Source organism: Tursiops truncatus, chromosome 12 (genome assembly GCF_011762595.2).
Source record: "Tursiops truncatus isolate mTurTru1 chromosome 12, mTurTru1.mat.Y, whole genome shotgun sequence".
Lineage (NCBI taxonomy): Eukaryota > Metazoa > Chordata > Mammalia > Artiodactyla > Delphinidae > Tursiops > Tursiops truncatus.
Window position 1 is genome coordinate 61,062,028 of NC_047045.1, and position 72,089 is coordinate 61,134,116.

General features: G+C 39.9%; 1 long non-coding RNA gene across 3 annotated transcripts; it reads left to right on the top strand.

Annotated features, from left to right (window-relative positions):
- Positions 1-17,444: 17,444 nt before the first annotated feature.
- LOC109552850 (uncharacterized) lies at positions 17,445-29,795 on the top strand. Of its 3 annotated transcripts, none has more exons than XR_012324846.1 (3): positions 17,445-18,944; positions 19,669-22,500; positions 29,313-29,795. It is a non-coding gene; the product is annotated as an uncharacterized lncRNA (long non-coding RNA). The 3 variants fall into 3 exon arrangements; XR_002179781.3 differs by having other exon boundaries at positions 17,454-18,944; positions 19,669-19,895; XR_002179780.3 differs by lacking the exon at positions 29,313-29,795 and having other exon boundaries at positions 17,454-18,944; positions 19,669-19,895; positions 22,340-22,664.
- Positions 29,796-72,089: the final 42,294 nt, after the last annotated feature.

Consider the following 72,089-nt stretch of genomic DNA (forward strand, 5'->3'; position numbering starts at 1 on the left):
CTTGGGAACTTTAAGCCTGTTTTACCATCTGTCAAATAGTTTGCAGGACTGTCATAAGAATTAAATAGCAAATGTGAAGTATTAGCTCATAATAATTGCTTGAAAAATGGAAGTGTTTATAGTTATGAAACTCCAACTCAATCTGCTAGCATCAATCATCACTGAATAGGTATCAAGGTTTTTAACTGAGTGAAAAAACAAGTTCTGTTTAATTAGGTTTTGCTCTCACACAATGGCATGGCTAGAAGCAAATAGCTCCCAAGTCAGACCCTCCGTAAAGAGCAGTTGTCTGAGGCCAAGACTGCAACATATGAACAGACAGTAGCAAAACACAGCATATTAAAAGTTAATATTCAAATGTGTATTTATAATTCTACTGTAAAATAAGATTCCTTTCAGGGAGAGAGGTAACAATTTATTAACTAGACTGAGGTGACTTTTTGAAAAATCATCATTGCCTCTTAAAGGATTAGTTGCTTGGCTTTTTCCATTTTCACCTGACTTGTTCTCTGTATGTGATCAGATGACAAGCTAGTCGGAGCTAGTTTTCTAAGAGCTAGTAGAACTCCACACATAAGCATGGAAAAGTTAATTAATCATAATAGTTGTTCAGAACATTGTGTATACACCAAATGAAAGGACTTATTTTCTTAGTCCAATGCCAAGACCTATGTGTTTATAGCTAACTTGGTGGCTGGCACACTTGTATATTTCCAATACAAATACTCTCTGAACTCCTTTAACTTGCCCAAGAAATACAGAAATTCCAAGACAAAGAAATGAACTAGTATTGTGTTTAAATGCACAGCTATCCCAGCTGATAAATGGATATAAGACCAAGACATTTTCAGGTGAAAAAACAAGTTTAAAACTATTACTAATGAATCTTGAACACGTATCCAAAATTATACTTCCATATGTTTTGTTTAATCAATTTTATCTGAAGAAAAGTACAACATTCATGTTATAGAAGAATGAGAAATTTCCTTGGAAGAGAAATTTTATCTGTGATCAGCCACAGAATCTTTCTGGCACATTACTGAGCTTTGCAAAGAGCTATAAATAACTAATGTGACACATGTGGGATTGTCTAACATTTTTAAAATTGAGCTATAGTTGATTTAAAATATTGTGTTAGCTTCAGGTGTACAGCAAAGTGATTCAATTATACATACATATATATATCTATTTTTTTTCAGATTCTTTTTCTTATGGGTTATTACAAAATATTGAGTATAGTTTGCTACACTGTAGGTCCTTGTTGGTTATCTGTTTTATATATAGTAGTGTGTATATGTTACTCCCAAACTCCTAATTTATGCCTCCCCCTCCCCACCTTTCCACTTTGGTAACCATAAGTTTGTGTTCTATGTCTGTGGGTCTATTTCTGTTTTCTATATAAGTTCATTTGTATCATTTTTTTTTTAGATTCCACATATAAACAATATCATATGACGTTTGTCTTTGTCTGACTTACTTCACTTAGTATGATAATCTCTAGGTCCATCCATGTTGCTTCAAATGGCATTATTTCATTCTTTTTTATGGCTCAGTAATATTTCATTGTATATATGTACCACATCTTCTTTATCCATTCATCTGTCGATAGACATTAGGTTGCTTCCATGTCTTGGCTATTGTAAATAGTGCTGCAATGAACATTGGGGTATTGTATCTTTTCAAATTATGGTTTTCTCTGGATATATGACCAGGAGTGGGATAAAAACTTAAAAAACTAAAAATAGAACTATCATATGTGATCCTGTAATCCCACTCTGGAGCATATATCCAGAGAAAACTATAATTCAAAAAGGGATTGTCTAACTTTTGACACAGATATTTCTTATGTCAAATGAAAGACACACAGTCATTTTACGACTCCACAAATGCTTATTTTAAGGAACTTACAAAAGTAGGTGTTCAGCAGAGTAAGCAAAGTGGGGAAAATGAACACAACACACTCCCAGCTTCTAAAGGAACCCAAATCATGTGCTGAGATTTAAGGTCAGCACAGAAATGATGAAGCAAGAGAGAAAGAGAGGAAGTAAAACTGGTGGAGAACATAAAAACTGGCATCACCACACTTTTTCAGAATGAGTTTGTACCTTTACTCAGTAATTCCACATTCATAGAAATTTACAGTAAGATATGGGCTATGTTCAAAAATCCACACACAAAAATCTTTTTTAAACATTTTTCATAGCAAAGACAAATTGGAAACAAAAAAATTAATGACAGGGGATTAGTTGAATAAATTATGTCACATACTGAAAAGGAATAGAACACATCCTAGAAAAATTATGCTTCAGGAAAATATTTATTGACTTGGGGAAAATAGTTATGTAATACATTTAAGAGAATAATGTGAGATATAGAATGGTACACTGAATAATGTAAGTTTTGTAACATCCATATATAAACATGGATATGATAGAGAAAATATGATTACGTCCTACATACCCCTGAAGGATGGGCCCTGAAGTAGACAGTTTGTTTGGCTAAACTGGACAAATGTGGCAATGAAAGTGAACCATTAGAGGCACACCATTTCCATTTTCTGACACTGTGAGCCCTGAAAACCAGAAATGTAAGTATCAGAAAGGCTATATATTTTTTACAGATATCAAAATATATCAGTAAGTGTCTCCTTCTTAACTCCCAGAGTAAATAGGTGAATCGAAGTTCATTTTTATGAACTTTACAAAAGGGAGTCAATAAAAGAAGAGTTCGATGTCCTCCTGATATCATCACCTCATCAAAATTAATTCTGTACTATAGGAACAATATTAACTATTGCGAAGTTTAACTGAAAAATAATAAAGTTATTTAAATCCAGGACATCTGTTAGGAACACAAGTAAAAAAGCAACCAGGTAAAAGGAAATGCTGAGACTGTGCCCAGCTCTTGTCAGAGAGATCTTTCACCTCTGTGTATAAAACTCAAGTTCCTGTTGATCTTTGGTGCAATAAAAAATGCACTGGACAGCGTGAGACGAATCACCATAAATATCGTGGACTGTCATCTCGTGAAAGCGTGGAAGGCCACCTGTTCCTTGTGCAAAGGACACAGACACAGGCTGGAACCTGAAACTGAGAAGAGGAAGGGAACTAAATAAGAATGCTGCCCCAGACAAGGGTTGAGTCAACCAGTGTAGTTTCCACACCACAGTCCTTTTCTTGTTCAAGCTCCAGGGGTCACTTGCTCAAAATCAGACACCACAGTTAAATAGGAGGAGGCTGGGGAAGACATCACAGGTTAAATGACTATTACCTTTGGCCTTCCAAGTCATCAGTAATCTTCTGTTAGGTAGCAGTAATATTTCCACACTATTTACAGTGGTGCAAACTCTATTTCTATTGAAAACTCTAAGCCTGTCAGACAGAAAGACTTGAGTTCCAGTCTGGCTCAATCATTTATTAGTTGCTTGCGTTTGTGCAAGTCTCTTATTCTCTCTGAATATGTTTCCTGTCGCATAAAATGGTGTTAATGATATCTACTTGGCAAGGGCTTTTTGAGGATTAAAAGAAATATTATATGTAAAATGCCTAAGGTAATGCCTGGCACACAATAGCTGTTTAATAATAGGTTCTTTCTACTTGCCCTCTTTTACCACCTTCTCTAGGTATAAGTTTTATTTAGGAGTTGCTTAAAAATAGTGAGAAAGCAGAGGAGGAGGAGAACAAAGAAAATTATTTTAGTAAGTTCAGACATAATTTAAAAATCCCCAAAGACATGACAGGTTATTACAGACTCTAGTGGTTTGCTATTTATGCTCAGATGCCGTGTGTGTGTGAGTGTGTGTGTGTGTGTGTGTGTGCACCTTTTTACAAGAATTATGCTCTTAAGCTGTTTAACTGCAAAAGATTGTGTGCATGTGTGTTGTGTTGACTGTTACGTATTCGTTTTTATTTTGCTACTAGAATTAAGGAAATTATATCTGGAGACTAAATTCTTAGGCATTTTTTCTAGAGATCCACAGAAACTTGAGACTTATCTTCGGCAGAACTATATAGAAACTACCTGGAAAGATGGCTTAATTTTAGTTAATTTACATGAAGCAAATGGGCTAGGGGAGATTGAAAGTGTGAGTTTGCAGTGTGGTCCTCTGTCTGGACATCTATACAACAAATTCACTTTTTAACAAATATTTACTGGGAACTTTTTTGTGCTGGGATTGTGCTATGTCCAGCTGCCAATTCTGTGCTAGGGACGTGGATTTTTCTCAAATCACTAATTGCACGTGGTCTCCTAAGATAGAGCTGCAACAGCCCAGTCATTTTCTAGCTGCTCTCCTATTTCCAATTAAATGTCACCATTTGGGGCAAATCTGACCCTTTACACCAAACCAGAAGTTCCAGACTATAATCCTGCATAATTTGTAATGATCAGGAGCCAGAAGTAACAACTAAAAGTTTAGTTACTTTTACAAAAGCAGTAAGAATGGCAGACCATGAAGCACTTCAGCAAACTGTATTTTGCTGCTCCTAGGAAAGCCACTTAAAGTACGCGTGACCAGCTTAAGACATGTGTGATTTCAACGCTGCAAAATTCTTTCCCATGTTGCTTGTCTCTGATCTAAATGCCCATGCAATATGCAGCTACTCCTCTATAACAGCCGGAGATTTCGAAGCAAAGTAAAATATCTCTACACAAAACTGGTCAGTTCTGTGAAGGAAACTACAATTGTCAAAAATTCTTCTAATTACACCTATTTCTCTGCAACTAGAGCTTGTCAGCATAATAGCCAGGTAGGTCACAGTTTTCAACACTTTCATGGAGAGAAAATCTACCTGGTTTATTTTTCTAGTTCCTTTGGTAATGAGAATTTTGTTTGCTAGTTCTCTGGCTTTGGGAACATAGATTACCCCTTCCCTCTTTTTTTTAAAGCATTGTGTTGTAGAAAAAGTTTTAGTTAAAGGAAAACAACTGCTTTGATTTGATAAGATGGCAAATAAGAGTTACGTAATATTCACAGAAACAATTCTTCCAATTCTTGTTTATCTTTTACATATTTTTTGACAGAAAAATAAGCAAAGAGAAGAAAAAATTTTAAAATGTATTCATAATCACTTCACCTAGAGATACTGCTAGCACTTTAGTGTATATCTTCTGGTTCTGTACATGTACAAATAGACATCTATATATTTTCTCTTTTTTTTTTAACATCTTTACTGGAGTATAATTGCTTTACAATGGTGTGTTAGTTTTTGCTTCATAAAAAAGTGAATCAGCTACTTGTATAAATATATCCCCATATCCCCTCTCTCTTGCTTCTCCCTCCCACCCTCCCTACCCCAGCCCTGTAGGTGGACACAAAGCTCTGAGCTGATCTCCCTGTGCTATGCTGCTGCTTCCCAGTAGCTATCTATTTTACATTTGGTAGTGTATATATGTCCACGCCACTCTCTCACTTCGTCCCAGCTTACCCTTCCCCCTCCCCGTGTCCTCAAGACCATTCTCTACATTTGCGTCTTTATTCCTGTCCTGCCCCTAGGTTCTTCAGAACCATGTTTTGTTTGTTTGTTTGTTTTTTTTAGATTCCATATATATGTGTTAGCTTACGGAATTTGTTTTTCTCTTTCTGACTTACTTCACTCTGTATGACAGACTCTAGGTCCATCCACCTCACTACAAATAACTCAATTTTGTTTCTTTTTTATGGCTGAGTAATATTCCATTGTATATATGTACCACACCATCTTTATCCATTAATCTGCCAATGAACACTTAGGTTGCTTCCATGTCCTGCCTATTGTAAATAGAGCTGCAATGAACATGGTGGTACATGACTCTTTTTGAATTATGGTTTTCTCAGGGTATATGCCCAGTAGTGGGATTACTGGGTCGTATGGTAGCTCTATTTTTAGTTTTTTAAGGAATCTCCATACTGTTCTCCATAGTGGCTGTAACAATTTACATTCCCACTAACAGTGCAAGAGAGTTCCCTTTCCTCTATACCCTCTCCAGCATTTATTGTTTGTAGATTTTTTGATGATGGCCATTCTGACTGGTGTGAGGTGATACCTCATTGTACTTTTGATTTGCATTTCTCTAATGATTAATGATGTGGAGCATCCTTTCATGTTTTTGTTGGCAATCTGTATATCTTCTTTGGAGAAATGTCTGTTTAGGTCTTCTGCCCATTGTTGGATTGGGTTGTTTGTTTTTCTGATATTGAGCTGCTGGTAAATTTTGGAGATTAATCCTTTGTCAGTTGCTTCATTTGCAAATATTTTCTCCCATTCCGAGGGTTGTCTTTTCATCTTCTTTATGGATTCCTTTGCTGTGCAAAAGCATTTAAGTTTCATTAGGTCCCATTTGTTTATTTTTGTTTTTATTTCCATTTCTCTAGGAGGTGGGTCAAAAAGAATCTTGCTATGATTTATGTCATAGAGTGTTCTGCCTATGTTTTCCTCTAAGAGTTTTATACTGTCTGGTCTTACATTTAGGTCTTTAATCCATTTTGAGCTTATTTTTGTGTATGGTGTTAGGGAGTGTTCTAATTTCATTCTTTTACATGTACCTGTCCTGTTTTCCCAGCACCACTTATTGAAGAGGTTGTCTTTTCTCCATTGTATATTCTTGCCTCCTTTATCAAAAAGAAGGTGACCATATGTGCGTGAGTTTATCTCTAGGCTTTCTATCCTGTTCCACTGCTCTATATTTCTGTATTTGTGCAGTACCATACTGTCTTGATTACCATAGCTTTGTAGTATAGTCTGAAGTCTGGAAGTCTGATTCCTCCAGCTCTGTTTTTCTTTCTCAAGATTGCTTTTGCTATTCAGGGTCTTTTGTGTTTCCATACAATTTGTGCAATTTTTTGTTCTAGTTCTGTGAAAAATGCCATTGGTAGTTTGATAAGGATTGCATTGAATCTGTAGGTTGCATTGGGTAGTATAGTCATTTTCACAATGTTGATTCTTCCAATCCAAGAACATGGTATATATCTCTCCATCTGTTCGTATCATCTTTAATTTCTTTCATCAGTGTCTTATAGTTTTCTGCATACAGGTCTTTTGTCTCCTTAGGTAGGTTTATCCCTAGATATTTTATTCCTTTTGTTGCAATGGTAAATGGGAGTGTTTCCTTAATTTCTCTTTCAGATTTTTTGTCATTAGTGTATAGGAATGCAAGAGATTCCTGTGCATTAATTTTTTGTCCTGCTACTTTACCAAATTCATTGATTAGCTCTAGTAGGTTTCTGGTAGCATCTTTAGGATTTTCTATGTATAGTATCATGTCATCTGCAAACAGTGACAGCTTTATTTCTTCTTTTCCAATTTGGATTCATTTTATTTCTTTTTCTTCTCTGATTGCTGTGGCTAAAACTTCCAAAACTATGTTGAATAATAATAGTGAGAGTGGACAACCTCATCTTGTTCCTGATCTTAGAGGAAACGGTTTCAGTTTTTCACCTTTGAGAACAATGTTGGCTGTGGGTTTGTCATATATGGCCTTTATTATGTTGAGGTAAGTTCCCTCTATGCCTACTTTCTGGAGGGTGTTTATCATAAATGGGTATGAATTTTGTCAAAAGTTCTTCTGCAGCTAAGATGCAGAGATGATCATATGGTTTTTCTCCTTCAATTTGTTAATATGGCTTATCACATTGATTGATCTGCATATATTGAAGAATCTTTGCATTCCTGGGATAGACCCCACTCGATCATGGTGTATGATCCTTTTAATGTGCTGTTCGATTCTGTTTGCTAGTATTTTGTTCAGGATTTTTGCATCTATGTTTATCAGTGTTATTGGCCTGTAGTTTTCTTTTTTTGTGACATCTTTGTCTGGTTTTGGTATCAGGGTGATGGTGGCCGCATAGAATGAGTTTGGGAGTGTTTTCCCTCTGCTATATTTGGAAGAGTTTGAGGAGGATAGGTGTTAGCTCTTCTCTAAATGTTTGATAGAATTCTTCTGTGAAGCCATCTGGTCCTGGGCTTTTGTTTGTTGGAAGATTTTTAATCACAGTCTCAATTTCAGTGCTTGTGATTGGTCTGTTTATATTTTCTATTTCTTCTTGGTTCAGTCTCAGAAGGTTGTGCTTTTCTAAGTATTTGTCCATTTCTACCAGGTTGTCCATTTTATTGGCATAGAGTTGCTTGTAGTAATTTCTCATGGTCCTTTGTATTTCTGCAGTGTCAGTTGTCACTTCTCCTTTTTCATTTCTAATTCTTTTGATTTGAGTCTTCTCCCTTATTTTCTTGATGAGTCTGGTTAATGGTTTATCAATTTTGTTTATCTTCTCAAAGAACCGGCTTTTAGTTTTATTGATCTTTGCTATTGTTTGCTTCATATCTTTTTCCTTTACTTCTGATCTGATCTTTATGATTTCTTTCCTTCTGCTAACTTTGGGAATTTTTTGTTCTTCTTTCTCTAATTGCTTTAGGTGTAAGTTTAGGTTGTTTATTTGAGATGCTTCTTGCTTCTTGAGGTAGGACTGTATTGCTATAAACTTCCCTCTTAGAACTGCTTTTGCTGCATCCCATAGGTTTTGGGTCATAGTGTTTTCATTGTCATTTGTTTCTAGGTATCTTTTGATTTCCTCTTTGATTTCTTCAGTGATCTCTTAGTTATTTAGTAGTTTATTGTTTAGCCTCCATGTGTTTATATTTTTTACAGATATTTTCCTGTAATTGATATCTAGTCTCATAGTGTTGTGTTTAGACAAGATACTTGATACGATTTCAATTTTCTGAAATTTACCAAGGCTTGATTTGTGACCCAAGATATGATCTATCCTGGAGAATGTTCCATGAGCACTTGAGAAGAAAGTGTATTCTGTTGTTTTTGGATGGAATGTCCTATAAATATCAATTAAGTCCATCTTGTTCAATGTATCATTTAAAGCTTGTGTTTCCTTATTTATTTTCATTTTGGATGATCTGTCCATTGTTGAAATTGGGGTGTTAAAGTCCCCTATTATGATTGTGTTACTGTTGATTTCCCCTTTTATAGCTGTTAGCATTTGCCTAATGTATTGAGGTGCTCCTATGTTGGGTGCATAAATACTTACAATTGTTATATCATCTTCTTGGATTGATCCCTTGATCATTATGTAGTGTCCTCCTTTTTCTCTTGTAATAGTCTTTATTTTAAAGTCTATTTTGTCTGATATGAGAATTGTTACTCCAGCTTTCTTTTGATTTCCATTTGCATGGAATATCTTTTTCCATCCCCTCACTTTCAGTCTGTATATGTCCCTAGGTGTGAAGTGGGTCTCTTGTAGACAGCATATATATGGGTCTTGTTTTTGTATCCATTCAACCAGTCTATATTTTTGGTTGGAACATTTAATCCATTTACATTTAAGGTAGTTACTGATATGTATGTTCCTATTACCATTTTCTTAATTGATTTGGGTTTGTTATTGTAGGTCTTTTCCTTTTCTTGTGTTTCCTACCTAGAGAAGTTCCTTTAGCATTTGTTGTAAAGTTGGTTTGGTGGTGCTGAATTCTCTTAGCTTTAGCTTGTCTGTAAAGGTTTTAATTTCTCCGTGGAATCTGAATGAGATCCTTGCTGGCTAGATTAACCTTGGTTGTAGGTTTTTCCCTTTCATCACTTTAAATATGTCCTGCCATTCCCTTCTGGCTTGCAGAGTTTCTGCTGAAAGATCAGCTGTTAACCTCATGGGGATCCCCTTGTATATTATTTGCTGTTTTTCCCTTGCTGTTTTTAATATTTTTTCATTGTATTTAATTTTTGATAGTTTGATTAATACGTGTCTTGGCGTGTTTCTCCTTGGATTTATCCTGTATGGGACTCTCTGTGCTTCATGTACTTGATTGACTATTTCCTTTCCCATATTAGGGAAGTTTTCAATTGTAATCTCTTCAAATATTTTCTCAGTCCCCTTGTTTTTCTTTTCTTCTTCTGGGACCCCTATAATTCGAATGTTGCTGTGTTTAATGTTGCCCCAGACATCTCTGAGACTGTCCTCAATTCTTCTCATTCTTTTTTCTTTATTCTGCTCTGTGGTAGTTATTTCCACTATTTTATCTTCCAGGTCATTTATCCATTCTTCTGCCTCAGTTATTCTGCTATTGATTCCTTCTAGAGAATTTTTAATTTCATTTATTGTGTTGTTCATCACTGTTTGCTCTTTAGTTCTTCTAGGTCCTTGTTAAACATTTCTTGTATTTTCTCCATTCTATTTCCAAGATTTTGGATCATCTTTACTCTCATTACTCTGAATTCTTTTTCAGGTAGACTGCCTATTTCCTCTTCATTTGTTTAGTCTGGTGGGTTTTTACCTTGCTCCTTCATCTTCTGTGTGTTTTTCTGTCTTCTCACTTCGCTTAACTTACTGTTTTTGAGGTCTCCTTTCTCAGGCTGCAGGTTCATAGTTCCCGTTGTTTTTGGTGTCTGCCCCCAGTGGCTAAGGTTGTTTTATTGTGTTGTGTAGGCTTCCTGGTGGAGGGGACTGGTGCCTGTGTTCTGGTGGATGAGGCTGGATATTGTCTTTCTGGTGGGCAGGACCGCATCCAGTGGTGTGTTCTGGGGTATCTGTGACCTTATTATGATTTTAGGCAGCCTCTCTGCTAATGGGTGGGTTTGTGCTCCTGTCTTGCTAGTTGTTTGGCATAGGGTGTCCAGCACTGTAGCTTGCTGGTCGTTGAGTGGAGCTGGGTCTTAGTGTTGAGATGGAGATCTCTGGGAGAGCTTTTGCTATATGACATTATATAGAGCTGGGAGGTCTCTGGTGGACCAGTGTCCTGAACTCGGCTCTCCCACCTCAGAGGCACAGGCCTGACACCAGCCGGAGCACCAAGACCCTGTCAGTCACATGGCTCAGAAGAAAAGGGAGGGAAAAAAAGAAAGAAAGAAATAATAAAATAAAGTTTTTAAAGTAAAATATATGTATTATTAAAAATAAAAAAATTTAAAAGTCATAAAAAAAGAAAGAAAGAAGAGAGCAACCAAACCAATAAACAAATCCACCAGTGATAACAAGTGCTAAAAACTATACTAAAAACAAACAAACAAACAAAAATAACAGACACACAGAACCTTAGGACAAATGGTTAAAGCAAAGCTATACAGGCAAAATCACACAAAGAAGCATACACATACACACTCACAAAAAGTGAAGAAGGAAAAATCTATATGTATCTGAGACAGTCAAAGCTGTTTTAGGATTCAAGACAGAGATTCAGGGAAGAATGCAAAGGTGATGTGCTCCATCCAAGATGATCTCCCTTCCTCCTGAAGTCATCTGTAGAGAATTACTACACCCTGGTAACCGATAGCCCTCTGGTGGTCACCTTGGCGTCCGTGTGGTCACTCTTTCTCTTCTTGGTGCTGGTGTTCGTCACAGTGTGGCTGTGCAGGCCCCAGTGTTCTTTATACCACGCCCAAAGGATGCAGTTAGGGACACTCTAGCAGGATGTCAGCTATCAGAAATGGTCTCTCAGGGTGGCTGTGTGCCTTCTGGCTATATTTTCTTTAGCTAAAATGGGATCATACTCTCTTTGATGTTATATATCCCATTTCCCCATGGCATTCAGTGTTCTCCTACATCGTTATTTCTAATGACAGCACAGTACTCCCCTGTATTATGATTTATTTAACCAATAGAGGCATATATGTATGGATATACAGGATAAATAATGCCTTTAGAGCTTGAGCTTTTAAACCACCTTTCCCCTTCTAAGTCATCTTGGAAATTGTATTCTCAGCTGGTGTCTGAATGTGTGCTTCTGTCCCCGGCTAACTCACAGTCTCCAGGAGTCAACTTCTGGTAGTTAATTGAGTCAGAAACTAATTGAGCTCAGGGAACTAAGTACCCTGTCGTCCTTTGGAAAAGGAAAATTAAAGCATGAGTTAGAACATGACTTTTTTTTCTGACCAAACAGAGTGTGATTCAGAGTGCATGAAATTTAAAACAGATTTTCATTCGTTCAACTAGTGCAGAAACAGTCCCTGCTCTGTGCATCAGGCATCACACTACACACTGCGGATACATTGGACTCTATGTTTTGTTTAGTTTCTTTCTTGTGGAGCTTACATTTCGATGGACTAACAATTTTTAAAAGTCAAGAAAACAGCCTGAAAGCCTTTTTGTTGTTGCTGTTACAACTAAAGTGGAGTAGAAATTATATGCTACAAACACCTGTATATTTGAAGCTATCACAAAAGATGTAAGATTCTTTTGTAAACTCAAAATATTCCATTTTCTAATGGGAATCATATATTCTCTATATACATTACCTAAATAATAGTGTATGGAAAAGGCATACTCTCCCCTCAATTATGGAACAGAAGGGATACCTTAATATGGTTATTTTAATTCATAGAAAACCAATTCTCTAGAGTTGTGGAGGCATTTGCCCAAGCAGTAAATGACGTAGTTTTAGACATGAATTGATCTCAGCTATAAAATCAGGAGTGTGTACATGAGATGCCACTCAGCACAGTGGTCAGATTGGAAGCTATTCAGGAGACAGTGGGAACTTGAATAACCATGAACGTGGGAATGGTTGAGTAAATTATGATCCATTCATTAGAGGGACTATTGTGGAGCTATTAGAATGAATGAGTAAGCTTTATATTTACTGATTTGGGAAGATATTTGTGATATACACTTAATTGAAAAAAACAAGGCTGCAGAGTAATATATAGGATAACAATGCTATTTTGCTTTAAAAATAAGGAAGAGGAAAACGGTATGTCTGTCCATATGTTTGCACGTGTTTATATGTGCATGGAAATAGATGGGAAAAGCTACCTACCTAACAATATTGATTATTTCAGATAAATGGAATGGAGTTGAGATGGGGAAGTGATTATTTTATATACTGTATCTTTTTACCATGAGCAGGTATTGCCTTAGTCATTTTTTAAGTAGAAAAAATAAAGAAAAAAGTTACAAGGTGGCCAGAGCTGAAAACATATCTTTGAAACCACTTTACTGCTAATATTAATCAGCAATTATTCCTGGAGTATTTATTGTTTGCAAGAATAAGAACAAAATATTAGGCTTACTACCTACCAGAGGGCCAATAATCTAACTGGGGACATAAGGTCTAATCACATGAAGAGATTAGTGTTTTCATGCTGGGAACAGAGTTGGCTAATTGATATTTAGGTTTTGAAAGGAGTGGAATGAAAGTGGTATAGTGAGTAGAGCTTGGATGTGGCAATAATCTCCCGCTCTGCTACTCACTTGCTACGTGAACTTGGACAATTCCTTAACATCTGTAACACGGTCTCTCAGACTCTTCACCTCTGGCGTTGAGAACGAAAACATCTGGATGCAAAACAATTAATTAACATTGCCTCGAAGATTGGTGTGATAAGCATTTCCCCCTCTCCCACTGCAGAACTTGGGAACTGGGGGACCACTTTTCCAGGACTTAGTCTTTGAAGTTGAGTCCATAGCTCCACAGATATTAGGAGACTTCTGAGAACCAAATCAGCCCCAACGGCCAGCTCAGAATTCTTGGCTCAACCCAGGCCCTGCTATTCAATGGCCAAAATGCAAAACCAGGCAACTTTTGCTTGCAGTGCTACGTTGCAAACCATCTGTCTCTAGTCTCTAGTGAGTGCTATTGGGCAGCACAGAACAAAAGCCATCATCCCCAAATTCCAGTTCTAAGGTTCTCTTGGTCTGGGCATACAGCCAGAGGCAATTCTACATAGCTGGCGAGCCAGTGCCATCTGATTGTCATTATCTCCTATGTGATGGTTGAGAAAAGGAAGGAAGGAAGAGCCACAATAGCCAAAGACTGTATCTTAATTCCCAAATGGGCAGGGAAGAAAGGGCAGAAGAACACAAGGACAGGCACTCACAAGGATCAGTGTTACCGACAGCATCAGCAGAAATAACCAGCTGGCTCTCATCCAGGGAGTTCCCCATCCAGCTGCTGTGTGCGTGTCCCAGGTCTAAAGAGCACACGCAGCCTGTACCTGGCCAGTCCAAGTCCCCCTCCATCCTGCAGTGGGTTATGGACTTCATTTCACGGGCCTCCCACTTTGGAAAAAAATGCTAGGGAAAAAGAAAATAATAGGGAGTCCTTCCATGTTACCTGACATATCTAATGGTAGTCACATTTTCAGAAGTGAAGACTGAATTTTGATGCTTAGGCTGTTGTATGGGCCTGTGTCCTGCTGCTTTCCCTTCATCCTCAGCTTCTGATTGTCACAATGTTTAGATGTTGTACAAGGAAGAGAACAAAGACGCGGACCTTTCGGAATTGACAAAACTATCTCAATGGGAGCAAGCAATGAAAAATAAGAAATATTGAACACAAGAGCTGAGCGACTGTATTTTAGGGCTGGAAGTGGGAGCCCCACATACTGTGTGGGAAGACTGGAGCAAGCTGCCAATCGAAATCTCCTTCAGATGATTCAGCAGGGGGAGGGAGAGGAGAGGGGGCGACCACTTAGCGCGCTGAGCACTAGGGGAATATCTTGCAGCTTTAGAGAATGTTGAGAGGCGGAAGTGTGAGTGGGCAGCCTGCATTTCTTCTGCACCTACCACCACACTACCTCCTTGCCTGCAAAAAGTCCATTATTTCACCGTGAAGCATTCATGCTCCGAATTAGGCTAGCAAAAATGCATCTGGTTCCATCTAGCTAGGATCTGTTCTGTAGGCAAATGCCCTGGCATGGAAAAGGTTTTTAAAGAATGGAAACTTGACTATCTAATCAGGCTCTTGATGTTCTCTTAAGCTAGTTTGTACTTTACCTTTAAATAGTACCCAGGGGAGGAAATAGCTCATGGTGGAAAGAACACTCCCCTGGGCATCTAGAGACCAGCTCCCTAGTTTCCAGTTTGCCTCACAGAAACTCTTGGCCTGAGGGCAGGTCTCCGAACTTATTTAGCCCTCAGATTCCCCACTGAGATAAAATAAATTAGACTAAGTCACTTCTAAATTCCCTTTCCACTCCAGGATTCTGTGTTTTGCCAAAAATCACTGGATGAGGACTAATGCTTTAACAGGCTGGCTCCACTGACTCAGCACGGATTCCTCAAACTATCTGCTATTAAAGTCCTACTGGTTTAAGAGAATCCAGGTGGTTGGTAAAAGTGCTTTGCATTCTTGGAAACACACAGTGCACTGGGAGAATTGTACTCCTTTTATAAACATGTGGTGACTCTGCTTTTTCTTAAGTTATACACCATGAAGCCTCCCAGTGGGGTAGCTCAGGGCAGTGATGGCTTTAGAATGACAAAGCCCTCTTCTCTGTGAACTGTGGCAGGCACTTAATTTCTCTTAGTGTCAGTTTCCTCCTCTGTGACTTGGTGACAATGAAGGCCACCTTGAAGGGTTTGGGGGAGGAGGAGGAACCCGGTCTCTCCGCTGAGCAGTGGAGAAGGCTCCCCTAGCAGGAAGATGTGAAGCTTTGGCCTCAGGCAGACCAAGTTTAAGGGCTGGTTTTGTGGTTTCTTACATATGTTGCTGTTTGAACTTCATTTCTCTACACCTTGGCTTCTTCATGTGTGAGATGGGAATGATAACCTTTACGGCACACAATTACTCTTTGTAAAGAGTTGAGCGGAGTTCACGGCACTTGGTAAGGATACAGTTAATAAGAATAATTACTGTGCATTACCCACAAATTCAAAATTCACCTGATCTGGGCACATCAGCTGGAGTTTACTTTTATATGACAAAGGGAAGTGGTCTTGCTAGAAAAGAGCTCAAATGGCAATGCAAGAATGTAACTCTAGGGGCTTCCCTGGTGGCTCAGTGGTTAAGAATCCGCCTGCCAATGCAGGGGACACGGGTTCGAGCCCTAGTCCGGGAAGATCCCACATACCACGGAGCAACTAAGCCTGCGCGCCACAACTACTGAAGTCTGCGTGCCTAGAGCCTGTGCTCCACAACAAGAGAAGCCACCGCAATGAGAAGCTTGAGCACCACAATGAAGAGTAGCCCCCGCTCGCTGCAACTAGAGAAAGCCCGCGCGCAGCAGTGAAGACCTAATGCAGCCAAAAATAAATAAATAAAATAAATAAATTTTTAAAAAAAGAATATAATTCTAATCTACCTAAAAGATGAGCTGTGTTTACATAGAGATAACGAGTTCCCTATGTTGAATTTATGTATAAATACCAACCGAAATAAAAATAAAAGTCAACATTGTTTTGATTTGCATATTATTCTACTTATGATAAGAACTTCTACCTAATCTTTTATTTGTGAAGTTATTTCAGTACTTGAAATAAAGATAAAATTGTGTTTTCTTGACAGAGTTGGGGGTTGGAGGAAATACAAGTGCACTTTCCTTGAGGCATTAGTTAGGTTCTTTGGTTACAGGCAACAAACGCTAACTCTGGTTCAATTTATTAGAAGGATACTGGTGAGCACGATGCACCAAGCTGATGGAAGTCTGAAGAGGCAGGTTTAGAGATGGGACAGAAGTCAGGAGGGCATCCTGGCAGGGGCAGTTTCTTCCCTCTTTGCATCAGAATCGAAGAGAGAGGACTTCCCTGGTGGTCCAGTGCTTAAACTTTGTGCTTCCACTGCAGGGGTCATGGGTTCAAGCCCTGGTCAGGGAAGTTCTGCATGCCGCAAAGTGAGGCTAACAGAAAAATCAAAGAGAGGAAGTCCAGCTGACCAGGCTTAGATCTTAGAAGGCCTTCCCTTCAAATCCTTCCCAGAGGAAGAATGTGGCCAAATGATATTTCTGGAACCTCTTTGCTTCCATTAAAGAAGAGCTTATCTGCATTTTCTGACCTACCAAGACGACCCACTATGGGTGGGAAGTAAATCCCCCAAAGGAAACAGAGATGCTGATAGGAAGAGGGGATGGATGCTGGGTAATCCATCATCAAAGGTCCATCACAGAGTCAACAGAGCTGTTTCCACACCTGACCCTGCTCCTTGTGAAGAGAACTTCTTCCCTCCCCCAAATCTCTTATAAGAATGGAGATAATAATAAACCCGACACAACAGGGTTAGTTTGAAGTATACATATTGTAATGCTTAACAGGTGCCCAGGACAATATCTGTCACATACTAAGCATGTCTATTAACTTTCCCTAAATCGTACTATTCTTTCTAATTTCGATTGTGCCGGTGTTAGGCTTTTCCATATTAGTTGCATGTATAAACATACTTGTGGTATGTTTCTTAGATCCATGTATATTAGTATTCTATTATCAAAGTGTGTTCTTCCAGAGAAAAGAGATCATGCCTCACTTTCAACAGTGCCATTTGCTTTTGAATAACTGGCAATGATACTAATAACAGGGAGGAATTGCCCTAGTGATTAGTTTTAAATATTGTTTTGAGGGTTTTTCTTTTTACTATCTACATAATATGTTATTTATAACACAGTCAGCGTTTATAGTTATGCTTGAGCTATAGGCTTCCATTTTCTTTTCCATGGTCATGTGAGGAGCCTTCATTATACAGAGACTTTTGTCTCTGTATACAAGACTTTTGATGATGGAATGGTTGACGTGGGCTTCCCTTCCTAAATATTTTGCTGATTCACTTGTTCCTTTTTTTTTTTTTTTTTTTTTTTTGCGGTACGCGGGCCTCTCACTGCTGTGGCCTCTCCCGTTGCAGAGCACAGGCTCCGGACGCGCAGGCTCAGCGGCCATGGCTCACAGGCCTAGCCGCTCCGCGGAATGTGGGATCTTCCCGGACCGGGGCACGAACCCGTGTCCCCTGCATCGGCAGGCGGACTTTCAACCACTGCGCCACCAGGGAAGCCCCACTTGTTCCATTTTTAAACATCAGGAGATTACCATTGGTGACATCTGCTAATTATTTGGTTTGACGCGTGGCTGGCAAGAGACTTCCATCTGCAGCAATCAGGAAGACGAGATGAGTGTGCGGCTAATGCTACCCAGTCCATGGCCTATTTGTAGTGATGAGTACCCTTGTCTTTTTTCTGTTTGCCCCATAGATATCACGTGTTGGAAACATAGCTGCCAGAAGTTTAGCATAAACCTGGTGAGACTGAATATAACTTCCGTCCAGTGGAAGGTGCATTGTCTTCCTATTAACAGCATAGCAGCTCTCGAATTGCATTGGCCCAACCGATTGCACATTTAAAACCTTCTACATCTCTTTTAAGGTCTCCTGCCAACCCTAATTCCGATGTAGAAGCAGTCTTGAAAGAGAGCTGAAAACTGACCTTTTTTGCTTCCTGGTACCAGGTTTTGAGAAGTCCCCTCAAATGGCCCTTGATTGTTTGTTTTTCTCACCATCATCACGTGTCTGCCACAGCTTCATTAAGACATGTTAGTTAAGCTTCCTGGCTTAATTCTGAGCACATTAAATCATACTCAGTAAACTCACTAAACATCTTGCTTGTTTGTTTTTGTGGTGCTCAGTCAGGATTAGAGAGGCAGTGAGCTCAGAACCTGGTAGGAGCCACACTTGCTAATTCTTCATTCACACTTTAGATCAAATTAGTGTACATTTTCATCATGTCGTGTTCTACCAAAGCAAACAGAGGAGAAGGCTTTCTGTCCCCTGGTTCTTCTCGTCTGCTACCGCAGCAGATGACTCAGCACAGGAATCCTCCAGACAAGACTATAGAGGGATTTGTACGTCTGCTCATGGCGCATGGGAAAGCCACAACCTTTGAGGGCTTAACATAAGAAGTAGGTGCTAAAAAGCTAAGTCAATGAATAGAGAGGATCACGCAATTGGTTATAGTTGGCCCTGTTGGGGAGAACAGAAAAGACTCTGGGCTCTGGGCCTTGTTGCTGTCTTAGCCCCTTGTTCCTCTCTTAGCTCGCTCCCATTGGGGAGCCCTTTGGGGGAGCATTGCTTATTTATAAGCTGGCCATTGCTTATTCTGGTGCCTCTGCCAGGTTCCTCCTACCTCAGTACATTGACACCTGCTGCTCCCTCCGCCTGAAAATCTCCCTAACCCCCTTCGCCCACTAAACCCTCCTCTCAGGATTTATCCGACCAGACACATTGCGGGGAAGACTAAATCAGGACTCCATTAAATCTTCTCACACCACCTTCAAGGTACTCATTATGATTGTAATTGAATAATTAATCGCAGAAATTGCTGTTTAATGAATGTATTTTCTGCTAAAATGGAAGCCCCCTGAGGGTCTTACTTATGTTTGCATTTCAACTCTTTTTATACATAGTAGGAGCACGGTACATATTTTTTTAAATGAATGAGTGAATTCTGAATTGAGAGCTCAACATTCTTAAATGTGACAACCCTTATTTAGGTTTTGTGACTAAACCATAGCCAAGTTTTTTCTGGAGCACAATTTCAATAGGCCAGAGGAGGGAGAGAGAAAAAGGTATGTAGAGGATGGGCTGAATTGGGTCAACTTTCTCTTCGTTATGTTTCACCCAGGAGTAGTTTTATGCCAAGGTAATTAAATGCCAAAACAAGCTTGCAGAAAGTTTTCTCTTTCCACAAACTTCTCTAACTGTAGAAAGGGTAAGAATTCTTTTCAAACCCCACTTCTGTTTTACCATTTACCTCACATACTGACCCAGTCTCTAAGACTCTCACCATTTTTATTGTGATACCTGAGTTTAGAACAGAATCCTAGGTACCAGGTCAGTGCCTATTGCTTTGTATGAACAGCAACAGTGCTTTTCATTACTGGGCATAATATACTTTCTGGTTATTTTCTCTATAGCCTTTTTTTAAAAAAATTTTTTTAATTGATTTTTCTCTATAGTCTTATACTGGAAATAAGCAATGATTGTGACTTTCCTTTGACAGATGGAGGAAATGAGCACAGGCAAATCTGGAGCCCTTGACCACTGTCACACAGGCAAGACTGGGTCACATCTAGAGGAGCAGTGGAAGGAAACCTCCAGAACTCCGGGCCTCAGGGCAGTTTCCACAAGGCCTACAGCTAATCACAGATCCAGGGTTTCCTCCCATTGACTAAAAGTATAATAAATACAAGTTACAGCCTGACTACCTTCTGAGAAAATCTTATAATGGTTAGTAGGGGAAAGAAGAGAAAGTCCAGATGTTTGCTTTTTCTTTGTTTCTCCTGCTTAGTATGAGTTGAATGCTAACTTGAGAGCAGCTTTAACGGTGGACTGGAAAGTGCTTTCTCTTAAGGAAACAGTCATGTATCAGAAAATTGGTAGGATACAGACAACACAGGATAGTTACAGGAGGACATGGATGGGGAAGGGGAAAAGGGACAGCAAAGTGTGGTCATTATTTATTCCACTGACCTGAAACCTAGCACGAGGGAGGGAAGACTCAAAAAGCAAAAGCCACACGGACTCATTGTTTTAACAGCACATCAGTTTCTTATTCATCAAACTTCCAACAAATAGTTACTGAAAACTGGCAATATACTAAGCTCTGTGGATACAGCAAAGAAAAAAAAGAAGCCCCTCGTCCTTTAGACTTTTCATTTCAGGGCAGGGGGTTCATAAGGGATGGAGGGAGAGATAATATACAAGTAAATAAACAAACAGGATGATTTCAAACACAAATAAATCTTCCAATAATGATAAATCAGAGTAATGTGATAGAGAGTGGCTGGAGGTGGGGTGTTATTTTAAGTCTGTGTGGTCCAATGCAGTAGCCACCGGTCGCAATGTAGTTCGTCCAAATTGAGATGTCCTGAAGAAACGTGCCAGATTTCAAAGACTTAGTATGAGAAAAATAACATAAAAGATCTCATTTTTTTATTATTATTATTATTATTTTTTTGCTGTACGTGGGCCTCTCACTGTTGTGGCCTCTCCCGTTGCGGAGCACAGTCTCCGGACGTGCAGGCCCAGCGGCCATGGCTCACGGGCCCTGCCGCTCCGCGGCACATGGGATCTTCCCGGACCGGGGCACGAACCCGCGTCCCCTGCATCGGCAGGCGGACTCTCAACCACTGCGCCACCAGGGAAGCCCCTATCTTATTAATTTTTTATACAAATTGTATGTTGAAATGATGATATGTTAGAGCTACTGGATTAAATAAAAACATTATTAAAATTAATTTTACCTCTTTTTAATTTGTTTAATGTAGCTACTAGGAATTGTACAGTTACACGTCTGACCCCCATTTATCTCACCTGATGTGTCTACTGGGCAGCCCCGTGTCAACAGCGTGGGCAGGGAAGGCTGTCTGAGGAGGTGATAATACACGTAGCAGTTGACAGGTCATGTGAAGGTCTGGTGGGGCAAAGGGAATGCAGAGAACCTGAGGTGGAAACCAGTTTGGTGAGTTAGAAAAGAAAGGCAGAAAGCCAGTGTGCCTGGAGAGAAGAGTGAGTGGGAGATGCTAGGCCTGCCTCGTACAGGACCTTGTAGACTAGAGGAAGAAGTTAGGATTTTATAGAAATACAAATTTTCTATAAAATGTGGGAGCAGATTTGCTTCTGTGCAGTTTTCCAGGCCCTGCTCCAAAATATCAACATTCATTATGAAACCCTGGCTTAAAAAATGCAAAGAACCCACTCAGCTCAGAATATCCCTGTTCTAATGGGATATGCATTTATTAAGCTTGTTTACTTTCATATAGTAGCTGCGGTGTTTATATATAGGTTTTTTATGAGGAGGAGGAACACAGGTGGACAGAGAATGAACTCCTATAAATCAGATGAATATTTGATTTCAGTTTCACCTTCTTCTACTTTACTCAAGTTAGAACTCCGATTGAATGTGTAATAGGGAAGGCAGGCAAACTCAAGTTTCACCAGAAAGTACAAAGTGCAGGTTGGGAGATAAACACTGAAGTTTTTTTTTCCTTCATTATACATGAGTGTGTCCACTACGTATATTTCTTCTGCTGGGCTACTCCCAGGAAGAGGAAAAGAAACTATGTTCTCCCCTCCCCCAGTCCTGCTCCTGCGGGAGTGGTTATTAAAAAAAAGTAGTGAATCATTTAATGACCAAATATTTCTGAGGGATTTTGGAGTTTATATAATGAATGTATTGCCATAAAAGCAAACATTTGACTTTCACAAGTGAAGTGGAAACATTTTTGTTCCCAGTTATCAAAGGGAAACTGACATCCATAATTATCAGGTAACTCTCACACACACAATAAAAGCTACAGAAGAACATGTCCTAACTAGGGCTAATTGGTCATTAAATTAAAAAGGAATGAACCCAAGTGTTCAGATTATCCAGGGACACTGTCAAGATTGGTGCTTAGTCAAAACGCATTAAACCCTGCCAGTGGCTGACGCCAATAAAAATATCTAAATCCTGGGTTGGCGTGATCCACTCTTACTGTGGTTCCCGAGCAAGCTATGCGTACAAGGCACAAGGACAAGTGAACAATAAAAGTACATATTTAATATTAGCTGCAAGAGATCCTCATATCCCACTAATGGCCTCTCTGTCCGGCTGAACTGGAGCCCATGTTGTAGGCTCAAGCCCTCCATGAACCCAGCTCCACTTCTAATTCCCAGTCTAATTTCCACAGGCTGACTGCGGAGTCCAAGGGGATGAGTTCTCCTGAGTGCTGAAAGTTCATGCTACAATAAGAGAGGAAGCAAAATGACTGAGCCTGCACTTTTGACGCAGTGATCCTGCCAGGCAATTGGCATGGCTGCATCCGTGTCCTTGAGTTCCACAAACAGATATGTAACTCCTCCTTCCTGGGACCTGAGGGTTCTTGAGCTAGCAGTGACGTTGATGGGGGAAAACTAAAATGGAAATCAAGAATGGGTGATCCTATGGGCTTCCCTGGTGGCGCAGTGGTTGAGAGTCCGCCTGCCGATGCAGGGAACACAGGTTCGTGCCCCGGTCCGGGAAGATCCCACATGCCGCGGAGCGGCTGGGCCCGTGAGCCATGGCCGCTGAGCCTGCGCGTCCGGAAGCCTGTGCTCCGCAACGGGAGAGGCCACAACAGTGAGAGGCCTGCGCACCGCAAAAAAAAAAAAAAAAAAAAAAAAAAAAAAAGGTGATCATAATCTATAACTGACAGTTTTAAGAACTTTAAGAACAAAGGGAAATGCAATTTAAAAAAGAACGTATCTATATGTATAACTGAATCACTTTGCTCTATAGCAGAATTTAATACAACATTCTAAAACAACTGTACTTCAATTTTTTAAAAATGCTGTTTTGAAAATGTGGGTGCATACTGTATCACCATTACTAAGCACGAACCCTGCAAAGTAAGTTTTATGAAATCTATTTAAAATGAAATCAAATTGAGGCTTACAGTAATTAAACCATTTGGCCAGGGCCAAATGGTAACCTAGTGGAGGGGCAGCTATTTGAGCCCAGATACATGTTCCTTCCTTTCTGCCACACTGCACACGTACATATTCCTGTGAACTGAAGTAATAGCAGAAGCCTTTCACCAACATTAGTGTTGTGAAAGCACTAATGGAATTTCCCAAGTAGGAAATTGTTCAGTACATTATGTGTTATCCATTATTGCTATTGATATAAATTGCATTAATTATACTTATGAAGACAGAAATAATTAATAGTAGACAATGTAGCAAGGAGTAAGTATTTGTAATTTTTCCAGGCCTATGGAAAGGGAAAAAACTGTATTTGGCTTTTGGTTTCATTCCCCGACATGCCAACCCTGAACTTCCTCTGTAGACATCTTCACCTCACGCTCAATATGAATGTATAAAATCTGGCTTATTAGCTTTTTTCTTAAACCAGCTCATCTTTTTTTTTTTTTTGCGGTACGCGGGCCTCTCACTGCTGTGGCCTCTCCCGTTGCGGAGCACAGGCTCCAGACGCGCAGGCTCAGCGGCCATGGCTCACGGGCCCAGCCGCTCCGCGGCATGTGGGATCTTCCCGGACCGGGGCATGAACCTGTGTCCCCTGCATCGGCAGGTGGACTCCCAACCACTGCGCCACCAGGGAAGCCCCAGCTCATCTTTTAAGATGTCTGAAGGGAAGGCAGTTCCAAGTTTGTTTAAATCAGTGGCTCTTAACATCATCAAGGAATCAGGTTACTTGAATATTTGCTTTGTCCCTGGACTAGATCCTCTTATCACAGCAAAATGGTGGCCTGACAGTTCCAAGTGCCACATGGAGACAACTTTCAGCAAAAGAGACTGTCTTTTCCTGTGTTTCCCTTTTTGGAAAAAAGAAGACATTTCCTAGGGGCCCCTAGAGGATTTTCTTCACATGTCATTGGCTAGAAATGGACTCCGTAGTCTTATCCTAGAACAGATTCATCCTCTGGGCAGGGAATAGGGCCTCATCTTCTGAAGACCATGGCTAGGAAGAGGAGAGAAGATAATGGAACAAAACCAGGATTCAGTTAGGAAGGAAGAAGCAGGGACAGAACAGGTGGTGGATCAGCAACCAGTGGTATGTGCCACATCTTATGCCCGAGCTGGGCCCTCAAGTCCCTCCATGGTAATAGGTTCCATAGACACTTTCCAGATCAGTCTTCATAAAGTACAGCCTTGGTGGTTTTCTGGTGTTGCAGAACTCAATGCCAACACCTCAGTATGACCTCCAAGGCACTCTACAATTCACTCCAAACTCCCTTATTCTTAGGCCATATTCCCATGCAAGACTCTGTCTGTTCAGGGCACCTCCTCTTACCTCCCCTGCACCACTTCTCCTGTATCACCTCTATCCTATCCCCAAAATGATACTTCTAAAAACAGAGATCTGAACTACACTATCTTACTTACAACAGTGTCTTAATGACGTTTAAATTCCATTGCATGGCATACATAACCTTTCACAATTAGATTCTACATGTCTTTCTAGGTACTTTCTCTATTAATCACTATGTCCATCCTCACCCCCTCCCCTGACACTCTAACCACATAGAAGGTTCTCACCCTTCCCAAACACATTATGTTCTTTTATGCCTTCCTTCATGGTTTATCATAGGTTGTGCTCATTGTCTGGAATATATTTCTCATCTTTTTCCATCTGGTAAAGCCCAGATCAAAGTTCATTTCCTTTATAAATTCTTTCTCAATTCCCCAGGTAGAAATAATTTCTTCCTCCCTGGTTGCTTCTAAAGAGTTCTATTACATTAGTTAAAACACTGTGTGGTAAAAATTTGCACCCATGTCTTCCACTGAGGTGTTTTTCTATAACAGATTATTATTATCATCATCATCATCATCAATATCATTATTATATTATTCTTTGTGCCCTCAGCCCCTAGTACAGAGAATATTCTCAATAAAAGTTGGAGGGCAGTCTATCTAGAATACCCACTCTGTCTGAATTCTGCTCACTCTTCAGGGCCCATCTCTTCTAGGGCTTTGTTGTTATTCCCTACTGATGAGAAGTTTCCTTCATTCAAATCCCCGTAACTTTGATTTGTGCAATTAAGTCATTCATATCCTGTCTTGTCTTACGGTTGCCCTCCCCGCCCCTCTCTGCCCAACTAGCCTGTGAGCTCTTTTGGTAAAGCCTGTGTTTCAATATTCTGTGGCTCTGTTCCAATTCACAGTGTGGCACCAACTCCCAGTGTGCTTTGCTAGTACGTATATATATATATATATAATCAGTTGTTTCTCTTTCATTTCAGCTTTAGGGTCATATTATTTGTGGATTCTTAGCTTTAGAGAGTAGGAAGTTAGAAAAAAAATAGTTAAACAAACGTGTTTGAGAAGCCAAATATTTCTCAAATATCCTAGGTGAAGGGGGATCTTGTATGTATTCTGTGGTTAGCTCTAGAAGTTCTATAAGAATTTTTGAAAATATTTTTTAGATAATAATTTTTGAAAATATACAAACAGCCTTGGTGTTTATGATTTTTTTTTTTTAACCACGTCTTATCACAAGATTCCTTGCTCTCAATGGCACTGTGTTTGCGATCTTGTTGAGGTCAACAGATCTATTCCAATTTTTAGAGCCTTCTCTCAAGTTAAAGGTAGACGGGGCTACCAACAGATGTTTATTTCAGAGGGCGTTGAAAGAATTGATCTCCTTTAAAAACTACCATTAGATGTAACCACAGTTGCATTTTATTAATATGTGGCAAGTTTGTAGTCACCAGTGATTATGTCTGTCTTACATCAAACAACCAACTGACTTGGTTGATTCAGTGAAAAAAAAAATCAACCAACTAATCAAGCTTGAGAAACACTCAAACTTCCCAGAAACCAATGTTTCCTAAGATTCTATTGTTCACATACCAACTGCCCATGTACCTTATATGTGTACTGCCTACATTGCAGTAAAATTAATAATTCTTGGAATAAAGCAATCATAAATTTAATACCAACATCATTTGTCATAAACAAGAGGTAATTATCTTTAAAAAGCAATAAAACATAACAATGTGATTGTAACTCTACCTGGAATGTAGGAAAGCCTCAGTGCCCGAGGCAGGCTTTCTTTTTTAAAGATGGGCAATTAACAAAAGTAAAGAATTGAAAAAAAATGCCAGACTAAGGAGAAGGACTGAAAAGAATTTTAAGAATACATAGCCTTCCCTCTACATAATTCATTTAATACTATTCCTTGTTATTATGCCCCTCTGAAAATCACCTCCATACCATGAGTGACACCAGCTTGCATTTGGGAAATAAAACCATAACTAAAACAATTAACTGGTGGATTAAAATTAAAGTTTTTAAAGAAGTTTTCTGGTTTATGATCATGTGTTTTGCATGATTACAATGTATTTTGCTAAAGACAATACTTTACCATTTTTGAAGGATTTATAATATTTGACTAAGTGGGTAATATTCAGGAGCTAAAATCTGAAACTCAATTTTATGAGAAAGCAAATTACACTTAAATAAGACTTTGGAAGAAAGCACAATGAAAAAATGTAAGGGAATTTAGAAGATTTCCCTATTTCAATTTACACCTTAAGAGCATTTCTCTTATTGGGTATTTAAAGGCTCATCAAATAGAAGGCTTACTTCTGAAAGAAGTATAAAAAATTAAGTTTTGTTTTTGAATTTTTTTGGCGGTACGCGGGCCCCTCACTGTCGTGGCCTCTCCCATTGCGGAGCACAGGCTTCCAGACGCGCAGGCTCAGCGGCCATGGCTCACGGGCGCAGCCGCTCCGCGGCATGTGGGATCTTCCCAGACTGGGGCAAGAACCCGTGTCCGTTGCATCGGCAGGCGGACTCTCAACCACTGCGCCACTAGGGAAGCCCCCAATTACTTGCTTTTGGATACCTTCCATTACTCTTATCTCCCCTCGAAAAAAGTTTGCCCATTCTCTGGTAATTACCCATACTCATGGTGACCATACCTCAGAGGCACAGAATAAGATGCACTTTATCCGACTGAATTATTGATGAATGATTCCTAAATGCTACTGCTGCCAGGTGCCTAGTTGGCTATATGTGAATAACTTTGGCAGTCTGTTAAAAATAATAAAATTGAAGATCCCACCCCCAAGTCTAGAAGAAGCAACTCAGTAGGTAGAGTACATAGGATTTCATGAAGGTAATTCTGAGTTACTATTATAGAACAGTCTTTTCATTGATTTATTCATACTTATCTATATTGTTCATTTGCAGATAACTAGTGCACTAGGCATATAAGTATGAATAGACAGTCTTTGCCTTTGAAGAATTATTATTTAGTAGATGATATAGACTTAACAGAAAGAATTTTAATTAAAGTCAATGTGCAATTATGAGGGCAATGTGAATCACCTAAAGTATTGTAGACATTTGAAAGAGTCATAAATGACTTAGAGGGGACCAGGGAAGATCTTGTAAGGAGGTGGTCACTCAGTTGGGCTTTGAAGAATAGGTGAGATTTCCATGGGCAGGAGTGAAGAGCATTTGAGTAGGTTTTTCAGGCATTTTCCCAAAAGTGCTCAAAAAAAAAATTATGTCATACTAGATTTATTTTCATTTTTATATATTCTGTGTTGATGAGCATAAGTAAATATTACAAGTCAAATATTTAAGTTTTTGGATATTGTCAACAGCTTTAATTCATATTAGTAATCATTATCACATATTTACTAAGTACCCATTGTCTATTGATATCTATTAACTGATATAGGACAAATTACGACAATAGCATAAAAGTTGTCTACCTTGGGGAAGCTAGGAAATTATAAGACATAGAAACATTAACTCAAAAATACTCAGTATTTATTAGTAAATATATTGATAATCTTCCATATTCTTTCAACTTGATGCACTTCTCTGCTAATTAACATGTAGACTGACTCTTCTTGTAGATCACTTTTTGGATAAAGATGAACATTTTTTAAGTTTTTATTTTAGTATCATCAATCAGCAATGCTTCCTCTTGTAATAACAGGGAAACATTTTATACTCTCCTTTCCTTATCCCATTTATAGTTAAAAATCATTTTTAAACTTTCCCTTTCCTCTCAAAGGTCCCATTTCATCCTTTGCACTGCTTTTCCAATTTTACTGCAATATGTCTTTGCTATTTCTCGGTAATCTTCACTTTCTTTATTAGTTTCAAAAATAATATGCCCTTTATATTAGCCTCAAGCTCTTCTTTCAGTTAAAGTACAAAATTAGTTTGGAATTTTTCCAGAACTTTTTCAAAGAAAAATGCTATGATAGCACTAGTGTGATGCATTCTGTATATCATCATTAAAATGATTAAAACTGTTATAAAGCACATTTTTGTGCTCAGTGGTGTACAAAGAAATGGAAATTATTGGTATTCTCTAGAGAATCTAATACTAAGGAGGATGAATCAGTAAAGGATATAATTTGTGAGCAAAAAATACACAAACAAAATAATACAGTTGTTATGGAAGATAAAGTCTAGGCATTAATGAAGAGAAAGTGTTGCAGGATACACTTGGTTTCAGAGACCCTATACACAGAAGGGTGGCTTTATTATGGGATACACATGATCATCTTCTCTTTTCCTTTTGACTCCACTTCTACTATAGCTTCTCTTTCTCTGTATACCGCCTTCTATTTCCTTGCACATTTCTCTTTTCCTTCCCCCAATCTCTTCTCCACTCAATGAAAGAACAATTCCCCAGCCTTTTTTGGTCCTAAAAAGAGCATTTACTCTTTTCTCAAATTGGTCCTTGCCCAGGATGAGGAGGCTTCTCCACTCCTAAATGGCTACTCTGGGTACTCCTGTTCAGTCCCAGTCTCAGCTGGCTGGGGTCTCTGCCTTCCAAAAGCACCACCAATTCCTCACTGAGAGCATTAAAGACTGACATCATGGTGCAATAGAAAGAACTGGGAGTCAGGCACCATGAGTTATAAGCCCAGCTCTGTCAACAGCTACTTGTATGGCCTTATACCAAGCTGGGTCTGAACATTCTTATCTATAAACTGTGGAGGTTTGTGGCAGGCTAAATAATGCCCCCTTGCCCCTGAAAATATGTCTACACCTTAGTCCCTGAAACCTATGAGTGTTACCTTATATGGCAAAAGGGATTTTGCAGATGTGATGGTTAAAGAACTTGAGATGGGGAGATTATCTTGCATTATACAGGTGGACCTGACATAATCACAACTGTCCTTATCAAAGGGACCCAGAAGGAGTCAGTCAGAGGAGAAGCCAAGGTGACGATGGAAACATGGATTGGAGTGATGCAATTTGAAGATGAAGGAAGTGGTCACAAGCCAATGAATACAGGTGTCCAATAGAAGCTGGAAAAGAAGCGGAAATGACATCTCCCCTCATGTTCTCCAGAGTGAACCGACTCTACGGCCACCTAGACTTTAGCCCAGTGAAACTGATTTTGGACTTCTGGCCTACAGAGCTGTAAGAGAGTAAATTTGTGTTGTTTGAAGCCACTGAGTTTGTGGTAATTTGTTACAGCAGCCATAAGAAACTAATACAAGGTTGCACTAGGTGACTTCTATGGCTGCTTCTAACTTTAATTGTTACTTCATAGCTATGACCCATTGCTAAGTGACCCAGACGTTGCAATACTTGGGTGCCTTAACAGATCTTGTTTTCTGTTTGTGTTTGTTTGTTTTTTTTTAATAAAAACATTGTTTGACGAGACAGTTTACAGGTATTGCTTGTTCAAAACAGCAAGTGCATTTGAAGAAAGGCAATTGAAGAAGAGTCTCTGCAGTTTCATGTGAGATTTTGTTCCAAAAAGAATTGGTAGTCAGAGAAGAGCATTCATCTTCCCCCAGGACCTAACCCCAAACTACCATTCCAAATTCTTCTCCCACTACATCCTACTCTCCAGGCCCATCAGTCTTCTGATCACTTCCCGTACAGGCTCTTCTGTGTCCCCATTTCTTTGTTGGTACTCAGCATGAAATGCTGTCTCCCCAAATCTGCCCAAAACTCCAACCAAAGGCAAAGCCGTCTCGAAATCTGACTTGACCACCCAGGTCACATTTAATATTTTCTTCCCCTATTTGCTCCATGTGTATCATTTGTCCTACTTCTGTTCAGACTCTTGAATCCATCTTCTACTTAGTGCTTACACCTCGGTCTCCTCCATTAGACAGAAGGAACATTGAAGGCAATGTCTACGGCTTATTCATTTCCGTGTTTCCTGAGTGTCTACACTGTGTCTTCAGTGTCTGCACAAAGTAGATGGTCCATGTTTCTTGTATTAAAGTTACAGAGGACTAGAGCTGAAGAACCAATTATTGTTGCTTTTCATAAATATACATCTTAGTGCAAAATTCTTCCATAGGAAACGTTGTGAAGGAACATTTATTTATAAGTGCTCCCTATCTTCTCCCCTTATTTTCCACTGTGTTTTACTTTAGTGTAAACTTCCTAGGATTACCCCTCCTCTGACATACCAGGAACAAGTAGGAAAAAATTAAACAAATCTAACTTGCATTTTTTTTCCAATAAAAAGATGAAAAGTTAACTCAGGAGCCAGGGAAAGAGTAAAGAGTTTTGTTCAAGCACAATACATTGCAATTACAAGAAGAACATAATCCCCTCTGATTTACCTTTACCCTATCATTCCTTCTCTCCCTTGAAATTCAGGATTAGGTGTATTTAAAGAACTTAAAAACTATTTTAAAGTGTCAGGAGTAATCACTGATAATACCTCTTTACCCCCTTGTTCCAAACTAAATCCTAATTAAGTAAAGCTTGTCAGTAGAGCCTGAACAGTAAAAGCAATTTATTCTACCTGCTTTATATTAACCATATCCCAGTATGGATTTGATGATGGAGAACCAAGAGATAAGATTAGTTGACTCCAGAAATACCTTCTGGTGGTAGAATGCCTGTCACTTTACTCATTTCCTTAATCATAGTTGGTGATGATGCCAAACCCTTCATTTGGATAACTAAGGGAGCTTAACTATTAAATCCTCAGTACACCAAAAAAGGAGACAAGTAGGTAGTACCGAAGTGCCTATTACTATTATTTTTCAGACGGGTAAATACATCCAAAGGTCAAAGTCTCACAGTATGTCTGTGAACAAAACCACAAAGAGGATGAGGCTAATGGACGTCCAGTCTTGTTTTATTACCACTTGCCCGATCGACACAGTCAGCTAAAAACCCCTGACTTGTTTGAACAAAGGTACATGAATTTGCACGTGTTGGATTTAAGTGGCAGTGATGCTGGAGGAGATCCTACGTAGCAGCTGTTTAGATTTAGCAGCATCAGAAATCATTTTATCTTTATAAACAGCGAATGGATATTGGTTCTTTAAAGAAAAGAAATCTGCTAATTCCTCTGATGGTAAAAGAACATCTATGGAATGCTACTATCTACAAGTAAACAAACAAACCTCTCAGACTAAACCCAGGTCACCCACACATACTAACATCTTCTTTCATTATTGGCCTTCAGGGACACGATGGATGTTCTAAGTGTTTTCCGGCCCATTCTCCTCTTTAGGACACAGGTCAGGACAGTACAGCCTCAAGACTAAGCTTTGGGATGAATGTTTATACTGCTACTCCAGTTCCCATTAAAAGAATTACAATGATACTGCAATCTGAATACTTCTGGAAAAGGCCTAAGGGGAGAGGCCTTTATTCAAAAAAGAACTAGTAGCTAAAGCAGGACAGAATAAAGAGTGCCTAGTTCAGAAAATCTGGCCAAGTCAGTGCATTCCATATAAAATAAATTACATCTGTTGACTGGCAAGAAAAAAAAAGAAATGTAGGAACTAGTTGTATATGTAAATTTTCAATAAAGTTATATAGATTCTGGTTTAGTTAATTATTCTATTGTTCTTGTACCTTAAAAGTAAGTTTAAAGCAAGTGTTTGATCTGTGTATTTTGAGGACGGAAAGGCCCAGATCTGGGATAGGAAGCTGCCAGGCTAGAAATGGTTCTTGGCAGAATTCCATCTGGCCATTGACTGATTTTCTAAAATTAAGTGTTCCTTGCTTCTATCCCTAATTATTTGGATGAATCAAATTTGAGAGAAAATAAGCATGTCATCTCAGACTTCATAATACTGGGTGTAGTCAGACATGTAATTTACAACAGGAAGTACATCTCTGAAACTTGCATAAAAAGCACAAACAAAGTCAGGCCAATGTAAGTTCAAATTTTGATTAGGTCATTTGGCCTATGTGCCCCAGGGCAAGGAACTTAAAACTCTCTGAGAGTCTCAGTCTTCTCATCCATAAAATGGGAATAATAGTGCTTCTTTGCAGTGCTAAATAAGACAAAATATGTCATCAAGTCCACACACAACCTATAGATACTCCAGAAGTGGTAGCTATTATCAGGAGTCCTGGGGGAAAGCAGCATTATTTATATAATGGATACATAAAATATCCTTTAGAATATTTTAAACTCCTCGAGCTTGAGTTCTAATATATTGCCTTGTGTAAACTGTCAGACCTCATATCTAGCAGGCACTAAATAAATACTTGTTAATTTGTTTAATTATATATTTTCTTCCAAACAAAGAAGTTATGCCAGCTTTTCCCCAGAGCTTCCATTTCCCCTGCTTTATTTATTAATTTCAGTGACATCTTTGGAAGCAGTTTGCCACTAAATGGCAAAGAGCAAAACAGCAAGAAAAACCATTCTGACCAAAGAACAACAAATGAGCCTCAGCAGAAAATAAAAGAAGAATCTAAAGCAGGCAAGGCTGTCTTGGGAAGGTTGGTCTTGACTGTGTTGAGAAGGAAGGTAAGGCGATGGAAGAGGGCACAGTGAATGCAAGGGGGAGTGGGGACAAGGCAGGGTAATTTCAAGTTCAGCTCTAAGGAAGTCATAACTATTTAGCAACAGAGCCAGGACTAGAACCAGGGTCATCAGATTTGGACAGCAACATCGGAGATCATGAGTCACCATCCACAGTGTGCTAAACTGTCTACCATGCTGCCTCCAGCTGGGAGCTTTGCCCCTCCTGATCTGTTTTCTTATCTGTTCATTGAGAGGTTTGGACTAGATGAACTCCCAGGTCCTTTCCAGTATTACTAGTCTATGTACATATGTTTCTACATAATACAACTTGGCTCCCTAGATTATAAGAGCTTACATTTTTGATAGTGCTTTAGAGTTTACCGCAAGCTCTTGAAGTTACCATTCTACTTGACCTTCACAACTACTTTGTAAGTCATATATTTTCATCCTGCAGTTTTACAGTTGAAGGAACTAAATCTCTGAGAGATCAAGCGAGTCAGTCACAAGATTTGCTAGCAGTGGAATTTTGCGCACACTCGAGCCTCACAGTGAGCTGAGAGGTTTAGTATTAAAAGTACAAGTATGTAATATACAAGAAAAAAAGCGCAAGGAAGTCAAATAGAAAGGGTTGGGGTGTGGTGGGGAGGTTGGAGAGGAGAAAATACAGCACAGGTTGAAATAAAAGGCTAAAAGTCCAGAAGCACTTTCACAAATGACCAAGGGCAAGTAAAGACTTTTTTTTAAAAACAAAGACGAGGTGGGTCCGCTGCTTGACAGATGGCACAAAATTAACAGACAAGGAAGGATGAACGAATTCTCTCCTATTTTCTTTCTGCCTTAGAAAGAGAGTATCTTTCAACTGGAAAGTATAGAACATAGTAAGGCTTTGAGATCAAAATAGTGGAGGAAATAATAAATGCATTTAAAACTCTGCCCTATTTATCCAGCGTCAAGTTCCCAGGCTCAGATGAACTACCTCAAGTTTCTGAAAGGATCCATATCGTGATCAAATGGCCTATTTCTATAATTTCAGCATTTATAGAAACTAAAGAAATGCTGGAAACCTAGAGATAGACAAATGTCCCAACTTTTTTAAAAGGCAGTTTCCAAAAATTACTGACGAATGTTTGACATCAATCTTTAAGAAAGTTCTACAAAGGTTAGGTTGGTTAAACAGATGATACGTAGGACTTACCAAAGGAAGCGCCAACCAAAGAGAGCCCCCACTGGTTGACCAGGAATAAGTCAAGGTCAACTAGCTTCGTGATGAACTTATTCGAGTATAAGTTTAGAAATGCTATAAATGTGGTATATATTCATTCCTAAAGGTACTTGGCAACTTTTTCTTTAATATCTTCATAGAATCAGCTACATGATAGTGCAGTTAGTGAATTCATAATAAATTGAATAATTCGCAGAGAATTGATAGATATTGATTAATCACATTTGCACATGAGACAAAGAAGAATAAACAATATGTCAAAAGACAGATCAAGATTTAAAAAGATCTTGAAATGCTGAAATTATAGGTTTAAATGTTAATAGGGATCAGTGAAAAGGTACACTTAGGTTCTAGGAAATAACCTAGACCTCGTGGCTTTGAGAAATTTGAAAATTTCTTCGGTGGTAAGGACCTCATGACCTTCAGTCCTAAATTCTTTGATTATATGAAGCATAACTGCATGCATCTGCATAGAAGGGCACTAGTGATGAGAGCTACAGGTCCCACCTTCTATGAGGGACTGCCGGATCGAATACTGCACTCCCAAAACAAAGGATCAAGGAGAGAGCCAGCAGTAAATTCTCACTATGTGGTTTTTTTTTTTTTTTTTAAACATCTTTATTGGAGTATAATTGCTTTACAATGGTATGTTAGTTTCAGCTTCACAACAAAATGAATCAGTTATATATACACATATGTTCCCATATCTCTTCCCGCTTGCGTCTCCCTCCCTCCCACCCTCCCTATCCCACCCCTCTAGGTGGTCACAAAGCACCGAGCTGATCTCCCTGTGCTATGCGGCTGCTTCCCACTAGCTATCTACCTTACGTTTAGTAGTGTATATATGGTTTTGACAGTGAGATGGAAGGAGAACTACTGTGATAGTAGTGGGTCTTTGTCACATGACGAATGTTTTATAACGGCCTGTGGCCTTTGTTAGAAAATATGTCACATTCTTAGCAGAGAAAAAGGAAGATGTTCTGAATGAATGAACAAACAAATGGCTGAAGACACAGTACAGGTTTCTGATGTTTTCCCCTTCCCCAAAATGTGTTAGTAACAGCTCATAAAAGAATACCCACAATCTTCCAGAAACCTAGATTTTATTCAGAAGGCTGGTCCCCTCATTTCTGAACTCCCTTAATGCTGCCCTTTGGCACTCTGGCCCTCAGGACCTTGACCAAATAGTCTTTGTTTTTATTTCTACTGGTTTTGGTTTTGAAAAATTCAAGGCAAGTAAGAATTCTTAAATATAGTACTCAGTGTCTTCCTAAAAATCTGCTGCTGGTACTTATTCTCTGTTGACACGCTTGTGGGAGAAAAGGGCAGCCCGTGAAGCACCGATGCTGAGCACGGGAGCCCAGGAAGGCTGGGTGGGAACAAGGCTCTGTCCCGTGTCACAGTTTTGTACCTCAAGCAGCAGAAGAGAAGCATGAGTGAGCCTGTAGGTTCCCAAGAGGAAAGGAGGTGTATGAGGGGAGGATTCATGACCTTCCACTTACAAAGAGCTAATCATATACTTTACAGTATAGCATAGCAAATGTTTTTGGGTTTTTTTCTCCTATAGAGAAATTTGACCAAAAGATACCCAGGGAAAATATACAGTCAGGGAAACCCATATTTATGTAGATGAGGCTTCATCTTCATGTAGGACGAGCACTGAAAAGTTTAAATTCTTTTATACAGTTTGTTTACAGAGAGTCTGTTTACAGACTCTCTTCTGCATGGCTGTTTCAGAGGCCATCGGCCTGCAGACGCAGACCCTGAGGACTAAGGGACAGCAAACTTTCTCCCAATTCTGGGTAACTACCCACACATAGTCATACATACCTTACCATACACATTCTGCTTCTAACTATCTGCAGATTTGATTTACTTTTAAGTGTCTTATAAAAGCTACTGATCATCTGATTTCATGATCCCAAATTTCAGAATATAATTAACAATGCTGCTCAATACACAAAGCCATAATAAATAAATGTCTAGTTAAAAAAAGAAAAAAAGGAGTTCTAGGAAAAGCTGGAATAATGTTTTTTTGGAGAAAAGACCAGTTTTTCCCAGTTCCACAAAGATTCTTCCAGCACCTGTGTTCCAGGTGCTTCCAGCCTCTGCAAAGTATCCACAGAAGAGGACAGAGTCGGTGCCTTAGAGGAGAGGCAAATGTGCTGCCGCTTCAGGTTAGGCCGGGCTCTCCACCGCTACCCCTCACAGGCACGGGGAGGGCTCCCAGCAGGGCATTCTCTCTAACTCTCACGGCAGTTCTGCAAAACAGCTACTCTTAGCCTCATTTTAAAGACGAGGAGAGGCGAGGGAGGCAACATATCTGAGCCACACAGCCCAGGAGACATAAACACAGTTGAGCTTCCATCTGCCCACCTCCAGAGTCCCTTTTATACCACGTGTGCCCCCAGTAACTACAATACAGACTAAAATATCAAAGTGTGATAACAGCAAAACAAAGACCTGAAAAGGGTGGGAAAAGAAAGCAATCGTGGCTGGTTACCTGGGACCAGGAAAGCCTTTGTGAAGCCTGAGGCATTTGAAACAGGCTGAAAAAAGTAGAATGTCAGCAAGTGGAGATGGGGGGAGTATGATAAAAACCTCTAAACTATGGCCTGAAATGCATGTTGGACTGCAAATTCCGTTCTTTCTTCTAACTTTAGGTAGATAAAAATTATTATCATTCTTTAAACTTATGATTTATTATCTTACGAGAGTATAAAGGCTTTTCATCTTTACTGATACCATGTAAAGAAAATGAACTAGAATTACAAGGAAGGTTTTAAGTTCATATCACATGACTTATAATTTAAGAATGGTGGTCTGGACACTGACACCAGTAAGGAAAGAAAAGAAAAGAAAAAAAAAAGAAAAGAAAAGAAAAAAAGAAGAAAGAAAGAGAGAGAGAGAAAGAGAGAAAGAGAGAAAAAGAAAGAAAGAAGGAAGGAAGGAAGGAAGGAAAGAAAGAAAGGGAGAAAGAAAGAAAGTGGCGCAGTGGTTGAGAGTCCGCCTGCCGATGCAGGGGACACGGGTTCCTGCCCCAGTCCGGGAAGATCCCACATGCCGCGGAGCGGCCGGGCCTGTGAGCCATGGCCGCTGAGCCTGCGCGTCCGGAGCCTGTGCTCCGCAACAGGAGAGGCCACAACAGTGAGAGGCCCGAGTACCGCAAAAAAAAAAAAAAAAAAAAGAGGGAGAGAGAGAGGGAGAGAAAGAGAGGGAGGGAGGGAAAAGAAAAGAAAAGGGAAGGAAAAAAAATTTAAAAGACATCTCACATTCAGTAGCTAGAGAATTTAATTCAGCTTTTTCTTTTTAAGGTCATGCTGTGAGCAAGAGATCAGAATAATGATCCTTTGAGGACTCAGTCCTTGAATACATGCATAATGAAGCCTTGAAAGTAAAGACCAAAGAGATTAGCCTGCAGTTTTTTTTTTTTTCTTATTTTACTGCATGTTATGCAACCAGGTAATAAAATAATTCATATTTCTTCGTTATGAAAAATTACATATAGATGCTATTCCAAACAATAAAACCAAACCAGGGGCAATTAATAGGAACTGGGCTTGTTTTTCCACATTTCTCAAGGATATGTGCATTCTTATGGACATATACACAAGCAGATTCTGAATCCTTCCCTTGGTCTTCTGGGCTAAATAAAACTTAAGGCCCTGCATCTACTACCTGTGTTTTTTTTTATAATCAACACAGACCAATGTCATCAGTTTATTCTAAAGAGAAACTCTCAAGATTGCAAAGAAGCTGGTCTAGTTTGAAGGGGTAATTTTCACAATGATATCTGGAAGAGGGGGGAGAGGGTATGGGCTTTGGAAGAAAAGAAGAAAAAGATTTAGACCAGCAAGTACAAGGGGACGAGTGTTTGCCATGTTACACTGAGATTCACACAAGAATACAGATTTTAGAAAAGATGCTAGATGACAGGATGCCAGGTCAAGGTGAACTGGAGCTCCTGTGGTCTCCTCAAGCTTCCAGGCTTTGGGATAGGCTTACAATGTTATTGCTATGGTCTGAATGTTTGTGTCCCCCCAAAACTCACATATTGAAATCCTATGCCCAATACTATGGTATTAGGATGTGGGGCATTTGGGAAGTGATTAGGTCACAAGGGTGGAGCTTTCATGAATGGGATCAGTGATTTTATAAAAGAGACCCCACAGAGCTCCCTAGCACCTTCCACCATGTGCTAGGTGGAAGAAGGAAGAAGGGAGAAGTCAGCCATCTGCAACCCAGAAGAGGACCTTCACAAGAGCTCTACCATGCTAGCACCCTGACCTCCAGAGAGGAGATTAGTAGATGATAATTCAGTTCAGAGCATGTCACTTCAGGGCTTGAGACACTCATAGGATATCCAGCAGGAGCTATCAAGCAAACAGTTAAAAATATAATGTAGGGCTTCCCTGGTGGCACAGTGGTTGAGAGTCTGCCTGCCGATGCAGGGGACACGGGTTCGTGCCCCGGTCTGGGAAGATCCCACATGCCGCAGAGCGGCTGGGCCCGTGAGCCATGGCCGCTGAGCCTGCGCATCCGGAGCCTGTGCTCCGCAACGGGAGAGGCCACAACAGTGAGAGGCCCGCGTACCGCAAAAAAAAAAAAAAAAAAAAAAAAAGTAGCTCATGGAAAAGTTTGAGAAAATTACAAAATCAAAAGAACAAGTTTGTTGCTTCTACCATAGCTATTAATAACAATCATTAGGAGAGCAGTGACTTGAAAAATGGGTTGGACATAGATTCTTTTTAGGAAGAATAACTCTGACAATACCATGAAAGAAGGAATGGAAAAGAATATAGAGGTGGGAATACTAGGTTACTGCTGACATCCATCTGGAGGTGGTGAGGGACTCAATTCAGAGAGTGGCCACAGGAATGAAGTGGGACGGTCAAATATGAAATTCATTTTAGGGCAAAATTTCTAGGATTCGGCAGTGAAAAAATTGGGTTAGGATGTGAGAGAAAGGGAAGCATGAAGATGTCCCTAAGATTTCTAACTGAGAAGAACAGGTGGGTAGACATTATTAACCAGCCCAGCATAAGTCAAAGTTTTCCTTTGTTCCTTGTTCTTTCCTTTGTACTTATATACTACATGCCCCCTAGGCTCTGACAGGTTTCAAAGATACCTAAAGATAATCCTGCTGGTCAGAAGAAAATAAATCACTTGCCTTTTTAAATACTTACAATTTCCAGTCCAAGAATAAGTAGCTTGTAGTAGTTGAAAAAGAGATTTAATAAATCGTGTCCTGGGACTGAAAGTAGTGACTCACTACTAACGAATGATGATATTGTTTAGCTCCATCACTCATTACCTCATTAGTCTACACAGTGTCTCTTACAGGTCTCCACTTCCCTGAGTGGAAGGTAATGCAGATCGGCTCATCCAACTCTACTGTAGCCCATCCATCTCCATTTCACCCCACTTAGCATCCCAGAGGCTGAAGAGCTACAGACCATTTGTCATTTGCCAGATTCCCTTACAGCTCTAGCTCCTTCCAAGGTTGAACTTCCACCAAACAAACCTAAGCACCCAGGATTTGGAAGGCAGAGGCCATTCTGCCACCCGGGCTACTTCTAGTAGCATCATTGCAGTGGTGGCGTTTGGTTTTCTTGTCTTTTCTACAACAATAGTTGCAGAGGTCTTGTTATAGGTTGAATTGTGTTCCTGAAAAATGTGGAAATCCTAACCGCCAGTACCTGTGAATGTGACCTTTATATGGAAATAGGGTTTTTGCAGATAATCAATTAAGATGAGGTCATTAGGGTGCATCCAATCCAATATGATTAGTGCCCTTATAAAAGGGGGAAATTGGGCACAGAGACAGACACATGAGAACATGAAAGTAAAGATCAGACTGATGTATCTACAAGCCAAGGAATGTCAAAAGTTGCTGGCGAATCACCAAAAATTAGGAGAGAGACATGGCACAGATTGTCTCTCACAGCTCTCAGGAGGAGCCAGCACTGCTAACAACTTGCTCTTGGACTCCTAGCTGTCAGAACTGTGACACAATACCTTTCTGTTGCTCAAGCCAAACAGTTTGTGACACTTTGTTACAGCAACTGTAGAAAACTAGTACAGGTCCCAGGTCTGGTTCCTAGTTTTGTGGGTGTTGAGAGTCAGGGAATGGGGAGAGGGGTGCAGCCATATTGATGATGAACATTACAGCAGAGTGGACTATTCCCAGAGCTAGCAGTTACAACTTCAGGTTTTTGAAATTTCCTTCCTTCTTCTTTTAAAGGCAGCAGCTACTTAGGTAGGCCAATTCAGTGGTGGTTCCTGAAAGTTCAGTCTAGAACCTGCTTCTGACTTCCCATTTCTTGAATTAAGTCCCTTTTTCTTAAACTAGGTTCAGCGGATTCTGTTAACTATCTTGACTATAGGAAACCATTACACCCCAAAGAGATTCTAGCCCACAGAAAACAAACCAAAATTCTATGTTCTCTTGGGCAATACAGTACGTGGATCTATAACAAGTATGAATAAACCAAAGCAGAGTGAAAATAGGTAGTAGGTCTAATTGAAATTAGATCACAAACTAAAAAAAAACCAAACAACTCTATTCCTTCTAGAGATTTCCATATTTGTAGGAAGAGCACTGACCTTATTGCAGTAGTAAGCAGCTGGTTTTCCTTAACTAGGTAAAATGAGGGAAAACAGACAGAGAGAGGGGTGGGGTGGATAAGGATGGAAGTTATAAATATGGGCATAAACATTGTAAATTTTGTTGGTCAAATAAAATTTTGGCAGTCTTATGGTTTTGGAAAGCTCCTTTGGAGATTCTGTAATATAAAACTTCATAGAGAAATCAATCACTAAAAAACTCAGGCCCAGGGCTTACAGGATTTGTAGTGAACTCTTCATAAACAATGTGAATGAGGTACAAGGCTAAAACTCACAACAATATTGTTAATAATCATAATAGTTAGAGTTAGTTGTTTTAAAAGCCATAGTGCTTCCTGAGTCTAGACCTTTACTGCTCCAAATGGGGTAACTGAGTCCCAGAGAGGTGAGATGACTAACTCAAAGTCAAGCAAATAGTGGTCTGATTATTTGAAGGACAAATAACTAACTCTTATGTAAGAAAAAATTTGCTTTCTCAGTGCCCTCAGAAAGCATGTTTTAAGAGCCATGTATATATTACATGCTAATAGATATGCACAGAGAAATTTGGGCAAAGTTCTGCTTATCTAATGCTGAGAGCACTGACTCAGATGGACAGGTAAATCAAGAACATCAGATAGAGAATTCAGCTGAGCCTCCAAGGCCTAGATCAAATGCAGTCTCTGCCCTTAGCCTTCTTAGTCTCCCAGCACATGTCTGCCTCTGAATCCCAGGGCACTTCAGTCATTTCTCTGTTAGTGTATTTGTCACTTATTTTTTTGTAGCATTTACCTAGTGCCAACACTGTTCCAGTGCTTTCCTCAAAACAAGCCCGTGTGATACGTCTTAGTATCATCCTCACTTTATAGATGGGGATCTAAGGGACAGAGACAGGAGGTCACTCTGCCAAGGTAGAACAGGATTCAAATCAAGGTGAGCTGGAACCACAGTCCATGTTCTAACCCCTCCCCTACAACCCTTCTACCATGTTAAGGCTGGAGGCTTCCACGCCCAACATTTTCTTCTACCCACAAGCTTACTGAGAGCAGATTTCACTCTGAGTCATGCATATATTGCAGAGAACACTTAAAATAGTGCCTGGGGCAGACTTAGAAATCAAATCATTAACTAAATAAATGAATAACAAATAGGTGAAGAAGGCATGAGAGCATCTAGGCTGAGACAGCAAAAATGCATCTGTGATACACACATTGGTGGTGATGGGGCTGGAGAAACACCGTCCTTTCTCTTTCGTCATTTCATTCCCATGTACTCCCTGCGTGCTACTTTCCTTAGGCTGCTATGCTAAAATTTGTTAAAATGTATGAATTTTAGGGGAAATAACCAATTGCAGGATGAGAGCTAGCTCTTGATGAAACTCTGAAGAAGAAATGTGACTTTGCCGCTCTCTTTTTTCCCCTTCTGTTTTCTTTTTGCCCAATATGGGTGGTCCCCATGTGAGGTGTCCTGGGCTTCACTTGATGGGTTTGGAGAGGTCACCGCTAGGTCTCCAGGAAGAGAACAGTCTGACCACAGCAGTGGGACAGTCACCTTAAGGATCTACAGGCGTGTGCTGTAAAATATATATCCACTCAGACATATGACTGAGCCCCACTCACATGTTCCCAGTAGTTTAGATTTGAACATTTGATTTACCCTTCTCTCGTAGACTGCCATAAAATCACTTTAGCGCATATGACTCACTTCCCTTCATTCACTCACATTTCAGTGAAGATAATTAACCTTGGCTAATAGTTCTCGTCACTAGACTGACTCAGGTGTTGTTAAAAGCAACAGGCTTACATAATAGACAGTGGAAGATGGAGACACGAAATGCAATTTGGCTCATACGTTCTACCACTGAGATCTAACACATTCTTATGAATTCTAGCTCTTAGCTGGGAGGTCTCTCGGTCCAAAGCAGGGGCTCTGGAATCCAAGTCCTCGATTTTGGTCAGTCTCATGGTAGCAGTAGTTTAAGAACCAGCATCTGGGATAGAAAAGCAAGAAAAGGAATGGAAGTGTTTTCTTTCTATTATTATATTTTATAATAAATAGTCTGTTTGATTACCTATTTGGCTTTAAATTGCATGATTTGTTCCTCAAAAAGTTAAACATAGAATTACCATATGACCCAGCACTTTCACTCCTAGGTAGGTACCTAAAGAACTGAAAACAGGTATTGAAATCAATACATGCACTTGCATTTTCATAGCAGCACTATTCACAGTAACTAAAACATGGAAAAAGCCCAATGTCCAACAACAGATAAACGGATAAGCAAACCGTGGCATATATGCAGAGTCGAATGTTATTCAGTCATAAAAAGAAGTGAATGCTGATACACACTACAATACGGTGAACCTTGAAAACACACGCTAAGTGAAAGAAACTAGACACAAAAGGCCACATATTGTGTGGCTCCATTTATACAAAACGTCCAGAATAGGTAAGTCCATAGAAACAGAAAACATATTAATGGTAGCCAAGGGCTAAGGGGAAGGAGAAATGGGGGAGTGACTGCTAATGAGTACCAGGTTTCCTTTGAAGGTGATGAAGATGCTTGGGAACTAGATAAAGATGACGATTAGATGAGATTATAAATGTACTAACAGCCACTGAGTTGTTCACTTGAAAATAGTTAACTTTATGTCATGTGAATTTGACCTCAATTTTCAAAAATTGCATGTCTTCCCATTGAGATATTATTAATACACTAAATAAAATTATAAACTTACCATTCTTCTGCAAATCAGTATGGCACACATCCTATCATACAAGGATGATGTTCAAAATATTTAATAAACAGCAAGGAACACATGCCCCCAATCAGAAATGACACCTCCCATGGGGCTTCCCTGGTGGCGCAGTGGTTGAGAGTCCGCCTGCCGATGCAGGGACACGGGTTCGTGCCCCGGCCCGGGAAGATCCCACATGCCACGGAGCGGCTGGGCCCGTGAGCCATGGCCGCTGAGCCTGCGCATCCGGAGCCTGTGCTCCGCAACGGGAGAGGCCACGACAGTGAGAGGCCTGCGTACCGCAAAAAAAAAAAAAGGAAGAAAAAAAAAAGAAATGACACCTCCCATTAACAATTAGCCAGCTGACTGTCAGCCCTTTTTGGCCTTCAAGCAGAAAACCACTGAAGGATCATTTTCTCTATGAGCCACGCATTGCAGGTCAGCAAGCATGATCTCACTGACTCCTTACTAGCAATTTGGACTCATTTGTAAAGGGAAATTTCTTCCATTTTGCAGAAGAAACTAAAGTTCAGTGAGACTAGGCAGTTTACTCAGGATCACATAAGCATTAAATGGCAGAAGCAGGACTCACAGTCAGGAATTCTTATTGCAAACCAAGATCTCTTTACGGCACAAAAGTCGTTTTTCTCAAGACAACTTTCATCTAAACAACTCAGCTGCTACAGATTTTTGGAAAAGATATTGGCCCTCTGAGCATTCTCTCAGACATTTAAATTATTGAAAGAAAAGGGTAGAAAATATCAAATGAAGAAACAGACCAGATTTCTTGGCATAAGCTCAATGGTACAGTTACATTAATAAAAACTAGTATTTGACAATTTAGTATTTTGCAAACATATGTACCCTGGATATAAATGTAGCAAAAAATTACCCCCTCCCCTCCCCTTCACCACCAAATCTGATGATAGCAGAGTGTCCAGGGCAACCCTTCACTAGCAGGCAACCTGTTCAGTCACACAGGGCCCTGTGCTCAGAAGTTTCATGGTTTAAAGCTCTGCTGTTGCCACCTTGAAATTCTTAATCATTTTTGAACAGGAGGTCCTGCTTTTTTATTTTGCACCAGGCACTGCAAATTATGTAGCTGGACTTGCCAGCATCCAAATAATTTTAATCCTTATCTGACCTACTTAGAAGAGCTGTTATGAACATTGAATGGAAGTAATGTTATAAAATTCTTTACAGTTTATAAAGTATTTTCACATAAAAATTCTTCTTCTTCAGTTAACAGATTTGTGATTTTTTAGATTCACTGCCAGGCGGCTCCTTGAGGAACATATTGCCCACCTAGACTCAGGTCTCCTGATGCTCAGGGAGGGATTCTTCTTGAAGCTTCTACTGCTGCCTTTGCAGCCTTCAGCAATACATTCCAGTGATGCCTCCCCAGCAGGGCCTCGTTTGCAACCTAAACCGTGTGAAGAACCCCTCACCCACTCTCACTGCCACTTACTCTCTGTCGTGTCACTCTGTTCATGCTCCTCATAGCACTGTCACCTCTGTTTGTAATTATTTCTGTCTTGTTTGTTCATTATCTGTCACCTTCACCGGAATGTAAACTCTACAAGGGCAAGAGCTTCTCCGTTTTCATCAGTGTGTATTTCCAGCACATGGAAGGCACTCAATAAGTCATTTCTTGAATGAATGAATGAATGAATATTCTTTTCCAGTAGACCTGAGAAGGTTGCTTTCTGCACTGACTCTAAAGCACTGTGATGTCCTTTGGTCCCATGGTCAACGGGTAGATTCTGTTGGAATGTATTGCTTTACAAATGTTTAACTATCAGCTTATTTATCTACCTACTCTGAAAATGAGATTCTAAACGATAATAAAAAATGGCTTTGGAATGTGCCCTAAGCCTACGGTGCACATGGTACAGAATGTTCTCAGAAGCAACAGGACTCATGAATAATGAGGCAGCCACTTCCCTGACTTTATGGCCTTGCCTGCCTGCTGTTCTCGCCCACAAACCTTTGCCTATATCCTAAATCTCGGCTGCCACATGTGCTCCACAGTTTCTACCCAGCTCCATGCTTAGAGCCCTGCTATTTTATGGAAAGAATGTAATTAACACCACCTACCGCAAACTTTGCTCCCGGCAGAGCCTCTGACCAAAGCAGCATTATTCCATTCAGGCTGTGAATGCTAGACTGCTCCAGACGGCAAAGCTGAATCAACAGACCCTGGCAGGAAGGCTGGGTTTATTTCACAGCAGGTAGGAATGTGCAGTTGCAGCACAAACAGAAAATTTCTTTGACCTTCCCTGAATTATGTGAGCATTTGCCATGCTTAATAAAATCAGGATCTATTAGCCTATTTGCTCCACACACACAATTTTTTGACCGGCAAATTTACGTGTAGCTTTACCCATACGAATCAGTGTCATTTATACACACACACATTCTCTCAATACATACTCATTATAAAAAGTTCAAATAATGTAAAAGTGTATAGAATAATATATAGGGTCTTTTATCCCATCCCACTCCCCTCCCTCAGAGGTATACTTTGAACATTTTAAAGTATAATATTTCTCCGTTAACATTTTAGAATATATTGGTCTGACACTCTTTCTGCCTTTAAAAACATGTATTTAAAAACAATTATAAAAAGCACTTATAAAAACCTTTATTGACTTTAAAATGTGTACGTGCTCACGTATTAACATTTCTGAAACTGAGCTGGCTTACACTTGATAGCTTCTTAGATTTAATGAAACACACAGTTTTTTAGTTTTCAATTAAATGGTTCATGTTCGATGTATTGTTTTGAAACATATTTTTCAAGAGAACCTAGATAATTTCTTGACACAATATTTACCACTCTTACTGCATTTATATCCATATCACTGTTCGCTATTTTCAAGCTGTAAAGTATATGGTTATAGCTCTTGTGTCTTCAAATTGCTCCTAAATTTACTCCTGACCCCTCACACAGTGCCGTAAGCATAAGGGTCCAAGTCCTTTATAAAATTTGTTTGGGGATGAGATAAAGAATTTGGATCATACTCTTGGGAGCACCCTTGTAACCTGTAGCTAATATGCGTACAAAAATCTTTCCTTGGGCTTCTCTGGTGGTGCAGTGGTTGAGAGTCCGCCTGCCGATGCAGGGGACACGGGTTCGTGCCCCGGTCCGGGAGGATCCTACGTGCCGCGGAGCGGCTGGGCCCGTGAGCCATGGCCGCTGAGCCTGCGCGTCCGGAGCCTGTGCTCCGCAACGGGAGAGGCCACAACAGTGAGAGGCCTGTGTACCGCAAAAAAAAAAAAAAAAAAAAAATCTTTCCTCATGCTGAGGGCAATCAGTGTGTCATTTGACTTACACACTGGTTTATTTATATTTTCTTTAAGCTGTGTATTTGGGAATGGTCCACCATGTCACACGTACATAACCTATCTGAGAATTGTGGGTTTTGCAACATCTCACCATTTTCTCATGATAGGAAATGGGGAAGTAAGGCATTTGCTAACTCCACTTCTGCTTTTGTCCACAATAGCTAGCAAGTAACACTTTCCTTCCCATCCCATCCCCCAATTCATGAGCGGCCTTAGACTCTCTGAAGCCGGCCCAGGGGCTGAGCAGGGCTGGGGTGAACTCACGGAGACCACAGTCACGTTGAGTAAGAGTGTAGAGAACGGGAGGACGCTGTCGTGCACTTGGACTGGCTCCAGCTCAGAATCAGCCTCCGAGAAGCAGGTTAGCTCTGGTCCTCTCAAGAGGGAGGTCCCAAAGGTTCAGATGAGGTTGGAACTCCTCAGGGACTCCTCGGTGCAGCATGGAACTAGATGCCTGGGGCCTGCCCTACATCTTGGTACTCTTAGGACTGAAGCCTAGACTTATTCCACCTCTGACATAGGAGGAGTATTGAGTGAGTGCCAAATGTTGCCCAGAATATGGAGTTCTGCAGCTCAAAACTGATCCCTCAGCAAAAACAGCATCTCATCCTTTTGACACAGTAAGACATTTACAAGAGCCACAGAGTAACTACTCTAATGGTCCAAAAGGACAAATGGGAACTTGGATTTTGAACCTGTGAGACCAGTCAGCATTCTCTCCATTTACCTTCATAGGAAGGAGGCCCTGCAGCGGCTTTTGACCCAATGGCCTGATCTCCAACTGTCATATAGCCAATCAGAACCATGAATCTGCGACAAATACCCTAGGTGCCATCTACCTCCAAAGAGACCCCAACTTGATTCACCCCTCGCCATCCCTCTGCTACCCCCCAAATCCAAGCTGTCATCATCTCTCACCTAGGTTATTGCAAGAGTCTCCCGAAAGCGTCCTTGCTTCTGCTATTATTTTCCACCAATCTATCTCCATATATAAACCAGTGTAATCTTTGAAAACATCAATTTCCTACATCACCTCCACCATACTCCATTGAAGAGCCTGTGCTCTTCTACTGCACTTAGAATAAAACCTAAAGTCCTCGTCCTGAACAAGTCTCCATGCACTGACCTCCCCAGCATCTCCTCTTACACATGATATTCCAGACACCAAACTAGAAAATGCAGAGTTCTTTCCTGTTGCAGTAGCTGTTGCCTCTGCCTAGAAAACATTCACTGCTCTTCTGAGCATAACCTAGTCCCTCTCATCTCAAACTCTCCACTATAACATCACCTGCTCAGCACAGCCGTCCCTGGGCACCTGCCTCAAGCCCCCTCTCCCATCACTCTGCCATATCTCCCCATTTATTTTCTCCTTTAAGGCCTCTTATTATGCTCTGTAATTACCCTATATGTTTACTTCTGTCTTCCTATATGAAAATTTAAACTTCTGAGAATGAGGAATGTTGTTAGTTTCTCCTTCACATCCCCCTTTTCTAATCTAGAATATTTCCTGAACAATTTTGAAAATTAATTAAAATTCATTGGGAAGTGCTGCATACCATTCAAACCCACCAGCCCAGGGTTGCCTGTGTCAGGATGTGGGGAAAGGTTGAGTGAAAACGGGATAAAGCAGCTGATCACAACCCAGGTGCCCATCAGCGTCAGAAATCTGCAAGTACCCTCTGACCTGCCAAATCACAGTCTTCAGGGGCAGAGTGTGAACATCCTTGATTAGGAAGTCCCATGGGTGATTCTGCTTTATCTTTGTCTCAGCATGATCAGAAAGAGCCTTTCCTTTGCCTCTGGAGTCACCAGGGCTCACAGTGGACTGTCACGGGGTTGATAACACGTGGTCAGAGCAATGCTTCAACCATCCTGTCTTAGGAGAAACAGTGAACTTTGAGGTTCCCTGACGGGTGAGGGCAGAGCTCTCAGAAGTGATGTTTCGCCACAACTCAACCTTCCAGGGAAGCGTATGAGGCAACTCAGATCAAAGGGCTTTCGCTGGGGGTGTATGTGAGCAGTATAGGTGTGTGTGTCTGTGTGTGTGTTTAAAATAGCTCTTTTTACAAAAGTAAAATATTGTAGAAAATTTGGAAAATACAGAAAAAATATAAAGGAAACATTTTAGTACCAAAAAAGAAAATCACCATAGCCACTAATACTTATACTGAGTGCTTACAATCTGTCAGGCATTTTCCTATATGCTTCACAGGTATTTATTTATTTAACTCTCACAACAAACCAATGAGGTGTTTTCCTCACCCATTTTACAGATGAGAAAACTGAGGCACAGGGAGGTTAGAAAATTGGCCCCAAAACATACAATCCTAGGATTTTAATTTAGCAATTTTCCTCCAGAACTCACCTTCTTAACTACTCTGCAATAAATCTCTGTGTGGTTGTGTATATTTATATCTGTACAAACATACACACATGTTTATATATGTAATGGGGCAAAAAAATGGTTTAAATATTAAGAGCCTTTCCTCATCTTTCTATAGAGGGAGAAAGCTCATTTTTAGTTACCTTCCAGATCTCTGAAAAATAAATACAATTTTTTAGATTCACTTCTTCCAGTTAAGGAAGTGATGATCTTCCTGTTGCCAGAAGCTGCATTTGCTTACTTGTTAAATCATGATTAGGTGTGTAATTTTATCAAATGTTTGTTCTACGACTGTAAAAGTAACCATGTTCCTCTCTCCCCTCCCACTCCCCCTTAACCTGCTAACTAAGTTGGCTCCAGATTTGTTAGCTTGGCTGTGATTTTTTTCTAATCGATGGCTACATTTTGGTTGCTGGGTATTTTGTTTCAGAATATTGCCTCTATGTTTAATAATTTCTTTTAACAAGTTTCTTTTCTCATACCATTCTTGTCTGGTTTTGGTATCAAGGTTTTAATGGACTTAAAAAATGAGTTGAGGAGTGCTTCATCTTTTTCTCTTCTCTGAAAGAGTTTACGTTTGGAATTACTAACACCTTGAACTCATCAATGAAAATACTCTGGGCCTAGGATTTTGCTCACAGAAAGATTTTAAATTTTTATTCAATTCCTTTCATGGTGATAGTACATGTCAGGTTTTATTTTGAGTCAGTTCTGATCATTTTTATTTTCCTAGGAACACATCTATTTCTTATAAGTTTTTAAATTTGGGGGCATAAACTTGTCTTCTCTCACTTATCTAATCGTGTAATGTTACGTGTATAGTAACGTTCTTTTCTCTTTTTCTTCCTTGACAAAGCCTGACAGTAGTCGCCATTTTTATTACTCTTTTAAAAGCAGACTTTTTTGATATTCTCATTTGTATCTTTCATTTCTGTTTCATTTATTTCTGTCTCTTCAACTTTCTTTGGGTTATTAAGTGAGTTTGTTCTTCCCTCTGATTTCTTAAATTGGATGCTTAGCTCAATTTGTTTTTTGGTTTTTTTTTGCATTTCTCCTTTGTTAAAATAAGCATTTAAGGCTACAAATTTATCTCTCAGCATTCTTACTACATCCCACAAGTTTTCACATATAGTATTTTATTTATTATTCATTTCTAAGAATTGCCTAATTTCTATTAATTAATTCTTCCTTGACTGGTTTAGAAGTGTGTTTTAAAATTTCTGAGTGTATAGAACATTTTCAGTGATCTTTTTATTGCATTATAGTAAGAAAATGTGATAGGTATATTACCAATCTTTCAAAAAAAAATTGAGATCTTTAAGGCCAAATGTATCCAGTTGACTTCCAAAAATGTCCCATGTGTGTTTAAAAACTGTAAGTTTCATGCCAATAACCCCACAAAAGTCAACTTCTATACCCCTGTACATGTTTTATTGGCCTTCAAGGAATTCCCATATTTTCTTACCAGTAAAAATTGCATTAAAGTAACATTTTAAAAAATATACTTTATCCAAAAATTTAACATATGCTGGACTAAGAAGGAATCTTGTTTTTGAAAATGGAAAAGTTTTATAATTTTAAGATGAATTATTTTCTCTCTCCGTCCGTCAATTTGACCTTGATTGTAGCACGGATTATGTTGTGTTATGATAAGATATTCAGAAGTCTGTCTCCCTCTTTTGATGTTAACAGCTTGGGGAAAATGCCTATGTCATACTCACTTTGTAAGCCCTCACTTGCCTGAAACATAGTGTTTTATTAATAGATTTCTCTTAAATCCATGAAATGTATTAATAGTAACCTTCCCTGCCAAATGGGTACATACTACTGCTCTCTTTATTACAGAGATGATTTAGTTCCCCTGAAACTGACTTCTCTTTCAGCCTCACTGAACTTGGCGTAACTGAGTGCACACTCCATAGAACCGAAAGCCAAAAACCCTGAATACTTGTCCCCATTAATTCAATATGTAATGAACTCTTAATCTATGTGTAGTGCTGTGTTCTCAGTCAGCCACTGATATGCTGTTTGCCTTTTTATCTTCTTGTTGGAGTTTTCATTACTCTTGTTTCACCAATAATACAGGAATGTTGAAGGGTGAGAGTGGTCCAAATAAGAGCTAAGGATCCATAACCCAACAGTCAGGAGAAATATGGGGTATTTTTTTTACAGCAAACTGTGTTACACTTTAAAATTTTATTAAACAATTATAAGAGCCTATGAACCTAGTAATGAAAGCCATGAAATAGAACATTCATGTCTATTATAAGAGAGGATTCAGTGAATGAATAAAATACTCGTGTTTAATAACTTGCCTTGCACTCTCCAGTACAGATGAACTAGAATTATATAGGGAGAGAGATTAGATTGATAGGTATTTTTAAAGTGTCAGCTTTTCAGTTAGTTTCAGACTAGGATTTAAAAATTAGTGTTTGAGAAGATTAAAAAGTTCTTATTTAGGGTAACTGAGACGAAGTGATTTATACCAAGAAAGAGAGAGAGAAAGAGTGAGAGAAACAGAGAGGGAGAGACAGAGACAGAGAGAGAGAGACAGAGACAGAGAGAGAACCATAAGCCTGCATCTCATCAGAAAGCTACATTAGGGGCTTCCCTGGTGGCGCAGTGGTTGAGAGTCCGCCTGCCGATGCAGGGGACGCAGGTTCGTGCCCCAGTCCAGGAAGATCCCACATGCCACGGAGCAGCTGGGCCCGTGAGCCATGGTCGCTGGGCCTGCGCGTCTGGAGCCTGTGCTCCGCAACGGGAGAGGCCACAACAGTGAGAGGCCCGCGTACCGCAAAAAAAAAGAAAAAAGAAAGAGAGAAAGCTACATTAATCTCATGTTCATAAAACTATGTAAAATGAATATCCCCAAAAGTAATCTCAAAAGTTGGGGGAGGGAGAACCAATGTATTTAATTTATGTTGGATGAATGAATTTGGATTTTTTTTCTCTGTAGATATTCACAGAAGTATTATTGTATTAATTTTCCAGCAATTTTTATTCCATTTTACAACAGAGACGCTGCTTTCTGCCCACGATTTTAATGCCAAGACAGCTGAAAAGGACTTTGGATTGTACCTTTTTGTATTAGTCTTGATTTTTCTTTAAATTCTGTTTTCAGGCTGACTTCACATGATGAGAATAGCATGAAATATATGGGTTTGGTTTACATATCTTATACGAAATTGTAGTCGGACAATTCTGGAGGGAGGGGGAATTCACCTTCCTTGAATTCCAAAATACTTGATCACAGTAGGAAAGCCATTTGACAGTTTTTCTTCTAAGCACAAGTGCACGTTAAACTAGATTTCCAAATATATCCATTAAAAGGAAAAAAATTCTACCTCCCACAAAGAGTTTGCCTCGTCCTCTGGCCCTGGCTGACGGCAGGCGTTATTCATCCTTTCTAAATTAGCCAGTGCTCACATCTCCTCCATCTGCGTGGGTGGTGGTGGACTCAAGCGCTTGTTATCATTGCCTCTGATCATTGGATGGACAAACCTGAGTTTGTGTTTTCCTGACACTGTCCTTACTTCTTCCTGCCCATTAATCACGCAGGCTCAACAAAGCCCAGGGAATGATCACCCCAGGCTGTAAGAGGGCTGCACCCCTGGGAAGCAGAGGTTTTGATCAGAGTGCCTCTCCATGATCTTCTGAACTCATCTGGGGAGATTTCTTACTTTACTCCAAAAGAAGGTTTCTTTTGTTGTTCTTTATTTTTTTAATTTTTTAGCCACGCAGCACAGTATGCAGGATCTTAGTTCCCTGATCACCAGAGATGGAACCCATGTCCCCTGCAGTGGAAGCACAGAGTCTTAACCACTGGACCACCAGGGAAGTCCCCAAAAGAAGGTTTTCATTGTCATAGGTTATCCATAGCAACTAATTACACCACGATAGCTGCTATTATTATTACTATACATTTAGAAAAGTCAAGACACACACGATATATTAAAAATGTATCCTCGAACTTGATTCCCTTTCCACTGCACCCGTTATTCTTTGTTATGCAAAATGTTATTAGTGCACATAGGCAATCATCAAAATATTTACACAGGGCAATGAAAACATGCTTAGAATGTAATAGTCTGCAAAACCCTGATTGCCTGATAACAGTTATTCCAGACTGCTACAATACATTACTTCAATCTCTAGACCACCCAGATAGAATGCTGAGGCATATTCCTTTAAATGATTAAAGATAACTGGAGTTACAAGCACAAAGATCTTAAAAACAGCAAGTCATCATTGCCAGGCTTTCTGACTTGACTCAGAAACACGTTATGTTTTCATAGTGGCCTTAAATAAAAGGTCTTAACTTGATGGTGGTTTTAAAATATAACACATTTAATTTGATGAAACCCATCTATTGGGTTGGTAGTGTTTTCATTAGATGTTTATTGTTTAATATATATATATATATATATATATATATATATATATATATATATAGTTCTTCAATGATATAAGAAGGAAAAGAAAACATGCTAGAAGGTAAATGTCATGGGCAGTATTATACAGCATAAGGAATATCATCAATAATACTGTAATAATTTTGATGGGGACAGATGGTTATTAGACATTGTAGAGATCATTTTTTTGTGTATGTAACGTCAAATCACTTGTGGTACACGTGTAACTAACATAATATTGTATGTTAACTATAATATAGTTCAATAAAAAATAAAATTGTGTAAAAAATTTTAAAAATTAATAAAGAAAAACATGCAATGCCTGTCTTCCCACGTTCCACTTCCACAGTTACTCATCCTTACACACATGCACATACCACACTGCCACACCTTGTAGACATATACATGTCTGTGTATGTGTACTAACATACAGTATATACGTAGATCGAGTTATTTGTTTTTACCAAGGTAAAATTATGATTTGCATATCATTCTGTAGTTACTCCCACTCCCTACAACATGGACATTTTTCTAAGTCAATACCTCAAACTTCTTCAGTTTTTAAATACTGAATAACATTGGATTGAATGAATACACCATTGTTTAACCATTTAAAATATTTTGTTTCCAATTTTTCCTATTGCAAACAACGCTGCAATGAGCCAACTCATTTTTTACGATGAATATACTTAGCTTAGGGGTACCCATATTCTTCGACTTTTCCTGTCCTAGATGGCAAATGTGAGTTTTTCAAGATTCCAGAGTTACTGTATTGATGCAAAGTGCTGGAAACCACTCTTTGAACTGCCACTGATGCAGTCAGGTCACAAATCAAACCAGGCTATCATTAGAAATCATACCTTCAGCTACTTCTATCTCCCCTACATGAACACAGGAAGTCTATATTCTGTGTGTTAAGCTTGTCCCTCTCAAAATTGTTATCACTTGTTTCCACTGTATGATAAAATATTTTCTCTTGCAAGGGAAATCAAAACAAAAGCTTTAAATCAAATAAAAGAATTGCTACATTCATTCCCTCATTAGATCTGTATTCAGGGTGTGGTGTAAGATCAGGAAATTAAGAACCCACCCAGCTAAGGTTACTGAATGATGGATTGGTTGGAAATTTCCAACAATGTAATGAATTTAGTCTAACAGTTTGAATGGTCCGCTTACAGACTGTAGTCAGGAAACATATATACAATGTAAACTGCCCAGCTCCTTAGAGAGAAATTAACATTGTTGGTAAAGACAAGTACTGTTAAAATCACAGCACTTCTTCATTCCACCATTTCTGGTTTACAAAGGGAACAGTAGATCCCTAAAAGTTAAGGGGCTGGGAGAAACTTGATAAAAATATTTTTCATTTCTAATTCTATAGTCCATAAGTTTATTCCTAAGCAAGTACCACATAACTTTTACAAGCAGAGAAACCGAGAGTGTGGTCTAATGGAATGAATCATTAGATGGGTCCATCAGCCCATCTCAGGTTCCCAGGTCTGTGCTCAATACCCAGTCATTGCCACTTCTCCTGCCATGAACAACATCACCAGGATAACGCACCCTTTCACAGCCATCACCCAAATCCAGTGCTGTCCCTTGCAGTCCTCAGAATGTGTTATTTTCCATATAGCAGGCTGGCTTTTATCTTGCTAAATGAGAGATATCCTATATACCCTCTAGCATTTTTTTTTCTACATCTTTTCTGCTGCGAAATTGAAAGATTTTCCTGAAATGATATCCCGCTGATACAACCTTGACTGCTCCTTCCCCTGGAGAGGAAACAACAACTCAGAGAATCAAGCCATAGTTTTCTTTTGTTTGTTTTTGTTTTTTGTTTTTGCGGTACGCGGGCCTCTCACCATTGTGGCCTCTCCTGTTGCGGAGCACAGGCTCTGGACACGCAGGCTCAGCAGCCATGGCTCACGGGCCCAGCCGCTCCACGGCATGTGGGATCTTCCCGGACTGGAGCACGAACCCGTGTCCCCGGCATCGGCAGGCGGACTCTCAACCACTGCAGTGAAATTAATCCAGCACTCTATATATCCTGTGTGGATTTTTGCAGGAAATATCTAATCCTAACTGACCCCATATTGTATCTGACCCAATCAATGCTTGCTTTTCAGAGAGGGGATAGCATTCTTTTGTCTGGGTGACTGGGTATTTAGGGGTGTGGCCTATGATAATATCCTGGGATATAACTGGTGGAGGGTAGGGATTGTGCTCTATGTACATTTTTAGTGATTAACTCATGAACGTTAAGACCATTAAACGAGGAGGAAGAACATTTTGCCATTCCTTGCTTATTGCGTTAAGTGTACTTACAGGCACCTTGGCCATCTGGACGATGTGAGGAGTTGATGAGACACTTAGGAAAGGGAAGGGCTCGGTATCTTCTCTCCGACCATCTCCCTCCTCTCTGACCTTCAGTGCCTGCTTTTATTCAGACACTAGCTTTCTCTCGTTCGGACAACTGCAGCTCCCCGAACTTCCCATCACAGTCCCCCCAGTGCCATCCTGCTGCCAGAATGATCTACCGGAATGATTTCTCCAGAACGAAACCCTGACCACGTGACTCCCTTGCTGAATTCCTTTTCTGTGGTCCCTCTGCACACTGGGAAACCTGGTGCTTCTTAAGGGGACACTCAGGCCCTTTCTCACCTGGCCCTGACACCCCTCCAGCCTCGTTATGCAGTTCTGTCGACACACCAAGCTGTTCTTCCTGCCTCCAGGCCAACCCCCCGGGCCACCACCATCTTCACCTTGTCACACCCTACACCCGATCACCCAAGACCTGATGGACTCGAGGATAATGCTTTGCCTTCCTGTCACACAGCTCCCACCCCAGGTGGAATGACACTCCCAACTTTGCGTCCCCTGGGTACTCCCGTCGTGCACCTGTAACGTCCGTCTGTCCTGCTCAAAGGCACAGACTGAGTCTTGTTCACTTAGTGTGCACAGTCCCCAGCCCTGTGCCGGGAGCGTGGCGTGCACTGCTGGCGTGATTCCATGCTTCAGTGCCTGGTGGAGCTAGGATAGGAGCGCGGTCTCTTCCTTTTCTGGCATTCTCCCAGCCCAGCGTGGCTCCTCTGTCTTTGCCTCTGTTGCTGTTGGGGTGTCTGTGGTGGTGCTACAGATGCCCCAGCACTGCTGTCTGCACTGCCCCACTCGGCTGTACCAACGCGCTTGAGCTTGTGCTGTTCTCCTTAATCCTCTGGCATAGAGCTTCTCAACCTTGGACCCCTTAGCTCTGTTAGAATCACCTGCATTGCTTTTCCAAAATACAGATGTCCAGGCCCCACCCCAGACCAGTTCATCAGAACTCTTGGGGGTAGAACTCAGGCATCAGCGTGCAGGGTTTTAAGCTCCCCACGGGATGCTAGTGCAGCCTGGATTGACTGCACTGTGGGCTTGCCCTGCTTTACTTAATGGCTCCAGGGAGCTATCATTTGGGGGGAGGGGGCGAAGAATCAGGATGACCGTAGCACTACCCATGTGAGGAAGTGAAACACCAAAGCACTCCACAGTGAGTTCTGAGCAGACTCCAGAGAAAGTTTGGCTCAGAAGGTTTCCCGCCTCTGGGCTCCACTCAAAAGGGATGACCGGTACGATCTCCAGATGGGGTTTGCTTTTGTCACAGCTTACAGCACATACTCTTGATGCCTGGCTACGGTGTGCAGATTTGAAAATATCCCCACACTTCAAATCACTGTTGACCCTCTTCTAAAGAGAGTAGTTGAATTCCCCAGACATTACTTCTTAAAGACCCTTCAGCATATGAGATGTGTTTGTTTGTTTACCATATAGCATTGCATCCAGCCATTTCACAAACTAGAATTTATGGAACAATTCCCAGCAGCCCCGCTCGACACAACAATGAAAGAGTTAGTATTAGGAACACTAACACCTTGGCTGCCCTCCTCCTTACCTGTTTCTACCTCTCCACTCCCACCTCCACCTCCATCCACAGCCTCGGCCTGTGCAATCCATTCTGGGGCCGTGGCCATTGCGGGGTCCACCTGCTGACGGCGGCATCTGGTGTGCCTGTGAGATGAGCGTCACCATGGGTTTAGAAGAGAAATCAAATGCCTCTCTGATGTGTTCTCAGAGAGTGAAAGAACCGCAGCAACAATGTTGTTTCGTTTACATTGTGAACACAAAAATGTCTCAAAACACAAAAAGTTTCCCACTGTGGCTCTGATCTCAGTTTCCTGAGTGCAGCCCTTCATAGAGAAACAAAATGAAATGGTCTTACCGAGCAGCTGGTAGTCCATAGTAGTCCATAGTAGTCCGCAGTAGTCCATACTAGTCCACAGGTGCAGAGGGGGAAACACAAAATCTGGTCCCTGCTTCCCAAGGAATCACTGTTCAGTGAGCTGGAAAGAAAGACACACACACAACACTATTTCAAATCCGACTAAGATAGTAAGTATAACAGAGGTCTAACAAAGTACAATAAACAACAGGGAAGAATGATTCATTCTGACTGGAAGAAAAATAGATTGATGTATTCTATTTATATCCAAATATAGTTTCAGAACAAATAAAGATATTTTAAGATAAGTTGTTTCTCTTGTCTTTATATATTCCTTTCCTTTCCTAACATGCTCACAAATACACACGGCATCACAATCATGGATTTCTTGTGAAACAGCACCATTAAGAACTTGCTATATATGGGGATGATGGGAGGTTGGGGATTTGAAGCAGTTTAAAAATAATTACAAAAGGAACTTCAGCCTTGGGCATCTACAGATACCAGCACAGCAATCTGTTCTGAGAGGGAACATTTACCTGCATTTTCTGCCACCCCTGAAACATGTCTTCCTAAGGTACAAATCAGGATGTGTACTATCCTGCATGTGAAATAAAGTCAACATAAAGCTCGCTGAGAAATCACCTCTTGCAAGGTCAGCTATCTACACATATATTGTTTATAAAGCATTGGAAGTTGAAAATATTGTTCAGTTTTGTACAATGAGACCACATCCTTAAATGTCCACGTGTAACCAACTCTCTTTTAGACAATACTTTGGAGTAGATGAAATGATTGTCACAGAGATGGATGCCAAGAGGCAACCTCCTGCTGTCTTGCATATTCAAATGACCAGCATAGCACAGCATCAAAGTACAGAGGACACAGGGTCCACTGACATATTTGTCTCAATTTGTTGAAACCTTTAAAAATATTGAGTTATTTAATAACCAAGGAAATATAAGGATCCGTTCTTCTATAACAGGACAAGGATGCAAACAAAGAATGCAAGCCAGAGATAAGATATGCTGCCTGGGATGTGGACAGAGTGGGTAACCAAAGTGCTGAATGCTGTTCATCATAATATCTTAATCAGAAAAGCTGAGTAAGCCGGGTGGCTCTTTTGCTCTAGCTAGACTGGATTTTTGAAAAGCCACTTTGCATCCATGCTAACCCTCCAAAGAATATGAGCCTATATATATGACTCTATATATACGGTCAAGGATTTAACAAAAAAACACTCTTGCCAAATGGAAGTGAGTGCTAGGGCTCACTGCTCAGTTTGTAGAGAATCCACTAGTGACCCTTCTTCCTCTGTCTTCCCCCATATGGTTATCATTCTTTTGTATTTCTCTGCTTATTAGTATTTATATTGTCAAGTTTACATCATTGTCTAAAAAGAAATTGAAAGGTAGCTATTGATTTTTCCCATGGGCAGAGATAATTAAAAGCTGCTTTGTTATTTTGCAACCTCAATAAAATTATAAATGGCTCTTAAGGCTTTAGAAGATAATTAATTTTGTTAATCATTATATGTTTTGTGTATTTGACATATTTCATTTTAAAAGACTAAATCATCAAGGCCTAATGGGCAGAAACTGCATCTCTTAGAAAACACTGCTGCTCCTTATAACAAAATCACACCCTAAATACAGGTTAATACATCAGGATTTCTGAAATCTTGTCCTTATAAAGTGTATTCTCCCATTGAATCTTCCAAGGACTAGATGACCAGAGCAGGTCTCCAGCTCTAGCTCCAACTCAGCTATAGTGATGACAAGATGGCAACAAGAAAACGAAGGATTATGCCTTTAGAGGCAGGACATGTTTCTCAGCTGTTCTTTTGACTTTGCTCAAAATAGAGCTACTACGTTTGAATTTTCAGTATTTTTATTCACTCATTCATTGATTCACCCTGAGAGTGGGGACGAAAGGCTATTTGAAAAGTCCAGTTTTAAGGTCAGGGGAATGCTTTGGGATGTTTTTGAGGACCAGAGTGAACATGGATGGAGGGGAAGAAGATATTAATTCACCGGCCTCTGAAAAACTTTTAAAATGTATTTGGAACAACCAAGTCTTTAAAAAAAAAAAAACTTGTGAATTTAATAATTAACCCGCCTTGTTTGAGCCAGCACATTTGCTTTACACTGATTTATGGTGAAGTAAAACCATACCCGTGGTGTGTCTCATGTTCTCTCTCCAGCAGGTCAGAGCCTTTTGCACCATCAGAATGAATGGTTTCCTAGCAAACACTTAATAGAGCCTCCAAAGTCATTTCGATATATTAAGTGATGATAGAAGTTTAAAACTGTTACATTTTCAGTTTTAGTAAAGCCTAGTAGAAATAGGCACAATATGATTACAAAGTTTTTTAAAGAAAAGTAATCTCTGATTATAATATGTTCCCAGCGGCAAATATGGCCGACTCTATGACATGGGATCCAGAAATGCCTTGTTATTAGAATTCCTAATTTTCTAATACACTTAGAAAATTCAGGGGTTTTGTCAAGGTATGTGAATCATGACCCCAGACTCTCTATGCACATTGATCAATGAGTCTCATCTTCGTCCATTTCTTGGTGGTGGCCACTACTTATCACTTTGGCTTGCCAATTATTAAAAAGGAGTGCCTTGTATCGCTCTGTACTATCTCATTTAAAACACACCCACAGCAATTTATTTATTGTTTGTCTATGTTTCACATGGAGATTTGAGAGTTACACGTTGAGTTATATACTAATAGGTGAGTCTTTAGACCGAGGCACCCTATCTTTGCTTTGGTCCACACTCAAATATTCGGTCATCTGACCATGTCCTGGGTGTGACTGGGAATAGTGAAGGAATCCATAGTAATCATGATGCCCAATATGGAGGAGACAGAGTGATGCTCTATGAAAACTGTCCCCTCTTCACCTTATCCAATCTCCCTCATCCCTTTGTTTACCCTTCACTCTGTTCGGAGAGTATCCCTCCCTCTGCCTAGGAGAGAGCTAAACGGTGAGGCTGTGACTTTGTCTGAAATGTGGTACCTGATCACTCCCGTAGTTCTCTCCCACTCCAAGTTTCATAGAAAGAGGACTTGGAGTTTCTCCTTTCCCTTCCTCAACCTCAGGGCCTTCTCAACCAAGAATGAATACAAAATGGGCTCATTTAAAGCCTACCACAGTTTATTATGTTGATATACCGAGAAAGACTGAATAAAAGTTGGGGCTGGAAGTTAATGCATTACAGTGCATTTTCTAGTATCTCAAACATTTCCTCCCAGTCCATAACCTTTCCCCAAAACCACCTACCATAGCTCTAGTATTTGTGGTTTCAATGTATATATCTATCCTTATCTCTTGCAGGCATTTTTGGTCAGGAATTTAAATCTCAAGTAAAGTTTTCTATCTTTGGAGGAGCAACTTGTCACGTAATAAAGGGTCTCTCCAAGTTTTCAACCCATAATCCTGGAAGGAATTTCAGTAAACATTTATGTAACTAGAGAAATATACCAAATATGAGGTATATCTCCTTAAGTGGAAGAAATCTGACTTGCCTTTCAGAGCCTTCGGATAAGCACAGTTTACTTAAGTGGAAAGAATTTGTATGTTTGGCCCAATTGATAAAGAAACCCTGGAATGTTCCTAAATCCCTAAGTGACTTGGCTCCATTGAGTTGTCTGATTGGATCTATTCGGTCTATAAACTGAGAACTACCTGGTGCTGATTCTTACTCTACTTTCTTTTGTTGTTGCCATCGCTTGTCCTCTCTCTCTCTCTCTCTCTCTCTCTCTCTCTCTCTCTCTCTCCTCTCTGTCTCAGATGCTTCCTCAAGTTTTCCTTTTTATTTTTTTAATAAAAAACAGAAATTTATTTCTCACAGTTCTACAGGCTGGAAGTCCAAGATCAAGATGCCAGCAGATTCGGTGTCTGGTGAGAGAGAGCCTGCTTCCTGGTTCATAGATGGCTGTCTTTTTGCAGTTTCCTGAATGATGGAAGGGGCAAGGGAACTTGCTGGGGTCTCTTTTATAAGAGCATTAATCCCATTCATGAGGACTCCACCCTCATGACCTAATCATCTCCCAAAGGCCCCCATCCCCATCTCCAAACACTGTCACATTGGGGGTTAGGTTTCAACATAAAAATTTAGCAGAGATATAAACTTTCAGTTTTATTTTTCCTAAAAATTCAATCAGTGCTGGAACCCAGAGTTTAAGACATGTAATATAGCACCTTTGCCATACAGAGCTCTATGTAACGTCCAAGTTGAGGAGGTAACCATGGTGATGTCTTGGATTAACAAAACAATCACACGCGAAGAGGTTCAAGCAGCAGAGTTATGTAACTGCATCTAGAGGCAGACTTCTATTACTGAAGCTCTACTTAGATCAAGGGATGAGGTTCAAGGTTCCCGTTACTTAACTATATGTCCCTTAGGTACAAAATACTAGTGACTCACTTCACTTCCATGGTGATATTGTATATGCTTGGCAGAAACTGGCATAGAACATGGCTAATTCTAAGAGTGTAACCAATCAACAGTGGAGAATGCTGTGCCTAAAAAAACACCACTACCTTCTCCTGCTTCTCTGATATACGATACACCCTGACTTCGGAGAAACATATCATCTCAAAGTGCCCCCAACTTTGACTTTGCTCCACTGATGCAGCAAGTGCCAAGGACCCGTTTATCCCAGGTCAGCCCTGCTGGGAAGGTCTGGTCTCCCTGATCTTTAGCCAACAGCAAGGAGCTCAGCCTGTTTGTTGAGAATGATCGTAACTCATGTAAAATCAGAACAGTATTCCTCGAAGCAAACCCACCATTGCCCTGCCTCCACACGTTAAGAAGGCCACTTCTTAACATGTAGAGAAATGAAATGTAAATGATCAAAAATAACTCTACGTGAAAGCCCCTTTCTTCATCCGTGTGCATCTTCAGACTGCCCTCTGTGATTTTTTTCTTCTCCTTCAAGGCTGCTTTTGCTGTATATGTCGTCCCATTTCACTAGGATATGGGTGTTCCACATAAGTTTGCCTCAAAGCCCTTCCCCACACATCCCCAGCATAAGCCCACAATAAGACTAAGAGTCAAGTAGCTAATAGAGGGAGGAGTAAATTTGGGGTATGGTTAACTCTGGGTGTCTTTGTCTGGTTTTTATTCGTATAAATTTATTTATTTTATTTATTTATTTTCGGCTGTGTTGGGTCTTCATTGCTGTGTGTGGGCTTTCTCTAGTTGCAGGGAGTGGGGGCTACTCTTTGTTGAGGTGCGCGGGCTTCTCATTGCAGTGGCTTCTCTTGTTGCGGAGCTCAGGCTCTAGGAGCACAGGCTTCAGTAGTTGTGGCACACGGGCTTAGTTGCTCTGCGGCATGTGGGATCTTCCCGGACCAGGGCTCGAACCTGTGTTCCCTGCATTGGCAGGGGGATTCTTAACCACTGCACCACTAGGGAAGCCCTGCCTGTTTTGTTTTGTTTTTATTTTTTAATTGCTATCTCATCAACTATACTCTAGTCTCCCTGAGAATAAATAAAATAAGGACATAACCAAGGAATATCAAATTCTTCTCTAGTAGACAATTCATTACATGTGGATAATTTTGTTCAGGAAGGGCAAATTGTCATCCTTTAGCTTAATACAGTATATAAACCTATATAGGGTCAGGAAATGTGTATATGATATTTTTGCAAAATAAGCCCAAGCCCCAGTCAAAGGGGTAGTAAAGGGTAGTCACCTCTGAATGATAGTCTTATTGTGACAGAGGATAAACACAAGACGTTGCAGCCACACGACATACATATATAGACACATATATTTTCCTTCTTTTCTAGTAGGAAAGTAAATATTAACTTATCTACCTATCCTCTGTTGCCCACTTGCTACTTTGAGCATACTTGGCAAAGACGGTTGCAGTTTTCAGTAAAGTTTAGAGCCATAAATTGACTGTAAGGTGATGTGCTTGCTTTGAAATCAAACCTTTAAAAGCTAACTAGACCTCACCAAGGTCAAACCCAAGACTTTACAGTATGATGTCCCAAACCTCAACTGTTTAACACTCCAGGCCTAAGAAGGGGATTCAGGAAGTGACTCTAGTAAATTGCTCAAAAGGGAGAAAGAAAAATTGAGCATGCCCCAGATTCTTACATTAGTCTTACACTTCTCTCTTTAGTTCTGGAGTTCTCTGTGAAGGAACAGACAATCATACTGGTGATCTCCGTTTTCCTCTTTCTTAAGAGAAAGTGCATTTTCCCAGAATCCTAGAATCTCAGCATGAAAAGAGACCTTAAATGTCATCTAGCCCCACACCTTATCCAATGCACAAATTGTCTCATCATCGCACCCAGGAAGCAAGCGGTGCCTGCTCTCAGCCTTAACCACCCTAGCAGCAGACAACACTGTCTGTTCCATTTTCGGACACATCAACTTGATGGAAAGTTCTAGATCTTGTATGACCTTGGTTAAGACTTTGGAAACGGGCTTCCCTGGTGGCGCGAGAGTCCGCCTGCCGATGCAGGGGACACGGGTTCGTGCCCCGGTCCGGGAAGATCCCACATGCCGCGGAGCGGCTGGGCCCGTGAGCCATGGCCGCTGAGCCTGCGCGTCCGGAGCCTGTGCTCCGCAACGGGAGAGGCCACAACAGTGAGAGGCCTGCGTACCGAAAAAAAAAAAAAAAAAAAAAAAGACTTTAGAAACGCTAAGCATTAAAAAGATTATGGTGTTCCCTGCCTTTCAAGCAATATGTAATTCAAAATTTTAAAATACTGAATTATAAAGTAAGGGAATAAAATTTTGTTCTAAATGTCCTTATAATGAAAACTTTGTTGTTTTATTTTTTAAAAATATTTCATCGAAATATAGTTGATTTACAATGTTGTGTTAATTTCTGCTGTAGAGCAAAGTAATTCAGTTATACATATATATTCTTTTTCATATTGTTTTTCATTATGGTTTATCACAGGAAATTGAATATAGTTCCCTGTGCTATACAGTAGGACCTTGTTGTTTATTCATCCTATATACACTGATTTGCATCTGCTAATCCCAAATTCCCAGTCCTTCCCTCCCCCACCCTCCTGATGTGTTGTTTTAAATCTCAAATGTAAAATTCATTAAAAAATTTTTTTTAATATCTTTCAGGCTTTGATGCCCTGCTTTGTGGTGTCCTATGCTCATGTGTAATTTGCTAGGAATCTATCATGGCCCTTCTAAACCTTCCCTTCTTCAGACTAAACATTCTCCTTTTCACTATTGCTCAGAAATCACAGTTTCCAGAGTTTTCACCTTTCTCTTCTAGTTGTGCTCCAATTCACCACTGTCCTTCTTTCCACTATCAATATATCCAACTCAGCTTGGACACTGACCACCCCGGTTCTGGACATGACACGTCAAGGAATAACCTCCCCAGTTCATGGTGATCACACTATAGTAGTCATTCTCTGAGTTCATAGTTAATCAAAACCCCTAACTTGTATTCTTCCAAGCATTCATCCTTCTGCTTTACGGTGCCTTTTTGCAAATAAGGAAGAGGTGCTCTGTCTGGATGGACACAGTCCCTACTCACACACAATCCTCAGCTAGGCACCTGTGTGCAGGATACAATCTGCTTAAACCTTGGACTTGGCCTTGCAATCTGTCCACTCCTCCTGTTTTGTGTTGCTCATTTTCTGGAACTAAGGGCAGCCTTTATATCTCTCCCTTTTACTTCATATCTTGTTAAATTTGGCCCATTGTTCCATCCTGTCAAGCTATTTTGGGTTCCAACATGCTTGCCCTCCCACCCAGCTATAGAGTCACCAAAAGACCATGAGTTGCTTAGTCTGCCAGCTCCATGGCCCAACCAAACAGAAGTGAGGTCTCTAAGAGGAGTCCTTATTCAGCTCACTCTGACTTAAATGAGTGTCTCTCCCCTTTCTAGGAGCTCAGAATGACAATCCTTTCCAAAGTTTTTTCAGTAGCAATATCAAATGTTCCATTTTGTGGTCTGAAGAGTCTAAACTTCTTCCCCTTTCAGAAAACTGGGACATCTTCCCTTTCCCATCCAGCCTCAGGGGACATTTTTTATGCACAATTCCTCAACCAGCACTGACAGTGATTTTCAATTGAAATTGCAGAGAGCCAAGGGCAAAGGTCATCTGAAATTTCTTTTGAAGTAGCTTAACTGGATTTTTACAAATAAATGGAAAATTGCTATGATACAGGGCTTATTTTTTTTTACTACAGTTTATAAGTTCCTTTATTCACCTTTTTCAGGAAGGGCAAACTGTTACCCTTTAGCTTAATGCACAATTTTTTGTGTGTGCAACAAAAAATTTCCAGTAACTACAAAAACAGTGATTTTATATATATATATATATACAAAATTTTTATTCCTTTTCATATTTGTCACATGTTTCTTTTTCCTCATTTGGGAATCTCAAAGTATTACAAAGGGTAATAATATCCCATTTTGTACATGGGTTAGAATTCAGTACAGAAGTCTTATTTATAATTTTATATAATCATATTGCTATAACTATATAACTCAGTGAATTGTTTTTTAATCTATATTTTAACTATTATCAGAAAAAAACAGAATATACTGAGCCCTTTAGATCAAAGCTATATCACTAGAGGAAAAATCCAGTCTCTACTTAGCATTGCTTCTGATTGGCATAGAGAAAAATGTGATAGATATATTTTTTTCCATATATGAGCCGTTTCAAAAATTTTTAAAGTATACCTACAGAAGAGAATCATTTCAGCCAGCAAACTTTTATTTTCCACACTTACATTGCCAAAACCATATTATCCTTCACATCTCCTCATTTCTCTGATTGCCCAAGTTGCCTAAATAAGAAGTTGTGGGCATCTGCCAGCACCTTATGTAGTCAAAGATTTCTCAGCTAATTCCATTCATATGCAGCTGACTGAATGGTAGCAAGAAGCCAAAGGAAGAAATCTGCCCTTCAAATAGGGAAGAATCGTTCTTCTCCAAAGTTGATATGGGGTGAGCCCTCAAGCCTAACCTAGGATGGAAAAATGAAAATGGGGTACAGTGATTAGAATAGCTGGGAAAGACTTATGCATTAGAACAGAACTAAATAAAGAAGTTGTATTTTTAGCCTAATCAGTCCAAGTAATATGAAACTACTATAACTAGTATTAATAATATTATCAGCCAATCATTTTTTTTTTTTTTTTTTTTTTGCGGTATGCAGGTCTCTCACTGCTATGGGCTCTCCTGTTGCGGAGCACAGGCTCCGGACGCACAGGCTTAGCGGCCATGGCTCACGGGCACAGCCGCTCCGCGGCATGTGGGATCTCGGACCAGGGCACGAACCCGTGTCCCCTGCATCGGCAGGCGGACTCTCAACCACTGCACCACCAGGGAAGGCCCAAGCCAATCATTTTTTAAAATTTATTTATTTATTTGTTTTTGGCTGTGTTGTCTTTGTTGCTGCATGCGGGCTCTCTCTAGCTGCGGAGAGTGGGGAGCTACTCTTCGTTGCAGAGCGCAGCCTTCTCATTGCAGTGGCTTTTCCTATTGCGGAGCACGGGCTCTAGGCACGTGGGCTTCAGTAGTTGTGGTACACGGGCTCAGTAGTTCTGGCTCGCAGGTTCTACAGTACAGGTTCAGTGGTTGTGGTGCATGGGCTTAGTTGCTCCGCGGCATGTGGGATCTTCCCAGACCAGGGATTGAACCTGTATCCCCTGCATTAGCAGGCGGATTCTTAACCACTGTGCCACCAGGGAAGTCCCCAGCCAATCATTTTTGAATATTTAACCTGTCTCAGCCACTAAGCGAAATTCATTACATTTTACAAGTGTGATCCTAATATATTTTCATTCATTATGACACTATCAGGAAAGCACAAATATAATCCCCATTTTACAGATGAAAAACCTGAAACATGAAGAGGTTAGGTAACTTGCTCAATATCATACAGCTAGTAAAGGACAGTGTCTGAATTCAAACATGTCATGACCCTGTGCCTTCTATTCTTTACACAATTCTTGTATAATTTACCACAGAAGTAAAAAGGTTTTCATTTTGGACAACAGACCTCAGGTGGACAGAAAGGAATCAACCACAATCACACTTATTAGTAATAATGCATAGCCTGCTTTTATTATTTTTTCAGTTAGTTATTCCTAATAAATGCAATAAATACCCACAAATGTATTTCCCAAAACAAAAAGCCAGAACCTTGACTCCAACCTCCATCTAACTCAGGTGTTCAGCATCCCAATACCCAAACTCAACTGATCTGAGGTGAATCTCATCCTAAATCCTATTATCATAAATCCCTCAATTTCTTTTAAAGCAGTATGATTGCATCTATATGCATTCCTTACAAAGTATGTAGTTTTTCCTTTGGTTGTTTTTAACGTTGATTCATCTATGTTACTTCACACCTCTGTAGTTCACTATCTTTAACTGAGGTACAACATCCGTGACGGGAATACTCATTACTACACAATCTTGGCAATGGGCATTTGGGCTCTGTCCTGTTTTTGGTTTTGTTTTTGACTTTTCTTTTTCAGTATGATGAACAATGCAGTTATACATTTTTACATGTGTCTCCTGTTATTGGTATCAAGTTTCTCTTGGGTATATATCCAGGAGCAGAACTGCTGGGGTAAAGGATACACGATGTTCAAGTCTAGGAGATAATGTCAAACTACTTTCCAGAGAGACGGCACCAGGGTACACTCCCACCAGCCACACTGAGATCCTGGTAATCTTCGTCATTTCCAATACCTGATGATATCAGACTTTAAAATTTTCCCCAATCAACTAAGTGTAAAACTGTACTTGTTGTGGTGTGGTGCTTCTCCCTGACCACTAACAACGTTGAACATCTCTTCATTTGTGTACTGGCTGAATATTTTCTTCTTCTGCGAAATACCTGACTCATGGGGCAAATCTTTGCTGGAGAAATTGCCTTTATTTTAGCCTTAGTTTTGGTAACTTTAGAGTTAATTCTAGATCTAATAGAAATAGAATAGTAACCCCATTTGATCACAGCACCTAATAACTGCTTAGGGATTGAGTTAACTGCCTTGAAGTTTTTTCTGTTGTCTTTTTGCTAAAAATCGTTTGATTATATTTTATAACCACATTCAGAGGATCTTTTTGCATAATTAGATGATACGCAAAGAATCCGTAGTTTTTAGGACCGAATTTCTCCAAAGCACATGAATTTCTAGTGGCCAGAAACAACGACTGCTAAATATTTCACAGATCAAAGGCATGGTGCCTGATTCAAAGGTTTGCTTGCAAAGGCTGACAAGTGGGGAAAGACATTTGCCTTTATAAGGATGTCATAAGCAGCCTTTCACTTGACAGGAAATTATCAGTGCACACAAATGCTGGCTTAAAGCCTGGGGATATTCAATTGTACCCTACTCATTATTCTTTATAATTCCAGGTGCTAGCGTCCACAGCTATTGTCCAAAGTATTACAGAAACATATCCAGTAGCAGGAAGCTCAGGCACCTGTTACAACTTGAACCACAAGCAGTACTTGTAAGACAATGCATATGGATGCCGACAAGACAGCAGCAAGTGTAGCCACTGGCCATGCCTCACTAACACAGAAGGGAATTACAACTCCATGGGAAGAGTAGACACTGTGGAGCTGGAATGAAAGACCTATCTGATTAATAATTCACACACACTCAGGACACTAGCCAAGCTCGCTGTGCGGTGCAGCAATTCCTGTTGGATGAGCTCTCCATCAGGAGATTTCTGTCCCTAACTATCATGGAAATGGACCCACCCGTCTACAGGCTCAGAAGGTATGAAAGCCAGAGTATACCTCGCTCACCTCATGACCCTGCACTGTGAAGGGCATAGGAGCCAGACAGAGTAACAGAGGACCAGGTCTACAAAACAAAAGACCCATAGACCCATCGTGGACGAGTCATTCTATGTCACCGACCATGTTTCATTTTTCATGTGGTTCATTTTTAACCAAACCTTTTATTTACCTTATAAACTGCCAAGTTAAATGTATTGTTTAGTAGAGTCACTTGAACAGAAAGAGCCCCACCAACTTTACAGTCACTCTCCTGGTGTCCTGACTGGGCAGGACAGATAAGTCCTGTTCAGCATAGGATAGCAATACACTGCTCTGGGGAAGCTTATCACCCACAGCACCCAAAAATGTGTTTCCATGTGCTCTTAACAAAAACAAACCAAAAAAATGTAGTATTTTTGTAAGATTCTTTTCCACCTATAAAAATAGCAGTTGAAAATATTCAGAAATGTATAAAGTTAAAATATTAAAAATATCTATTGTCCCCCAAAACAGAAAAAAGAAAAAAACTACAGATAACTGCTGATTTCTTTCCCTCCTGTTGTTATTTCTGTTTTCCATAATTTATATACAGACACTTTCTTTTTCTTGTTTTCCTGCCTCCTTCACCTCCCCCAATATTCAGATCACATGGTTTTACATTCTGATTTTTCTTTAAGAATATATTATTAGGGTTTCCCTGGTGATGCAGTGGTTGAGAGTCTGCCTGCCAGTGCAGGGGACACAGGTTCGAGCCCTGGTCTGGGAGGATCCCACATGCCGCGAAGCAACTGGGCCTGTGAGCCACAACTACTGAGCCTGCGCGTCTGGAGCTTGTGCTCTGCAACAAGAGAGGCTCTGCGACAGTGAGAGGCCCGCGCACCGTGATGAAGAGTGGCCCCTGCTCGCCGCAACTAGAGAAAGCCCTCGCACAGAAACGAAGACCCAACACAGCCAAAATTAAATAAATAAAAATTAAAAAAACTATATGTATATAGTATTAGTGTTTCATTTTGTCATTATTCTTAGAAACACAACTTCTAAAGATTGCATAATAGGCCATGATATGGATCTCTCACATTTTATTTAATTATTTCCCTGTTGTTGAACATTTGTTGTTTTACCAATATTGTATCATAAGATACGATGCCACATGAACATACTTGCACAAAAATCGCTGTGTACATCTCTTCTTCCCTTCGGGAAAATTCTTAAAAGTAGAATTTTGTATCAAGGGGAAAATTTTTAAGGCTTTTAAAATATATATTCCAAATTGTTCTCCAGAAAGTTGCATCTGTTTATATCTCTATCAGCAGTGAATAGAGTGCCTCTCAACACAGAACATTATCATTTTTAAATTTCGGATAATTTGATGGGAGAAAAATAATATCACATCGATTTTATTTGCATTTCTTTGATTATTAGAGACTGAACTCGTGATATTTATTAGCTATTTGCACATTTTCATTTGTCAATTAACTTCGATATCTTTATTCAATACTTTGGCATCTTCCTATTTTTGTTGTTGATTCATAAGAGCCTTTTATATAATGACGGTAATAGTCTGTTGTATATGCTGCAATATTATTCAATAACGTTTTGCTACTAAGAATAAATTTAAATTTTTTATAGACATACAACATTTCTAAAGTTTCTTTATGTTGTCAGATATAACAATCTTCCTTTTAAGGTTTCTTTGTTTTTTTGCCTTAGAAAGTTTATTTCCATAATAAGATGTTTTTAAAACCTGTGTTTTCTTTCAGTTGCTTCATTTTAGTGTATAACTATTTTATCCACTTTGATCTATTTTGGTGTGTGGTACTAAATGAGAACCTAGTAAGATTTTTATTCAAATAATTAAGCAATTGTCCTGACATCCTTTATTGAATGTTCTCTCTTCAAACTAATTTGTGATGTTATTGTTATATATACTAGGTGATCTTTTATGATTTATTTCTAGACTACCTTGATTCACTGGGCAGTCTATACCTCTATCAGCACCACACGGTTTAAAATATTATAGCTCTAGAATACAATTCAATATGTAGGAAGTCCCCCCTCAGCTCTTACAACTATTTTATTTTTTTTCAAAAGGTTTTATTCCATTTTTTCCCATTTATTCTTCTAGATGATATCTGTTCTCTACTTTAAATTGGTCCTCTGGTGGATAGGAGATGCAAATAAGAGACTCAAAAAGCATATTAAGACAGGATAAGTTTATATTCACACCATATTTACAAGCTGAGCTAATGATTTTAAGGCTTTATGCTCCTTTATTGGGATATACACTAAATTAATTATTAATTATTGATATATACTAGAATTAGTTATTTATTACCCACAATAATACAGTTGAATAGTATGCCTTAATAAAAATATTACCAAAATTTCATTTTAGTTAATATCTTTGACTGCTTTCCACTTAAACTCTCTACCAGTGCTGTTAGAAAAAAGCCAAAGGGAAAGCTTCAGATTTTGTTTCATTTTTGTTGTT